This window comes from Stegastes partitus, unplaced genomic scaffold (genome assembly GCF_000690725.1).
Source record: "Stegastes partitus isolate 25-593 unplaced genomic scaffold, Stegastes_partitus-1.0.2 Scaffold308, whole genome shotgun sequence".
Lineage (NCBI taxonomy): Eukaryota > Metazoa > Chordata > Actinopteri > Pomacentridae > Stegastes > Stegastes partitus.
The window spans coordinates 350,995-420,232 of NW_007578039.1; the positions used below are offsets into that span (position 1 = coordinate 350,995).

The 69,238-nt window shown below is 40.8% G+C and overlaps 1 protein-coding gene across 1 annotated transcript; it reads left to right on the top strand.

The window, feature by feature from the left end:
• The first annotated feature begins 5,995 nt into the window (after positions 1-5,995).
• On the top strand, positions 5,996-59,819 carry poln (polymerase (DNA directed) nu). The gene is made up of 22 exons (XM_008283394.1): positions 5,996-6,331; positions 6,713-6,882; positions 6,983-7,095; positions 8,286-8,422; positions 9,437-9,505; positions 9,606-9,666; positions 10,027-10,091; positions 14,727-14,810; positions 14,957-15,052; positions 15,477-15,533; positions 15,714-15,770; positions 18,353-18,418; positions 33,227-33,284; positions 36,439-36,516; positions 44,206-44,317; positions 46,956-47,038; positions 52,385-52,516; positions 57,751-57,861; positions 58,213-58,291; positions 58,823-58,890; positions 59,112-59,173; positions 59,733-59,819. Exons 1-22 carry the CDS (start codon positions 5,996-5,998, stop codon positions 59,817-59,819), a joined length of 2,181 nt encoding a protein of 726 aa, XP_008281616.1.
• Positions 59,820-69,238: the final 9,419 nt, after the last annotated feature.

Below are 69,238 nucleotides of genomic sequence, written 5' to 3' on the forward strand. Positions count from 1 at the left end.
TAAATTTTCATGCTCGTTTTCCTTTCTCTCGTAGCTTCACTGAAGAAATCAGGCCATCTTTCAACCTCAATATATTGCCAGACGAGGAAGGTCCTGATGAGATGTTGCTCCCCATATCAGAGCAGCCTAATTCTCATAAAGAGGAGCATACTGCTTGTCACCCAGTATCATCCTACCTTAAAATATGTGAAGAGACAGGTAATACATCAAGGACACAGAGAGAAATGGTAACTATAGAGAGCTGGAATATCGACATGAATGAACTAGAAGATGTTGTTGCTTCAGGCAGTCGATTAAAGTGGAAGAAGCCTCAATTTGACCCCACTAAAGAGGCCACTAGTGGAGTCGAAGATGGAGCTGTACTATGTATGCTATCAGAGTCTGAAACAATCAACACTGGAAGGTTACGTCTACCTCTCAGTGACTTTGTAACAGGACAGGGAAGAAGCTGTGATGCACATTCACGCAATCTGATGAGGAATATAGTTGGGGAGAAGCCAATGGAGCTGACAGTGGATTCAGAACATGAAGTTGTTAGGACAGGAAGAGGATGTAAAGATGCAGCCCTACTAAATAGGAAAGGATCGACCAATGAAATGGGACAAATTTGCATTTTGGGAACCACGAAGATCAGTACTTCAGAGGGGAATTCAAGCTCATCCGCTGTGGAGAGAATTGTTGACTGTGACACAGAAGTAGAAATGCTTGAAAGTGAGGAAGAAGGTAACTTTGAGCACAGAACTGATACATGTGAAATCAAAGAAGTTCAACCACCACCTGGTACTAAGAGTAAAGTGATAGCAGTGGGACATCATACTGGCAGTCCAAAAGAGATCCCAGTATCTTTAGAAAGTGGACACCACACGTTGAGCTACTGCCAAACTAAAAACCTGCAGGCCATGGGTTGGACTTTGACTGAAACAGCAGAGATAGACCACACAGAACCAGGACTGCTGGTGCAGTCTGACCCCACCAGTTTAGTCCTGGGTGCCAACAGTGCTGCTAACCTGGAAAGGATAGATTTGACAGAAGTCAGGTTGGAAGTTGAAAGTGAGAGCAGCACAAGGGCAGGCACTGATACAAACACTGGACCAGAGATGGAGACAGGACAGCCCCATTGTTCTGACGTCCAACTGAGAAAAAGACAGGGTGAGACAAATTACAGCAAGGCCATCGAGTCACTGAGAACAGATACGAAGCCAGGAGAGAGGGGAGAAGACAGAGAGCAGCTCGTAGTGTCACCTGTGGACAGAGAAGATGAGAGTAAATATGCAGGTAAGTAATGCTGTTTTGCATCGTGTTAGTTTATGTCATATAATTACCTTGAGTTTTGTTTTTTTAATTTAGTAAAAGACACATAATTAGCAAAACAAGCAGTAAACACCATGGAGAAGCAACTTACACCTTGAAACTGCAGTTTAACAATGACAGTCTTAAAGACACGCATTCAGAACAAACTCGTCCTGACTATTTGCAGCGTGGGACTTTCTAAATCATTGTTCTACTGAACTGTTTTCAGCTCAAATATGTATGACTGCATTACTTCATCGTTGCAACTTGTCATTGTGCAGTGTAGAGTAGTTTTGCAATGTTTGAGCAGGTGAGCCTGTGAGCTCAAGTGCATTGAGTGGAGAAATACGTAGATCACTCTGCACATTCTGGAGATGGCAATAGTGTAGTTCCATCAACTTCAGTTGTCCCAGTATCAGTTTATAATCAGCGTCACATTTTGACCTCTCTGATGAACTGTTGACTAATTTGTAGTTTTGCTAACCACCACCAGAGTGTGATAGAATACTTTTCAATGCTTTAGTCAGCTGGAAGAGTAAACAACAACTCTGGCAACACAACTATAGCCATGTTTGCTGTCAACTAGTCACATTAAGAATTAACCAATTTGTACTGCTTTTACATTAATGAGGAGAATTATGTGTAGTTTCAGATTCTAAATAAGGACACAGAAAACACATTTGTGAAGTATAGATGTCTGTACAGCAGACTTGTGTGTACAATTTGCAGTTAAAAAGAAAAGATTAAATCAGTTATAACAGAGATAGACTGCTTAAACAAGTGCTCTTATTCAGCCCAGGTCATGTGTCTTGCAATTAATGTTACCTTTGACTCAAAATAAAGTTGTGGAGACATTTTTAGGTGCAGTTTGCTGATTTAGGAAAAGCAGCTCTAGGTGGTGCTCAAGGGTTTCTGACTGAGTTGAACACCAGTGCCGGTGGCTCTCAGCCATGTTTCTTTCTTCGGAGTTGCAGTGATGACATGGCAGTGTTGAAGAGACTCAGCATTGACAAGGGATGTTATTCCTGCTCACATTACAGCTGCACAACAAAGCTTGAGTCTCAGCTGCTGAGACAATGCTGAGTCAACTGACGCACACAAACACATCTACAGACACACACTCAGCATCGCACACACGCAAACAAGTTGCAAGTTGTGTCTTTACAAAATGTCAGTTTGTTTCTAGCCAGGTTGACCTTGTCCTGTCACACACTGCAGAGGTCTCACACACGTGAGTGGCGCTCAAACATGCTTAGTTAAACATGCTTACACAACAGAATGGGTTCATTGATTTCAGATGTGCTTGAAAAGTGATGATCAAATAAAAAAAATAATCCTTTCATCCTTTCACCTCTACCCCCTTCTAGAGGACTCAAGTTTGTCCCAGGAGTGTGAGGCAGGCAGGTCAGGGTTCAGAGCTTCCTGTCTTTGTGGCAACCAGCGGTCCTGTGACCACTTACAAGTAAGTATGGAGCAAAACTAGGAAACTAAAAATGGTGTGAAAGTAATGCTTCATTTAATAGAGTACATGTCAGCAAGACAAGGGCAAGATCTCGAGTTAAATTCAAAGTTTAGGAGTTTTGTCCTTGAACAAATCCGCTTTGACACTTTAATTGCGCAAAAAGTTGAATTTGCTGAGCTTGCTTGTCACTTGCTGAGAGTTTTTTACTCTCCTTTCTATAGAGATATACTGTGTCTTTATTTTACCCTGTTTTTATGTGTGTCCATCTGCTCCTGTTGTCCCTCTATGTAGAGGCAGTTTGTACAATGGCAACACATCAAAGGTTCTGCAATTTCGATAGCTGCTCAAATTAGTATTTGGCTTCTGTGTCCTTGATTATACACTGAAATTAATCTGGCCTGCGTAAAGTAGGTGCTGTGGGCATTATCGCAGCACGACAGGTGATAGCTCTTCACTGAGCCTTAAAGTAAAACAAATCCACACAAAGTAGTCCATGAAACATAATTCCAGAAAGGGAGAGGAACAGCAATGCGTCTTTCTCTTTATCTGAGCAGTAAAGAGAAAGATGCAGCTGGAGAAATGAAGGTCAAGACATTGGGAATCGCTAGAAAATAGAGGGAGGAGAAGAAGACAAAAAGAGTTGCAGGACTTTGTTGTATTGCTACATTCAGCAGCAAACACACTCATCCATTCTTTTCCTCCCCTCATTCACTCTCTCACACATCCCTACACCCAGCACTGGGCTATGGGCCATGGCCTGCCTTGGTTTTCTATCTATATCCTGTAGCACAGCACCCGGGGGGAGGTTCATGACTTTGTCAGCAGGAAAGCGGGTTGTGTTTACAGGGAAATGAGGAAGACTCTCCTCAGGGAGCTGAATCACAGGAATTCCTACCTACCAAGCCCACTGCGGACAAACCTCAGAATTGTGTACATAAATACACTCACACATTGTCTGCGAAAATCCTCTGAATACCCACATTCACGTCTCTTACCTAAATTTCAAAGACTGTGTTCACATGCACCCACTTGGTGCTTTTGCATAAATAGAGGTGGGAGTTACGTGTATGAATAATGGAGCTGTTTTGAAGATGGTGGGAAGGTTACAGGGAGGTGAGATTGTACTTTTGGGCAGTGGGGGTCACCTGTTCCATCCTCCACTGGCTGCTATGGCATTATCGTGTTTTTAATGTTATCAGCTAAATTCATACAGTGTATTCACTGTGATGTGCTTTGTATTATTTATATTAGCTTATTAACTTACATTATATCCAGATACGATATAAATCAGATACACTAGAGGTTGACCATGCCCAAATCCAATATGGATTATTAGTGATCAGTGACACTGAGAACCGATAATTGGACTTGCTATACAATTGTAGTAAAAATGAAAAACTTGGTATTCAAAATTTAAATAATATGAACTCCAATACAACCGTTGCAATTTATGTTGTGCATATGTTTGTTAAAAACAGAACATTTGTCCCTAAGTGTTGATAGTTTATTAGTCATGACATATTACCAATTACATAATGCTGTGGGTGGGACAGAGTCACTACAGACAGAGAGGCGGCAGCATTATAGCCGCAGTAGCACATCTGAAAGAAATTGATGTTTTCTAGAGTTGGTTAAAAAAGTAACAATGCCCATGTCTGGAAAAATACGAATATCGTATACAGCAACTGGCCAAGCTGATAATCTGTTCACCCCTAAGATGTGCTGTTATTTCATGATTTGTACACCGCATTAGACCAGTTGAACCCTTTTAAATCCGACTGGATAGTGTCAGATAATCATTGTCATTAAAGAAACTTTTCATAAAGGCTGCAAGGTGACGCGGTGGTTAGCATCGTTGCCTCGCAGCAAGAAGGTCGCTGGTTCGTGTCCTGGTGAGGACACCCGGGATCTTTCTGTGTGGAGTTTGCATGTTCTCCCCGTGCAGCGTGGGTTCTCTCTGGCTTCCTCCCACACAGTCAGAAAACATGTTGAGGTTAATTGGTGATTCTAAATTGTCCGTAGGTGTGAATGTGAGTGTGCTTGGTTGTCTGTCTCTAAGTGTGGCCCTGTGATAGACTGGTGATCTGTCCAGGGTGTCCTCTGCCTTCGCCCTGAGTCAGCTGGGATAGACTCCAGCCCCTCCGCGACCCTAGTGAGGATTAAGTGGTGTATAGATAATGGATGGAATGGATGGATGCTTTTCAAAATAATATTTTGTGTGTGAGTGTGAGTTGCTATTGAGTGTGTGTATGTGAGTGTCTGTGTTTGTCTGTGTGTCTGTCTGCTTCTGTGACCCTGTCCCAGCTTCAGGCAGGCTTGTCAGACAAACAGTGTCATGGCTGTCTGTGTTCCTGTCTGGGACTAACGCTGAGGGCTGACTTTGACGTCCTTTTTTTCTTTCTCCTGCTTCCCTTTTTGCGAATATTTTTCTTGCAAAAACCACCTGCTTGCCTGTTTACTTTCACTGCTTTCAGTTTTTTTTTCTCTCTTTCACAAATTCTGCATTATGCTGCTATCTCCATGTGTAAATGGGAATGATTAAATAATTATGTGCAACTGGATATTTTTATTTAATTCACTTCACTCTTCACCTCTGACTGATTTACTGCTATGTATTGATATTCTCTGTAACAAAACCGGCAGGAACAGCGGAAGTCTATTTTCAAGAGCCTTCTGATGTGGCAGAGTGAGTCATTCTAAGTCTATTCTTGCTTCTTGTTTTTTTTCTCTGTGTCCTTTGTCTCTGTCTGCACACTGCTCACCTTTTATGTTGTGCAGACCACTAATGGAAGCACCAAAGGGAGCAGGTCAAGCTTCGTACTGGCCCCAGCAAGCTTTGCTGCTCCTGGAGAGAACTCCTCTTCAGAACAGTATTTGACTTCAACTGCTGTACTACCGAACAAAAAAATGGAAAGCAGAAACCCACCTACTTCCCAAAGTCAATTACATCATCTGCGCCAGACCCCCTCCTTGCCTCTAAAGAGGAACCATGAAGTACTTCAGCACCAAAATGCTCACCCTCCTCCCAAAAGCTTCCAAACCAGGCGTCCTCCAAAATGGAAGCCACCTCCATCCTCACAAGAGAAGGCAGGAGAAGGAGCAGTGAGTGAAGGGAAGAGAGCCAGGCTCAGAGCCTCTGTCTGTGAACCGCCGACTAAAGCCAGCCCTCCACATGAAACTGGAATGGTGTTGGGGATGCATACAGAGCCATATGCCCTGAAGCAAACTCAACAAATTAGGCAGATGAAGGCAGAAGAACACTGCAATGAATCAGCAGAGAAAACTTCCAAACAGACCGCATTTTGCAAACCATGCAAGCGCCAATGGGCCAAATGTGGGACTGATCCAGCCAAGAATGGGCCCAAAAGTTTCCATGGGGGGGCTAATACAAGTGAGGCCCTGACCCAATCCCAAGATGGCTGTCTGACTGCATCCCTGACATCTGAACCTAGAGTAAAGGATTTTGGACAGCTGAACCCAGATGAAAAGATGAAGATGCTTGAGACAACTCGGCAGGCCAAGGTGCTGGTGCTAACTATGGTGTACCGAGATGGAACAACTCAGTTAGACCCAGAACAGGTAAGAACTTGGTACCCCAAAGTTTGTGTGCTCTACATTGAAGCCAAGGACACGGTGACATTATTAAAATAGGATAAAAAAAGCACCAGAAGTAAGCATGAACACACATTGTTCCTTCATCAAACTTCACTGCTCACTATGCCTCAAGACTCATGTCACGTTGTGTTTGCAATTGAAAATTTAGGTTTTACAGATGTTTGTGTTTTAATGCCTGTTGCACATCTATAAGGGAAAAAAAAGGCTCAAGCTTTCCCTTGTATGTTTCCTCTCTTGCACATAATGTAACAGTGTACAGTAAACAGTGTGCACTCGTGGCTTGCTGCCTCATTAAAAGGTGACCCCTGCACTCATTTTCCTTTTCCTCGCTGATGCTTGCCGCAGAAGCTCACTCTACCAGTGTGTGGCCTCCTCGTGCTGATGAAGAGCGATCTTTCCTGCGGCACGCCAGAGGACTCGCTCGGGCCAAACGACAGTCTGGTCTACTTAAAACTAGAGCACACACCTGCATGGGCCCAGCAACAAACACATCCAAGCCCAGAGCTTTTTACTAGGTCTGCAGCAGTGTGATGTTGCATTTGTGAAAAATGGCTGATCTATGTTTGGGTTTCACACTAAGAGGTGTGTGTGTGTGTGTGTGTGTGTGTCCCATAGAGATATGCTGCTACAGGTGCTCACAGGATCTCAACTGGTGGTGTGCTATAAAGCCAAGGATTTGCTTCGCTCAGTTCTGCAGGTTTACAGACGAGAGCTCAACTGGAAGCGAGGCAAGACAGATATAAATGCACCTACTCATGTATAAACACATACATGCAATTATGCACTTATTCCAGTTGCTTGGTTCCTCTTCAAAACACTACTTTGTGAATTCATTAGCATTTTTCATGTTATGCTCTGTGCCTAAATGATTCTGCATCCAACGTGTATGTCTGAGTATGAAACAGTTTGGCTTAAGGAGATGTCTTTTTTTTCAACTAAGTGTTTTCAACAAAATTAGCCAAAGTATCAAAGCCACAAATGACAGTGGTGGAAAAATAACTCAGATTGTTTTTTTCATTTAAGGTTTTAAGACATTGCAAGTAAAATTCCTGCATGAAAAATCCTGCTGAAATAGGACGATGAAAGTATTAGCAGCAAAGTGAAGTTGAAGTGTTAAAGGCAAAGTACTGATTTGCTCTCTCTGACTGATGTCACTTTATGTCACTAATACTGAAGCATTAGTGTGTAAGCAGCATATTGCTGTTATAAGTTCTGGAGCTAATTTAATCTACTTCATATACAGTTTGACATAGTTGATATCTCAGTGGTCATAAAATGATACACAAATCTGTTTTCAAGTATTTAACATTTCTCTTTTTGGTGTGATATTAGATCATTTGAACATTTATTTGAATAAAACAATGTAAGAAGTTTAGAAGGAAAAATCACTGTTTAGTAGAAGTGAACAACTCAGACACCTGAAATGTGACTGTGCCTGCACGTTGCTTTTTGTAAGATGTCAGAAGCCACAAAAGGTGGAAATCTTTAGCAATGTGTTGTATTGTAAAAGCTTGTTATAATATTGACTGTCTATTCTCAATTTTAACTGTGTAATCTTAAGAGAAACTACGAACAAAATCGATGTAGTACTTGAGTAGAAATACTTAAGCAAAGAATTGTGCTTATGTATGCTACTTGAGTAAATGCACATAGATGGTTACCACCACAGAAGATAGAACGCTTTCTTTAACAATACAAAAACACCATATTCCTCACAAACATCAGCATTTGTACACACTTGTCAAACCACTTGCGCAGTGGATGTTTTTAATCAGTCACAGTACAATATCTACACATGTAAACAATGTTTAAAAACGTGATGTAATCTCCAGAATATTTATTGACAAACCCGTATAAGCATGGCATAAATCATTTTGAAAACTGTTGGTTATCATAAAGAGCTTTTCTCTCTATCCAGTGGCCGGCTGTCATATCCAGGACCCACAGGTGTCAGCGTGGCTACTGGATCCCACAGATCCTTCCTCTTGCTTTCAGGACCTTCTTAATAAACACTGCAGAAGACCCCATACCACACCTGCCCTGGGTGCTCAGAAGGTTAGTTAAAATACAAATTTATCAAGTATGGAAATCACCAGTCGCCAGGCTTCATCAGTACACAAGACGTCTGTGATAACAGCAAAATACATCCATGGAGCTGGCCAGGTTTTCTTGTAAACAATGCTGTTTACATTCAGTGTTTCTTGCCAAACTTCATTGTGTGTATCTTTGAGATCTAACAAACATGTTCATTGTATTTCCTTGTCCATAAATCATTTACTAATCTCATTTTTTATTTCTAAATCTTGCCAAACATCTCTGTTTACTAGCTTGCTATCTTTCCCAGCATATCTTGGCACGTTACTGCCACCTGTTGATCAGTGCAAAATGATTGTACCCATGACAATTAATAATTTAATAAAGTCATTTTGGCCACATCTGTACAAAAAAACCAACAAAAAACAAAAAAACAAGACATTAATTCATGAAGTAAATTCACAAAAATCTTCCTGAAGGCAAGTTTAGCATTTGGCTGTCTTTCTTCTGTTTTTTTTAACCTGGACATGGACAGGAAGAGGGGTAGAGAAAAAATAGATCAGATACTTATGTGAGCTGAAACAACCCCAACAAAAACAGCATGAAGGAAAACAGAAGTGAGTTGCCAAAGGGGGAGATAAGTGGAAGTATAATCCAGATTTACTGTAAAGTTCTGAGCAACAAGGACACCTTATCTTACTCATTTCATGAAGGACTATTGGATTTTTCTTGGGGCATTTGTGTCTCAGAGACTTTTGTGTTTTATTATTTGGGTTGACTGCAACAAGATTTAATTGATGAAACTGAATTAATGGAGGTTTTTTTTTGTTTTCTTTTCTGTATTTTTGTAGTGAGTGCGGTGTGCTATCCAGGCTGTCCCTCCATCTGGTTTATTAGAGTATTCTAAAAGTTATATGTTCAGATCTGTGTTTATTTCCATGTCTGGTGCCCAATTCCATTTTGAATATTAGGGATACACCTACACTGAAACTTCACCCTCCTCTCTTTCTATGTATTTGTCTGTCTCTCTCTCAGGTTTCCCAAATCATCTCAGGTCTCTGTTGGCTCTACAGGCTTAATATGAAGCTGTGCTCTCAGCTACAGGTTGGCAGATATGTGCACAGACACACACAGGCACACACACATGTACGTACCTGTATAAACAGCAGACACAAACTGTCAGACTGAGTGTTTGTGTGTCCAGAGCCAGGGCCTGTGGAAGCTCTACTCTGACATGGAGCTGAACATGATCCCTGTTCTGGCAGGTGAGCACCACTTTGCACCACTTTATTTACTTTGTTTACGAGATACTGTGCTATGTTTTGAAGTGCCACAAACATTTTTAAGGGTTTTGAAACTGATCCAGTAACAACAAATTATTCCAGACTAATCAGGGTAAAATCTAAGTTGGAACACATTTGCAGTAAGTGGAACCAGCAGCTTGCAGTTTTAGATGATATTTGATTCATATTTGGACTTTAAGGCTTTTGTTAGGACACAAAGTTACAGAGCTTCTCCTCTTTACACCTGCAACCAGTTTTCTACATCTATAATAACCATATTTTCGTAGTTGCCAGATTTGGTATTCAGGTCTTGTAAATCAGTAATGACTTGTGTTGTTTCAGCCATGGAGAGCCACCGGATCCATGTGGACAAAGAGGCACTTAAGAAAACTTCAGACTTACTTGGGGTAAGGTGACCTCAGGGTGCAAAAACAAACCTTTATGGTAAATTGAAACTCTATGGTTGGTAGATTTTAAACTTTCACAATCAGTGTTATGGCTTCTGGCACAGCGAACAAACCGTTACCAGCATTTACCCCGTGTACAATGTTAATTTAAAACAAAATACAACTGTGGGACAAGAGCAGTATATGCATATTTCTCTGTTAAACTGAATCTGCTCAGTGTGTTTAAAGCTAGATGAGCACATTTTAAGCAATTTAATTTAACCTTTGCTTCAGTGCCTTGTTTATGTAAATGAAATACTAAACATGAATCTGAAGTTTGTTTTACTCCATTTAGGTTTTTTTAATGAATATTTACAGCATGAATTAAGCTAATACATCACTTCGCTTTAAAAAAAAAAAAAAAAACTCCAAAACTTCTGTGGATATTCTTATAATAAGAATTGGAAGCGGGGGCTCTGCGGTTTCAAGGTCTCTGTAGGTGTGCATCAACAACATTGACCGGCAAAAGCTTTCTACATAAAAAAAATCCTACATTTTCATCAAAACAATGCATAGATGTTAATAGAACAGGCCTATGTTTGATGCTATTTGAAATACTGTATATAAACTAAAACAAGGTCTGATGTGTGCTGATAACCTTCTGCTTTGAGTAAATGATTTACATTTGGTTATGAAACAAGGTGAGTTCTGTATCAGTTTCATTCATCCATGTCAACTGCACCATCTGACAACAGAGAGGATTGCTCTATACGGTGGTTTTGGCGGCTACCCATTGACACTATGAAAGGAAACTCAGTAAAACATCAGATATTTGCAAGTTGCTCCTTTTTTATGCACAACAGCTGCAATTAGTCCAGAGTTATCAAACCTGATGGTAGGAATGAAGACATATTTTAGTCATTGTTTGTATTATTAGGACCAAAAATTGAATTGAAGTATGGATTTTGTTCCTGGGCAGCCATTTTAACCCCTGAATATTCTGGTTTCCAATTTTCTATAAAAAGGTCATTTAATCAATGCCTGTGATGAAATTGGATTTTTTTGTGTAAATTATTGACTTCAAGAGGAAAATGTGTTGGAGTCTTATTCAGCAGCTTTTTCAGTGCTTTTTGTCTTAAACAAAGCCCCCCATGGGAAACCTAGTTTTTGCCAGCCTGTGTATAGATATGATGTTCAGGGTCAGCTCAGATTTGTACTGCATCACTCTCGGTTTATTGAATTTTAGGCTGGCTGCTGAAACACTGCGCAGCAGACAGCTGCTGTATTAATACTGATGAGAGCAAAACAGTGGGAGGATATGAGAAACAGGAGAAACCTCTGGAAAAAAAAGAAGAGAAAAACCCCAAGAGCTGAAGAAGAAAGGAAAATAGTATTTCTCTTTTTCTTCTCCTGGGTAGGATTAGCGATGAAGTGGGTGGATGTCCTCCGGGGACCTGTCCTGTTTACATACAGATAAAAACCAATTCTGAAGAAAACATTTGAGAGTAATCATGGATATGCAAAGATATGCAAACAGATATTGTGGACACACACTCATGCTTAAGAATGCACACATGATTTTGCAGGCATAAAAACAAGCTCTCTTAAACTCCCTTACAACTCTTGCAAGCGCCAGTAGGGGTGTTGTTGTGGAGACAGTCTTGATATCTTGCCGTGTTACTATAAATAGGATGGATAGTCTGTCTTTTTCCTTCAAGAGGCTGTGCTGCAGGAAGGAATATCGCTGTCTCCCTCTGCCAACACACACACACCGAGGCACTGAAGTTTTTGCAGACTGCTGCAGAGCTGTGTGTGCATGCATGTGTGCGCTTGTCGTTTTGTAATATGTCTGTGAGCGCAGTCACGCGTGTCCCCACTCTGTCGTGTTGGATTTGGTTTTATCTGTGCTGTCAGGCTCACCTGTCTGAACACCAAACACAGAATCCCTCCCGTCTGTCAGCTTGCATCTTACATACGTGCTCACATGCTCTTTTGTCTTTCCACACAATAGTATTAAAATTCAGTGGGACAAATGCCACTTAATAAACCCCCATCTCAGACATTGCTAATCAGATCAGATTAGATGTCCTTTTGTAAACATCTGTTCCATCAGTGTCGAACTGAAAAGTCCACATTTTGATGTATATGATGTGTAATGCAATGATTAATCTCACAAATCTCACACTGCCCTGCCGTAGCCTTGCCTTGTGTATGTGTTGTCTGTCGAGCATAGTACTTCGGGGCTCGCATCCAATATTGATGAGGCAGTCTGGAGCCTGCTCTGGGCGCTGAGTGAGACAGAAAAAAAGTACACATTTTGGAATTTGGGTACATGTCTGCCAGCTAACCCCAATTTTCTTCTTTCTTTTCTCTTTCTCTGTCGCTTCATATTTGTCTCCTCTCTTGCCACCTTCTTTCCTCCTTCCTGCCATTGCTGTTTCTCTTGCCTCTGCCTATCATTTTGTCAAGTTTCGTATCTCTAATTGTCTTCTTATTTCAAATACTATTTAGTATCAAGGTCCAGCCCTAGCCTTCCCCTGCTCCCGTGGCTCAATCCTCGCCCATTCCTCCTCATGTTCTCATCTTCTCAAAATGTTCCTGTCAGATTTTGCCCATCTACCCACAAAGGCTTTTGCATCACATTTCAACTTCACATTTTCTTTGTCCCATATTCCCTAATCTGTCACACTATTACTCTTTCTGTCTGTTGTCTCTCATTTCATCACCCCATCTCTCCCGCTCCCCTCCCTTTTGTTTCTCTATTCTCGTCTCTGTTTTTTCCCACTTGTTTGCCTGTCAAGTTATTAAGTACTTAAGTCGGAGTTGTAATGAGCGGCTGTGTGCGGATGCCACCCCAGTCACAAAAAACCCCAGAAAAACTAAAAAATGTCCATGTTATAGCTAAATATTGTATCAGCAATTCATTCCTTTAGTCCCTCATTTGCTTTTCTTAGTCTTCCTCATTTATTTTTCATCATTATCTCTGTCTTTTTGGGACTCAGCCTCTTGGCCTTTCCCTCATCCTCATATGTTTTAGTCAAGTGCCTCTACCTTTCACTGCTCTCTTCTGTCAGTCTCATACTTTCTGTGTTTACTTCTCTTTTGCTCTCTCACTATATTTTGATCATGCTGCATCTGTTCTTTTTCCTCTTTTCTACCATTTCTCTGCCCTTGTCTTCTTCTGTCTTGCTGTGTTTATCATGCTGCTCATGTGGGCTGTCGCTGGAACAGAGTTTATTCTCTATTAGCGACTGGATTATTGCAGCAGTCATTAATTCTGCACTGTGCGTTGGGGATTCAGTATGCTGAAGTTAAAAAGGTGTGTCTAGATACATGCAGTATATGTGGGTGTGTTTCATAATTTGTGTGTGTCTATGTGTGTGAATGCTGAAGCCATTTGTCATCAGTTTGTTTGTGACTGAAGTGCGCGCAACACAGTTCTCTCTATATTTGACCTTTGAAAGGAAGCAGAAATTAAACAAATCCTTTAGACAAGTTCTGTCTCACACTTATTAAAAGTTCCATCTTTAAATAACTTTCAAAGCTTTACTGCAGAATTCATTCTCATGGTCTGGAAAATTAGTTCTATAATTTTTTTGGCTTGAGTTTTTGGCATGCTTAATAGTCACTAGGCCGCAGTAATGAATTATCCTACCATATTGTCATATTATTATATTGTACCATAAATACACCGAAGTCTCACAACAGTTTAATTGACTTTATATCCTCTGAGTGATAGATGGACTAATCCGGGGGAAAAAAAGTCTGGCAAAGATATGAATTACTGTAATGGAATGATAAATTATGTGTGACATAAATCATAGTTTTATGGTTTTGGTGGTTGTTTATAAACTTAGACATACAGAAAACATTCATCTTTATTCTATATTCAATTGGAACATTTTTTGTATAATGTAAAACGTCTTTGTATGACACATATTATGTAAATAATATATACTCAGAGCAGCTGATTTGACTGTTATATTCTTATTGTCTTCTTGCTGGGTCGTCAGCCACTGATGACGCACAAAAACCTTTATTAGTTTTATTTATTCCTAGAGGCATCCATGAATGTGTCAACTAGTGCTAATTGTATTGCTTGCACGAAACGGCACAATGGTTATGGAACTAAGGGGTGTTGAAGACCCCATAGTATTAATTTGTAAGTTCATAATCTAATTTTTGATGTTTAGTAGAAGATGCTATTGGCTATAGACTTAAATGTTCAGAAAACACTTGATTTTTCTCATACTGTACACTGTTGCAGCACTTCTCCCCATCACTGTCTGAAAGGCTCAGTTTTACGATCCCGTCTCTTCAAGGACAAGAGACTAGTGAGGAAGGAGGTGCTGATTCTTCTTTTGAGGCCATGAAAAACTAGCCAATAGGTTACACAAATGTATTCCAGAGTGATGTAGATAACTAACGAAAGGAAAATCTGCAAATGAGGCATTTCAGGTGAAGAGCAGCGTTTTTTTTTTTTTTTTTATGTAAGAGAATTCCTCATTCACTTAATGAAAGGGGAAAATCCAAAGAGCGTAACATGTACTCGGTAATTGTTTGACTTTGATCTTCAATCAATAATTGGTAGTACGCTAATGTGGCTTTTTGGTAATTACATGAACAAGCAGGAATCCTCTTGTTTGTCTCTGTTAGACTAAAATGAAACAGTTGGAGAAGGAGGCCCACCAAGCTGCTGGACAGATATTCCTGGTGACCAGCAGCACTCAGCTACGGACCGTACGTACCTTGATGTGTATGTCTGTTTGTCCTGTGCATGCATTTCTATTCCCCTACATGTCAATATTGCAGTTTATTATGAAGCAAAAATGTGAAATGTTTACAATGTATATGTTAAAGATACTGTGGACTTATAATGTTTAAAGGTTCTGTTTGAAAAGCTGCGCCTTCATGAGCGCTGTGAGAACAAGAAGCTTCCCAAGACCATCAACAAACAGCAGCAGTCAACATCAGAAGCTGCAGTATGGCACACAAACACACAAATATGTGACTTTCACCCCTAATCTCCTGTGATCAAAGAAAACCAGGTCAATCATATTTAATATTTCAGTCTTATTCGGTATTTTAAGTATTAGATTGTGCGCAGACACATTCATTCAGATTAATCCGGATAAACAGCCATAAATCACATTAAACATGCATTAACTTCCATGCACACTCAACATTCTGGCATATAAGTCCTGTCCTTGTATACACAACAAATACCAGACAAAAGGACAACAGATCTTAACATACGATGAAAAGAGACAAAAAACCCAGCAGATTTGCTACAATCAAAAACATACAGTTACAGGATTGTGTTAGATGTTTCTTAGAAATTGCCATTGAGCTCTTTAATGATTGTTTTTGTACATTTTGTCTTTCCTTTGTTTTGTTTTGTTGCAGTTGTTGCTGCTTCAGGACTTGCATCCGCTGCCAAAGATCATTCTGGAGTACAGACAGGTCAGTCATGTTTACAACAGGTTTGTGTTACTTAAGGCCTAAAGCAGAAGCATTTCTTGTCACCAAAATCAAATTCTAAGATTAGATAGCCAATTTATGTTCTGTGTTTTCAGGCACTGTGCAGTTGTTGAATATCAACCGTGATATTACAGTAACATATGGGTGTGTTGTTGCCCCCAGGTTCATAAAATCAAATCCACTTTTGTTGATGGGATTCTCTCATGCATGATGTGCAAGGTGAGCCTACAGCTGGTTTCTTTCAGGTGTAGCAGAGCTGTCCACATAATGCATAAAGTGTTCACGCATTCTTACCACACACATTCACCGAAAGGAAATCTGACAAACAAGGTCTGTCAGCTGAGTAGGACCTTTCACTCACTGTGAGATATGGATTTATCTCGACTTTTCTCCTTGAGGCTGGAACAACAAAAACCAGAGAGTGAAACCAAAAGTTGTGAGGTTGCTTCAGGCTAAAAGGACTCAAGTAGATCCCACGGCTTTTGCTTTACTTTACTCACAGGTTGGTTCGGTGTTGGTACACTAGAACAGTGCTTGTGTGACACTAGACAAACCCATCTCTTTCCTCTTCACCTTTAAAGGTGCTGCTGGTGTGAGTGTCGCCGTCGTTACATTGCTGCGTTTAGTGCTTCAGCTGAAAAACCACAGGGCAATGCTGAAGGCTTTTCAGAGTTGTTTTGAGTAGCTATCAGATATATCTATCTATCATATACGTTACAAGATGTGGTTGCACTATCCCTGCTGCAGAGAGCATTCATAGGTCTGGACGGGTTCTGCTGTAGTAATAGTAAAACATTTAGTCTAAGCGGGATTCTTGAAGCTGTTGGTCCTTTTAGCTGCCACTGCTGCATTAATTTGGCAGAAGAGAAACGTAGCTTCACGTCTGACTGTCCCTCCACACGATCCTCATTCGAGCCTTGTGTCTGGGAGCAGCCAGCTTGTGTTTGTCAATCTGTGCTTACTCAATGCTGCAAATGAGTCTGTTTGGCTGTCTCCAGAGCTGTTTGGCTTCTGATGGTGGTGATTCATTTGGTGGTCTTTTGGGCAGTGTGGGCAGCAGTCCCAGCTAGAAAAGGGTGCTGTTGACAAAAAGAGGAATACGAATTTCTGCTGATAACCTGTATTTTTGCGGTTACATGCAAAATTACATCCAAAAAGAGCACACGGTACTTTCTTTGGGAAATAAAAAGCTTAAGTGAATATTATAAAAAAAGTAGGTTGATGCAGACATTTCACTTAGTTAAAAAATATGTGGAAAATGCAATATCTACAAAATTGTTGGTAGCCCTCGGTTAATGAAAGAAAAACCCCCAATGGTCACAGAAATAACTTGAATCTGACAAAAGTGATAATAAATAAAAATTCTATGAAAATTAAGCAATGAAAATCAGACATGGCTTTAGAACCTTTTTCAACAGAATTATTTTTAAAAATTAACTAATGAAACAGGCCTGGACAAAAATGATGGTACACCTAGAAAAGACTGAAAATAATGTGACCATAGGGACATGTTCAATCAAGGTGTGTCCGCTAATTAGCATCACAGGTGTCTACAAACCTGTCATCAGTCAGTCGGCCTATTTATAAGGTTGCAAGTAGTCACTGTGCTGTTTGGTGACATGGTGTGTACCACACTAAACATGGACCCTTAACATTTAGGCATTTTCAGTAAATCTACAGTAACCTATTGCAGGAAATGTTCTTTCTTCCGGTAGCCTTCATACCATTTATAAATGCAAATACATTTAAGTACAGATTTTATACATTTCTGGATCATGTCCTCTTTAATTTGTGCAGAGAAAAGTCCTTTTTGTTTTTTGAAGCAGAGTTTACTTTGATCATAAAGACAAGAGTGCAGCTGTCGCCTGTGATGCTAATTAGAGGACACACCTTGATTGAACATGTCCCTATGGTCACATTATTTTCAGTCTTTTCTAGGGGTACCATCATTTTTGTCCAGGCCTGTTTCATGAGTTTATTTTTTAAAAATAATTCTGTTGAACCACGGTTCAAAAGCAATGTCTGATTTTCATTGAATAATTTTCATAGAATTTTTTATTTATTATTACTTTGTCAGATTCAAGTTATTTCTGTGACCGTTGTGGGTTTTTCTTTCATTAACCGAGGGGTACCAACAATTTTGTCCACGTGCGTATAGTCTAAATTGCAAAATAATAATTTGCTTAACATGATTGTTATTACTACACATCAATCTGCTCTATTTCTAGCAACATGCAGCTCAACGTATACAATACAGCACACAAACTCACTGACGTGTAATCGGGCATTTCCACTGCTCTTATATCAGGAGACCTTTGCTCACAGTTATTTCATCAGTTGCTCTTGACTGCAGTTACCCCTTTTCCCAATTTGTTAGGTTAATAAGTTTGACTGCAACCAGATGTTTGCGTTACGTCATTTAACAGCAGCTCTGAGCACAATAAGGTTGTTGTATGTTCTACTTATTGCAGCAAAATAGCTGGCATCACAGTCTGCAAACAGCTTGTTCAAATTGGACATGGCTGTGTTGATGCCTGTCGGTCCAAACGCAGAATCAGAGTAATGATGACAATGAGGACTGCAGCTGTTGTTTTCAGGCGGAATTGGAGCTGAATAGAAACATTAGTGATCACGTAGCTGACTCAAGCGCGTATATTCTGTTTTTGTATTCTGTTTTTGATTGTTTCATTTTGGTGGGTGAAATTCTCCATTTTTGTCCCCAAAGTGTGGTTAAATGCTCGATTGACATTTTCTCATTATGTCTAAATTTATTGTTATATCTGTCTCTCCTCACACGTCAGAACTACATTTCCTCGACATGGCACCAGACAAGTGCTGTGACTGGGAGAATCTCTGCAAAACACCCAGTAAGTATAACCTACCTATCATCTGTCACTTTCATCATTTCTGCCATCGTTTTTGAAGTCTTTGAACAAGTATATATATAAGTATATATATGGGTGGCTAAAAACAGGCCTGTGCCGCCTTATTTAGTGGAGCTATCCATGGTGCTGAACCAGGCCAAAGAGGGAATACTTGAAATAATGAATATAGCTCCTGTGCATTCCTACAACACCCAAAAGACCCATCAAAATACAGTAACGTAAACAGAAAGGCTCAAGTGCAAGTTAATGGTTTATAACTCAGGTTTATTTTTCCTCAGGTAGAGAGCTAACGATTTTATATCTGTTCTATAATTTGTGGTAATGTCTTCATGCAAAGCAAAAAAGTACTATAATTAGTAAAACCTAACAAAAGCAATAAACAAAGTCAGAATCTGTTTTGTGCAAACTTTCAGTAATTTGCATTTTTTCTATGCTTATTGCCACAAAAGCCCTTCGCTTGGTGCTTCGAGTGCACTGAGCTTTGGACACACACAGATGGACACATAAAGGTCTTCTGCTTGTTGGTGTGTAAGATCGTACCAAACAGATGGAGGCTGCCTGGGTTTTCTGCACTGTCAAAAACAGAAGGCCCCTTTATATAACCTTCAACAATCTCACACACATAATTTTCTGTCTTCTCTCTACTCTTTTCCTTTATATTGCCTGTTTCCTGTGCATCCAGCGTCGCCGTTGCTTTTTTCTGTCCTTCATATCTCTCTTGTCAAAGAAACCCTTTGATGAAACTGACTGCAAAGTAATTCTAAACATGCTTACGCATTAATGCTGCGTTCTCCTAGACGCAGATGTTTGTGGATTGTTATGCAACAGCAAGCTGGGGGTTACTGTGAGCTGTGTTTATGAGGCGAAGTTGTAGTTGAAAGACAGCAGGCAAGTGTTTAAAACATTAATATGAATCAGGGTGTCTCAGACAGGCAATAAGTCTGGTTGATAAAGAGGATGTAGGCTTGAAGGGGCTTTATAGAGCCGGGGAAATAGTTCTACTTAAATATTCATTGTACCTTTAGCAGACACGCAAACACACATACAAGGACAAAGAATAGGTGAAGCACATTAACAGGGTATTAAATCTTAGAAGGAATATTTTCATCACGGATACCACAATTGTTTGTCTGCAGCTTTCTTTGTACTACCACATAAACAGCCTCTACTGTTTATACCACAACATATTCCTTGCGCCATTTATTTAAAAAAATAATAGATTTGAGGTGTAATTTCCTTTTGTACCTTTTCCTTTTGTACCAGACACTGATGGCTAACACATCTGAGTGAGAATCTGCTGAAATCTAAAAATCTAAATCATGGTGGGGATGCAGCTGCTAACACGATGATGATATTTGTACCCCAAGAAAAAGAAAAACACGGGTTTAAGTGATTCAAAGCCCGTAGTACCCCTTTGGAAAATGATCATGAGCAGCTGTATTATGCATGCATAATGGTTAATCGACTAAAACATACAAAACCACTTATCCTGTCCCTGAAAATACAAGAAAACGAAGCCCACAGAATGAGCCTTATTCAGACATCCTTCTAATTACAGCATAGGTGGTCATAAAATCAATTTGCTAAATTCCAGCGCTGAACAAAAGCCCTGAGATAGCAGGTCGGTTGTAAGATGTGGCACTGAGGTCATGGATTTCATTAAGCTGTAATTAAGTCGCTTCATAAGGGATACCTGTCACCTGCAGTGGGCTTTAAATAAGATGTATTTTTATCTCCATGATAGCAGTAGTTTGACCAGTGCTTTTTGTCAAGATTTCAAACTTTCAGAAAGCTTTTTTTAGCGTACTGTTTCGACCGTTAGTAAATGTTAAAAACAACATTTTGACACATATTGCAGGTATTTATTTTGGCAGGGGCATTGTTGTGGGATTGATTTAATTCATCTGTACTGAGAGTTTGTTGCATAAAGAACAAGTTCATAGTAAATGAAGTTCTTTAAATGTCATTAGAAGTAATACAATGTGCATCGTGTAGCTGAGGTACCCGCTTCTTGTTTTTATCTCTGTCTATTATGCCTTCAAACACAACATGCTGAAGAGTACATTTACAACAAACAGACCACTGCTAAGAAATGATTTGTCCCTTTTCTACTTGTCACCTTGGTTATCGCCCTCGCTCTCTCTCTCCTTCTCTCCCTCTCTCTCTCAGTATGTGGTGGTCGATAGCTCATTTCAACATTACCCAGCTGTCAGGGTCCATTGGTTCTGTCACTGAGTACTGCTCTATCTCTTACACACACACACACACACACACATATATATATATATATATCTATGTCGCCTTGAAGACATCGAACTTTTCTAATCTCAGTTACCGATTAGGGAGCGATGTGAGCTACACGTCGAATTGATCGAACCACTACTAAATGATATATGTGACTGGTGGATGGCTGCAATTTAACACAGCTCTGTTCCATCTGCTCGAACACAGATCTGGGATTTGGTTGAGAGCCTATTAAGGGTGTGAATGTTTGTATGTGGTTGTTTGTGTGGTTTGTAACTTCTTTAAGAATACAAAAATGTCACTAGAAAAAGATTCAACTTCATGCTAATTCTTTGATTTGTTACAATATTGAGTTTCTTAGTGGCAAAATGATAAAGACATATACCGTAGACATTTACTGTGGCATCTCCAAATTGATTCCATTTGCTGCGTGTTGTCCCCCTCTCTTCTTCTCTGTCTTTCCATATTTCCTCTCAACCTCGACTGTCACTTTCAATAAAGACTAAAAATGCCCCAAAAATTATCTAAAAGAGGTTTGTTACTGACTAAAACATGAACTGACAGCTCAGATTAAAAGCACAGAAGCCCCCTCAAAGTATACCAGACAGTGGAAATACAGTCTGAACACTATTTACTTGCCTGAGAAGTTTTGTCCTTTTATAGCTTTTTAACATTGAATCATGGTCAATTTATTTTGTGTTTTTTGACAAAAAAAAAAGCAGACAGATTTTAGCATAAGAAATGTCCATTAATTAAAATTTTGAATGAGTGATTGCATCAGTATTTTACCCCCTTTACCCCCTCCGCTCCAGGAGCAGGGCACTGAACATTGTCAGGGACTCCTCACACTCTCTCCATTAACTGTTTGAACTGCTACCATCAGGCAAACGTTTACAAAGCACTAAAGGAAGAACCTCCAGAATGATCAACAGCTTCACACCACAAGCTGTCAGAATGCTGAACTGCTATGCAAACACTTTGTTATTTAAATTGTTTTAAGTTATTGGATCCTGAAGAAACGCTCTCTCATCTTGCCTGTACTACTGTGTATGTACAGCAAGATGACAATAAACTTGATTTGATTTGATTTTGATTTGATTGATTTGAAGTAACCTTCTTAATTCAACACAGGTGCAGCCAACTGCTACCAGAAGTCATACAATTAGTGAAATGGAGATCAACCGAATCCATTAAATGTGCCTTAAGTGATGGTTTTATTGAAACACCTGCGTCTGGAAGATCCAGTCACTGGTGAATCATTGAATAAATTCTTGTCAATAACACTAAATTATAGTGATCATGATTCAGCGTTGAAAGAAATAAAGGGGGAAACCTTAAAAGAGGGTTGAATAATTTTTTATAGGCACTCTACACCAAAGTTGCATGAATGCCAAAACTCATATTAGAGATTACAGTGCAGCATAAACAAACTGAGCTTCTCTCCTTACTTACTCAGCCAATACAGATTCTTTTTAAAGCTATTTTTGATTAGCCACAAAGGATTATGAAAAGAAACTGCACACTTGTTTATTTTACTTGAAGACTAAAAGCATAATTATAATACTTGAAAGCAAAACAAGGTGATACATTCTCCGTCTACAACCATCAATCCAATGCCTCACACCAAAGCTCTGAAAGCACATCAAACGCAGAGCTGGAGAAACATTAGCAATAGTCATTAAACAGCTAAGAACAAAGAATGATACTGTGAGCTTTCTTACCTTAAAGTGGGCCAAACTATCCATACGTCCATAACACACATGGGTCTGACCAGATCATAGATGCTCGGGGTTTTTATCTACTTTTGATGCTTGTTTCTTACTTTCTTTTCAAGTGTTAATAGTCTTGTTAACTAAAGAATATTTGATGAGTTCATTTGCAAAACCAGATAACTCCAGTTTTGTAGATTTTCAGAAAACTTTTTTGTTGTGAAATGAAATGAAATGAAAAATACTTTATTTATCCCAGAAGGGAAATTCGATTGTTGTTGTTGTTTGCTTGAGATAATATCAATCAAACTGAAGTTGAGAGGATCTGACTCAGTAGAAATGACATGAAAACAATAGCGATATCTGAAGTTTGATTGATATTGTCTCAGGTAGACGATGGAAAAGTGGGTTTTCTGAAGGTTTGTGAAGATGGAGTCCTCTGTTTTTGCAAATGAACTCTTCATTTGATGTTGTGGCGATATTAGAGACTAGAGGTCAGCGTCATAACAATTTGAACTCATATTTCTGTTTTTCCCTACTTAGAGCTGCTGTGATTAGTCAAAGTGTTAGAGGTTTAGTAGACATTTATATTTAATTAGAGGTTACATTACTGACTTAAATAATAATCCCGTTTTAAAATGCTATTTTTTAAAAATGAAATTGGAGTTTTCAGTTGGACAGTTTAACGTGTAGACTTGTGTTTAGATTCTCTGCTGTGCTATATTATACAGTGGCACACACACACACACACACACACACGCACACACGGCTTCACAGTTAGAAGCAAGAATATAATTTCACTATTGTAGAGCCAGAAAGAAGAAGAAGAAGAGTCAGTTCCCTCATATCTTTTTTTTTCTTTTTCTAAAGCAAATTAGACGTCTTCTTCCATAATTGAAGTTCACTCATAATTATTCTCATGATGTAGGATAGAGTGTGCTGGTAGTTCATTGACTACTCACTCAGCGAGCATTAACCTAACACATCCCACTCCTTCGAAAAGGAGTAGCCGCAGCCAATGCAGTATTTGGATTTTAAGGTAGTAAAGGAAGGTGTTCTGCCGCTCGCCACTCTCTCCACACATCCAGCTTCTACACGCACACACATATTCAAATGAGGAGTGTTGCGGAGGGGTTTAGCTTTCATCTCTTGTGGGTTCAATCGAGGTGAAGCCAGACTGCAGTAACAAAGTGGTGCCTGAATTAAAGCAGGACAGCCATAAAACTGGTGCTGAGTTTAAAGCGCTGTGAGTCTTGCTGGAGAGGGAAGTGGAGCTTTTCTGTTCTGCCTCATGTGTTTTTATCGACTAAAAGCAAAAAAAAAATATGTGCAGTCTGAGCCTCTGTTTCCGTCCTTGTCTTTCTCTTGGTTGGATTTTCTCCGTCTGTCCTTCCTGTCTAACTCCACCACGTCTTCCTTGTTCTCTCCATCTCTTCTTGCTATCTTTCCACCCAGTCCTTTTTTTTTTTTCCTTTCCATCGCATATCCATCCACTCACATTAACACCCTTTACGTAGTGAAACTAAAGGAGGCAAATAAGATTAAACTTCCCCCCTCCTGTACCTTCATCCTGACTGGTTGGAGCACTAAGAGAAGAAGCAGCGTTCAGGTTGCCAGGTTTTTGATGCAGTGCTCTGCCTTGCATCATCTGTTCTTCCTCTCTCTCTCTCTCTCTCTCTCTCTCTGCACCTTTATAGCTTTGAAAGATTTATACACTCATGCCTCCCACAAGTGCATCAACCCCACTCAGTCACTCATGCAAATGCAGAGAAAACAGATGTAAACATGCTGTTCAGCTTTCATTTTTGGGCTCATGTCAAACCATTGTTGCCTATGTGGGATTAAAGGTTAAAACCCAGTGGAGGCCTTAAATGGTTTCTTGTTAAATCTTGATTTCTCACTTTACTATATTTTACTGGACTTTAATCCACCAGAAGACTCAAAATCTCTATATTTAAGCAGAGGGAATTTTCCTTTTGATTGTGGACATTTACTCTTCGCCCTACAATTACTCTTTAACTGAAGACAGATTGCCGATTCGTCAGATTTTTTTTTTTATTGCATTGCATATTGCACATTGCGTATTTTGTCAGATGATTGTGCGTGGTGTCTATTCCCACACTGGCAACTAAGTCTCTTTTAGGGCTTGTCAAGCAGTTAAATTTTTGTTTAAGACTGCTCTGCATTTAGTCCGTAAGTGTTTTGCACAGAAAGTCCTCCCAAGGCTGATCTAAGCACTTCACTGAAGTGTGTGTCATGCTCTCTGCTGACTCGCTCGAAGTGTTTATCACACTCTGGTGCGTACACAGACAGGAACACACTTTTGCATATACAATTGCACAAATTGCACACCGTTTTTTTTTTTTATTTACCAACATGTTAGACAATAACGGAGGGCACAGAAAGAGAGTAATTTGGATAGTGAAGTGTTCAAATTATACAAAGCAGAGCTGCAGACCTTTCTTACTCCTCTGCAGGTGCAGCTGGACACAACACCGAGGAGAGGCAGAATACATGATTAGTCAGAGGAATACAGGATCAGCAGGTGGAGTCACGACGAGTTTGAGAAATGAGCTCCTCTCATTTGCTTCAGAAGGAGCAACAGGTGAAATGACAGAGATATTGAAGTACTTTTACCTTAAATATGCTGTGATGGCAGCATATGTGTGTTGTTTTCTTTTTTAGCTGCAGGAATATCTGTGCTGCTGGTTGCTTTGCAGAGGTAATAATTGCCAATGAGTACCGACCCATTTATGTCCTGAAAGCATATCAGCACACAAGTGAGAAAATAAATCACTCTATAGGCAAAATATATTTTTTAGATTTTTCCTATCAAGTGCGGATAAAACAAAAATCACCAGCATCAAAATGATAGAAACTAAGAATATTTTGTCAACCAAATTTGTTACTTGTTTTTTCATTAACTCAAGTGTAGACATGTTTATTTATTAAATGGTTTGCAAATAACAGGAAAATGCAAAACACTTCCATTACATTCTGGTGTAATTAATGAAGGCACCCCACAAGAACTTTGGAGAGAGTGATGGTTGTCCTCTGGCAGCCAGCAGCTCTGAGCAGTGTTTCATCATTGTAGGTGTGTAGAACTCATCATTTTGTGCTGGTACTGGTGGTACGGACATGCTTCTGTGTGCACGTGCTAACGTGACTTCTGAATGGATTTGACAGAGCTCGTCACGCATCCCGAGGACAGCAGCATTACTTGGACCAATTTTAAAGTTAGACTCGGAATCTGTGAGAAATTGCTTTTGAAAGTGATGTTCAGAAAAATCCAGAGCTTTTTCACCCTTCAGTCAGTCACCTTAATAACTAATAGATGTGCTGCATTGTTGGCTTGCCAATCTTTCTCGCTTCATGCTGAGCAGATGGAAATGGCTGTGTGTGTTTACGGTCGCAGTAAGAATGGAGACAACTTAGCAGTGTGCGTGTAAGAGCAAACACAACGGCAGACATGCTTTTTAATGTGCAGACAGACATGCATGTGTGCTAGTATGTGTGCGTGCGTTCTGTGATGAGTCATTAAATCGGTGCTGTGTGATTAAATTACCCCACACCAGCACAATGATTCACTCGTCCCCATCTGTTTAACAAGGCAGTGCTCCACCGAGACTCTCGCTCTGTCTCACTGTGGGCTAGATTTACGTTCGTGAAAGCACCGGGCAAATTTGCGGCTCACCTTTCATTTAATTTGCACTTACAGTCTGTTTGTAATTAGTGACAGATGCACTGACGTAGTCATCTGAATCACTGGATAGAATCGGTCAGTATTATTAATAGATATATACAGTATGAACAGTAGACATGGGGGGGAGGTGATGTGCTGTGTGTTCAGGGTGCACGCAGAGCTATAAAGTGAACTGAAGAGGATAAAAAGCAGTAAATCACATCCATGCTCAATAGACCTGGTCAGATAAGCTCTTTATAACGCTCTTTTTTAATGGACCTTTCAAGTGGAAGTTGGGATTGGAAGGTGCAGTTTGGTGATCTATGTGAGTTCAACAAGGGAATGATAATACGGTGACGCTTTATACAAAGAGACTTTTTTAAAGATTTATATAATGGACGTCTCTCAAATGAAATACTGCATGTTTGTTGTTCGTGAAATAAGGGAGTCAATGACGAACGTTTAAAAAAATGTACATGCAATGTGAGTGTGAAAAACGATGCACAAAACTGGCCGGCTTGTACAACGTTGTTGGTTCTAAGACAACATCATGATGGTAGTTGAAGTTAAAGCTCTCATACATTGTACTGATCAACTTTTGCCGCTGAATTGATGGATGTTTTCTTATATTGTTAGTTGTTTGGCTTCTTCAACAAGATGGCCAGAGAGTCGATTAAGCTTTAGTGTCTTGGTCACAGACTCTCTGGCAGTGTTTTCTGGCATAGAGTTTGAAGCAGCTCACTCCTTCTGAATGATGGACTTAGTATTCACTACCCTGCTGCCAAAAGGTAAACAGAGTTGGGACGCTGTTAGGTAGTTGGTATTACACCCAGCAGAAAGCACAGCCATTTACAAATTGGATGCAGCGTGTTAAAATATTCACTGTGGTGTGGAACACACATCTAGATCTGAAGATCCTTATCAACTAACTCTGCGGTCCATCAACATCTGAATGTTCAGAATCAATGAGCGTCTCTGAGTTTACGGTAATTAAACACGGTGTGACTCAGCTGAGCCACTTGTTCTGACTCAGCTGAGCACACTGGTAACTTGTTTGTTTTTTTTTCATGGTATTAGCATCCTATGTGCAAATTGAGAAGCTTTTACCAAGCTATCATGAAGCGATCATGAATATTTCAAACACTGCTGATTTAAAAGCACAGTTCCCTGGGTCAACAGATGCTTTGGTAACAAGTGTCATTATCCGGGCCCTTTAGGGTCCATGCTGACCCACTGAAGGACCGACAGTGGCCAATTGTGACTTCATTATAAGGCCATTTTGAGCCCACATTAGGACATGAAGAGGAATTAAAGAATACAAACACTGGGTTGTTATGGGGAAGAAGGAATGATGCTGCTCATGTGTGTCAGCAGCGAACAGAAAACATAAAAACTGAACACATCTGCCTGATGAAGTGGCCCATTCAGAGTCAATGAGCCCAGGAGAGGAAAACACAATAATTTGTGTTGGTGTGTTTGGCAGTCTATGGCTCACACATATTTCCTCGCAGCGTGTGTGTTTGTGTGACAGGCTAGGAATATTCAATGTTGTGTGTTGTATGTGTGCAACAGAGGGTAACACACAAATATTTGTGTCAGCTCTGTATAATTCACACACGGAGATGTAATTAGGGGAGAAACAACATCAGCCGCCATTTAATGGAGCTCGTCCTCTGCCAGCGTTCATGTGGCTTTGTTTGTGCCCGACTATGTGTGTGTCTTTGCATTTTAATGTGCATACACGCAGAGTGAATGCTTACTTGCGCTTTGTGTTGTATACCTGTTGTGTTTATGCTTCTATATATGTTTGCAGTAATCAAGTTTGAGCTTTAGACATTGAGAGGACAGGATGCACTAGATGGGGGGATGTGAGAGAGTACTCTTACCACAGCCTCTCGGTCAGACTCCTACAGTGTCCACTAATGAACTGCTTCTCTGTCCCTCATGACACAGTATGGGTGATAATGACTTAGATCACACACAGAGCAGGCGCGCGCGTGTGTGTTCACATATTTTGTTGCATTTATTTGCTAGAAAAACACTAAGCATGTGCTGCCTCTGTATATGCATCCTGTTTCGTGCCTTCCTGTGAGTGAATATGCATATGATTTCTTAATGTGGGAGTTTGAGAGTGGATGCAGTGACTGGTTTTGTCCATGAGGTGACGCCATCTCTGGAATTGCTGTGGTATTACATAGATTGCTGAGCAACATTTCATCAGTCCATAGTAACATTTCTGGCCACTAATTGATTTCTTTGACACACACAGAAGCTGTGTAAGTGCTTAGGTAATTGCAGCGTGTGTAATAATAGGTTCGTTATTGATTGTTCTTCATGTTCATCCTGTGTGTATGTGTTTGAAAATGACAAGCATTTAGCATCTGCGTTGCTGCACGTGTAAATGGGGGTTCCTATGTATGCTGACTCGCACTGACGAGCCTGACTGTGTCTTACATCTGAGTGCTCGTGTTTAAAATGTACAGTCAGCAGTGAGCAGAGCAAGCTGACCCAGACAGTTTTATATTTTACAATTTCTCATTCATCCTATCTTAAGCTGTAATGACTCATATACTACAGTCTGCCTATCGCTGATGATGTATCAGTGAATTCCTTGATTCTCTGTCTGCTTCTCTTCTTGCCTTTTTATCTCTTGGTCTCCGTCCATCTCTTTTTTCCTTTTTCCATCTCTTTGATCGTCTTTTTCCTTTAACATTCTACTATCTAACTTTCTTGTTAAGATCAACTGGAGGTTACGATTGCTGATCCTTACAGCAGCAGGTCCTCACATTTGCATTAACTCGCCAGATCTTCTTCTGTGTGTGTTTTCTGTCTAGATCAGCGTGTGCAGTTTTGTGTGTATTGATTGTGTGCGTCAGAAACAGATTGTAACAGAACTGAAGAAAACGGTCTTGAAAAAAAACTGTCTTGTATGCTGACAGTCTGTCTGGTGATTTTCTGCGCTCTTTATCCCGTGTGTGTTGTGCGTTTATATTGATTTATGCTGCCGTCACTGCGCAACACTGTGCATGACGGGAAAGCTGAGCATTCACATGTGACACACTGAATCACCTGTCACATCACAGGGCAGCACTCCCACACGGCAGACATGCACATTTCTAATTACTTGCACCTTTTTCCATTCACTCTGCCTCAAACACACACACTCTCCAGGTCACGTATCTCATGCAGGAGCGCAGTGATTGAACGTGTGTGTGGTGTAGCTCTGCTTATCACTGGTGCCTGGCCCCTAATGGATTCTTTCCACTGTCCACACCCTGCCACTGCAGTCCTGTCTTTACACACACACACACACACACACACACTTGCTCTCTCTCTCTCTCTCTCTCCCTCTTTTTCTCTACCTCTCTCTGCCTCTTCTAAATAATGAATTAGTGTTAGAAGCAGGGAGCTGTTTTTTCTCCTTCGATCACACACAGCCACGCCACACACACTCACTGTAGGGTCAAACCACACATGTATAGATTCGAACCATGATGGGAAAACACAGTTTTGCTTTTATTTATGTCTGTATCCTTTTCTTAACCTGCTTTGTCTCCAATCTTGGGTGTGTTTCTGTGTCCACGCTGATTAATGTGTCCTGCATGTCCTTGATAATAACCTCTAGTATCCTAACATCTTTCTTAGACACACAACCACGCCGTTTTGTGTGTGCATGTGTCTTTCAAAGGGATGGATACAGTGGGATTAATAGGGATTAGAATGAAACTGCTGAGTCTGAACCTGCTTTTTTCTTCTCTCCATCAAACAGTGCGTGTGTTTGTGCGCTGGTGAGCCTTATCACTTTTCCACTTTTTCCTCCTTCAGGCGAAAGAAAAACCTGCATATGTGAAATTATGTGTGCTTCTATATCAGCAATGTCTTACATTACTCAGTGGGTCGATGCAGGGTGGGCCAAGAGCCCAGTGAGCATCAGGCTGTTCCTATTTTAAGATGTGTGTCTGAAAACTTGAAAGATCTGTAATGTTGGCTGGTGTCTCAGGATTCTGCTTTTCTTCATCTTAACCAAGCAAAGCAGCCGGTGGTATATAAATGCTGTACAAGATTTTTGCAAGTCATGACATTTAAGGAATAAGGAACAGGAAATTTCAAGAGATGCAAATGACGACAGGGACAGTCCGAGGCTCTAATGAATTCAGAGTCTGACAGTGGACTCAGGAGGGAACTTTCCAACCTGCCAAATGAGTTTTCCAACAAGAAGTCACACATTTATTGTCAGTTTATTTACAACTTGGTTGATATTTGGTTGCTTGTCTCTGCAGGTTAGCTGTCATGGAAGCAAATCCAAGTCAAAAAACAACATTTCCTACTTTGTATAAGATACAACACACTGTTCAGGCCATGAAATATGATGGTAAAGAATGGAAGAGTCATTAAATGGGGAAGAATTGGAAACCTTAGCTGCAGAGGAGGGGTCGACTGATACGTTTTTTCAGGCCATTACTGGTCTCGGAGTCAAAAATTCGAAGAACATAAACCGTAACAAAAAGACGTATGTTTTACATATGTTAAATTAATAGACCTTCGCGTAATTATCCTTCATTGTTGATTGGCTGTTACCCGTAATGTGTAACAAGTCAATTAGTGCCGTAGGCTGGACATTGTGCGACATCACAGAATGGTGATTATGGATGGAAGCAGCTGCATTGCAGTTGAAAGAGTCCACTTCTCAATTCATTCATTTTTATCAGGAATTGGTTAAAAAATGATACTGATAATCGGAAAAATGCTGAATATAGGATCCAGCAATCAGCCAGATAATCAGTCGATTTCTACTTTAGAGGTTTGTAAGATAAGAGTTTCTTTATTATATCCATGTGGGCATTGCATCACTGTAAAACTTAGGATATAAGCAAAATATAAAAGATGTGACCAGCAGTTGTGGCGTTAAAGACTCTTGCAGTGAGGAATTTCATGTAAAACCTCCTCTAAATGTGTGGATACATTCAGATGTAACAGCCTTGAAAGTCAAGTATGTCTAATGAAGAGGAAAAAGTTAAATGTTTCCTTCATCGATTTTTGCTCGTCGCAGAAAGTACTGTTCAGCCGGTGTGAACGATCTGACTTTTGTGTCTCCGGCAGCTTTCTGAAGTCTTAGACATTAAACCTGCTGATGTGATTAATTATCTAACCGTGGACTTTTCACAACAAACATTGTGACATGTCATAGCAGGAAAAGCACAGGTATATATATATATTAAATGAAATGTTTAAATTAATGTTTTTTCTGCTGTGTCAAGAAAAGTAATACAAAAGATTTACAGACTTTGAACATGCAGCCTGTATTTGGGGAGAATAATTACACATTCACCCAGCAGAGATGGTCTGAATAAAGGTACTGTCAGTTTGCAATGTGGTAAATGTATGATCTAGTGTTATTGGAGCTTGATTTTTACTTGCAACTAATAGTCTAGAAATCTTAGCCTCTGCTACTATAATTTGGACTATTTTTATTTGGCTTCTGCAAGTCCCTAACTTTATAGAAAGATGATTGCTGAGGTACGCCTATTAAAACACACAGCATCAATAACATTTTAGTATGACATACAGGTCTGACACCAACCACCCCACAATGTCGTTTGAAGCAAGGAAAGGATGAAATCATTCTGTTTTGACTAACATAGACAAGTGAAGGTCACCCACACGCCTCTACCTCTTCTCCATCCCTTCATTACAGCTTCAAAGGACCATGCAGGGAGTGTCTGCAAATATATACATGTGGACAGAAGTGTTGGTAGCCCTCGGTTAATGAAAGAAAAACCCACAACGGTCACAGAAACAACTTGAATCTGACAAAAAGTAATAATAAATAAAAATTCTATGAAAATGAAGCAATGAAAATCAGACATTGCTTTTGAACCGTGGTTCAACAGAATTATTTTAAAAATAAACTCATGAAACAGTCCTGGACAAAAAGGATGGTACCCCAAGAAAAGACTGAAAATAATGTGACCATAGGGACATGTTCAATCAAGGTGTGTCCTCTAATTAGCATCACAGGTGTCCACAAACCTGTCATCAGTCACCTGTCATCGGCCTATTTATAGGGTTACAAGTAGTCACTGTGCTGTTTGGTGACATGGTGTGTACCACACTGAACATGGACCAGAGGAAGTGAAGGAGAGAGTTGTCTCAGGAGATTAGAAAGAAAATGATAGACAAGCATGTTAAAGGTAAAGGCTATAAGACCATCTCCAAGCAGCTTGATGTTCCTGTGACTACAGTTGCACATATTATTCAGAAATGTAAGATCCATGTGACTGTAGCCAACCTCCCTGGACGTGACCGCAGGAGGAACATTGATGACAAATGGAAGAGATGGATAAGACGAATGGTAACAAAAGAGCCCAGAACAACCTCTAAAGACATGAAAGGTGAACTCCAAGGTCAAGGTACATCAGTGTCAGATTGCACCATCCAATCTTGTGTACTTTGGAGGTTTTGAGCGTACATCTTGAGATGTTGCTACTAGAAATGTTCAGGTTCGTCTGGGAGGCTTTAATGGTGAGCCTTGGATTCTTCTCACACTGCCATTCCTCCCAGAATCAGGGTCACTTTTGGCTTTTTACAATGACCTTTGAAGTTTTTCATGGTGCTCCTTGTACTTTTTGAGGATACTTTGCACTGTAGCCACTTGCACTTGTAAAACATGACTTTATAGCCTTTCCTTGTCTCGTGAGCAGCCACTAATCTCTCCCAGTGGTGGACCCTAATAGTAAGCCCACTTAGCTTGTAGGTTTTAGCCATGACTTGCAATTACCTAGTAACTGTCTCGTGAACTACTGCATCTGCTCAATTGTCAGTGGATTACAATGCTCTAGAACATGTTAGAAAACAACAGCACCATTTAAAATGGAATACAGCACTGAATTTTGTCACAGGTTTCTTCCAATTTAAGGGACTATAAATAATTTTGTATTTGACATTTGACATAGAAAGTCAAAACTTGGCATGGGTGTCAATCATTTTGGGCTAAATTGTATATAGAGCTAGATTAGTTTATAAGTTTCCACAGGAGAGAGCAGTTTATCTGTACAATACACTGTTAAAAGGGGAAGGCCTCCTTCCATTGAGCTATAAGACAATGGGTGATAATTGTTAGTCTGAACTTACAACATGCGTTTTCTCCCAAACTAGAACTTCCAGGCCCTACCAAGGCAGCCGCTTCAGATCACCAAGAAGCAGTACGTCCAAGGTAAGGTGCACACACGCTTATTAACGCACACACTTGCAGAGAAACTCCCCTCCTACACATTTTAGAGAATGAGACAGTGATAAATGTCGAGGTGTGTGTGTGTGTGTGGGTGAGGGAGACTTCTCCTGGGGCATACAAAAACTGATGAGCAGGGAGCCAGTAAAGAGGGTTTATGAGGATGATAAAAGTCTGCAGCAGCACAAGGCCGCTCACCATAAAGTGTCATGGGTGTTTCGTTGTCGTCTATTTCCCTTCGCTGTGGCTTTTTCATGTTCCATTTATGTCATTTACGCTGGTGTAAATTCAGACAAACTTGAGCCATACGTGGTAATGACCCTGCTGTTCACTGCAGCGCCAACTACAAAATTTGCACACACAGTGTAAAAGTTGATAAAAAAAACCTTTGAGAAAATGAACATCTGCACCTAATTGACTGCCTGTGCAACATGAAGCTCGTCACGCGGTTCATCTCAGCCCCGCAAATGGCACCTCTGCTTACTTTCATGTGAATTATGTTTTCCTTAAGACAGCTCAGGGAGAACGTCATTTATATGGACACAAGCATCAACTTGGCAATTTTAGATCTGATTATTTTCCCAGCAGTCATTCTGTGTTCTCAGGAGTCTCCTTGTCATCTTTTCTTATTCGAAAAAGTTTTAATTACCTTCTTCTTGCCCTTGTTGCACAGTGATAAAAAATGTCGCACTGACACTTGGGAAAAACAGCGTGGCTTTTCATTTTGTGGAACAGTTGCTTTGGCACTCTGCAGCAATTGTATCACAACAGAAATACAATTCATGACAGTATTTCGCAACAGTGGCGTACTTTTGACTTGACAAGTGTGTTGTCTGTATAATTAGTGAGCAGCTATAACTGTTCATCCATCCATCCATTATCTATACACCGCTTAATCCTCACTAGGGTCGTGGGGGGGGGCAGTCTATCCCAGCTGACTCAGGGTGAAGGCAGGTTCACCTGGACAGGTCACCAGTCTATCACAGGGCTACACTTAGAGACAGACAACCAAGCACACTCACATTCACACCTACGGACAATTTAGAATCACCAATTAACCTCAACATGTTTTTGGACTGTGGGAGGAAGACGGAGAACCCGGAGAGAACCCACGCTGCACGGGGAGAACATGGAGACTCCACGCAGAAAGATCCTGGGTGTCCTCACCGGGATGTGAACCAGTGACCTTCTAGCTGCGAGGCAACGGTGCTAACCACCGAGCCACCTTGGACACCTTAGACATTTGTTTTAAACACGATTACTAAGTCTACATTAGATTTTCTGAAGATAAATTCTATTAACTGTATAGAAACACCTACCATCAGGATGCATTGAGCTAAATCAACCTATGTGAACAAAGACAAAGTAAATACCTGATTGTATGGTTGTCTCTGATTCAGTGAACATCCCAGTCGCCCACCTTCCCAAAACTGGCCTCCTCCACCTATGATGTCAAGGTTTTGTGGTCGATGATCAGCTTCAAATTAAGGATGGTTTCTGAGGTTTTATGAGGTCAACTCTCGTTTAATATTTGCCTGCTTCTGGTTACCAGATTAGCTGCTATCAGTGTGTCCCAAACAGAAGCCAAAATATTCCTCCATTTGTCCATGAATAAAACATCAAAACAAGTCCACCCATCTGTTGGCATGAGCAGGCCATACTGAGCCCACTGTCAGTCACAGCCAGCGGTGCCACACTCAGCTATCTGGCTCTATTTCTGTCCGGGACTCTCCATGTTTCTGTTTTTCTTTCTCTCTCTCTCTTGGCCGTTTAAGTGATTCATAGGTGCTGCTAACATCAGCAGCTCTGCTCCTGCCTCACTCACATTCCCAGAGCCCTGGTCATCAAATCCTCTCCAGCCCCGGCTACATCCCTCGTATCATCCCTGCTGTCCCTCCATCAGTATCCCCTCTTCCCTCCCCCCCACATCCTTCTGTCAGTCATCACTCCGTGTCTTAAGGTCCGAGGTGGAGACAGTAATCACAACTGATTGTGTCCCAGTTTGCATGTGAGCGCGTGTGAGAGCGAGGCCACATTTTCACCGTCAGCATATATGCGTATGTGTGTTGCTGCTCTAGTGGCATTTTCATCATGCTGATGTGGGATGTGATGGTTCACACAGTGTGATGGTTGTTATGGGCCCCATCATTTCTCCTGCGCCAAGGTCAGCACTTCAGTCCAGCACCTCACAGCAGAGAGTGCACTGATGGACTGGTCCTGATTGGATTCTGATTTTCCTCTAAATGGAGTGTTGCAGCTCCATAACTTAACCCTTCATTAAGTCAGTAAGAAGTGTTAGCGTGTTTTATTGCTCCTCTAAACGCCCAGCTGCTGACTGTCCATGTTTTCTCTGTCTCCGCCAGCGCCTCGGTCAACTGCATGAACTCACACACAGGATATTAGAACCTAATCACTGTTTTATTCTGTTTGTAGTCAATAAATTTGCTGTTAAACGTGCTGTGAAAGACATCCATATGTCACACACTGAGTTGCTGCATTTATTTATGGTGGGACAGTTTAATAGAAATTCTATCTAGCATGGCCCATAACTAGCATTGCTAACAGAGTTGAGAGTTGGCAGAGTGTGACACAATTACAAAGGCATTTGCAATAAACCAGCCTCTTTGTGTCTACACGTGGCACCTAAATTGTGATATTTACATATTCTGATTTGAAGAACTATCTTTTAATTTAAGAGAATGTTAATGTTAAACCAATTTATGTCTCAGTTGGAAAGCATTTCGTTCCACTTCTGTTCTTTTAAATCTACTAAATACATAATAGTGATTTGCCTTGGTATAATAATCATAAGTTTCTGCCTAAAAATAAATTGAAAGAAGCAAATGTTTTCATTGTACGAACATAAATTGATTAAAGGTATTGGAATAATTAATCATTTCAGCATTTGAAATGTGTGTTTTTAACTAAAGAAACTCAGTCAAATTCTGTAAATGAATGCACACTGCAAACACTCCTGTCCCTGATGAACAGGCCTTGGTTTTCTTTTCCCAGAACTGTTTTGAATCTTACTAGAGACTTTTTTTCAAACCAGAGTTTATACATTTAAAATAGCCTCCACTTTGCAGTGAGTTATGATCTGTTGAAGAGTTCCCCAGAGGTTTGTGTTTGGTCCTTGCAGGAAAGGAAGAGGAGGTGGTGACTGTCCATCCTCGGGCCATGTTCATTCCTCATGAGGGCTGGACCTTCCTCGCTGCAGGTGAGACAATATATGATATGAAAACATGACGTTTTCAACCTTTTTAGCTCTGTTTTCCTCACCACATTTGATATAAAATAATAAGGCAGATACAAAATGATATCCTTATTCCAGTTAGTATTACATTTGTCTGTTGTGTATATGTTTATTTTAAAATGTCTAGTATTTATTTTTTATATTCAGCTATTTTTGTTACGACAGAATTGGAACTTTATATGTTTAAAAAAAGTTATTAAGTATGTGCTTTGGAAACAAACAGCTATCTACCGTTGCTCTAACCACTGCACATGTTTCGCCACAAATTAATTTAATTCTCACTTCAGCAGCAATTAGCTGCTCAGGCATGTCATTGCAGTCGCTGTTGACCCAGCCGCTGACTCAATCTGAGGGAGTTGCACTGCAGTTGCACGAACACGAGTTCTGCTTTTGAGGTTCTGCCTTGTGGGGACTTGTGTGCGAATATCTGTTTTGACAGCAGTGAACATTACAATTGGATATGTGAGTCGAACACAAGACTAATTAAACCAAGAAAGACTTCTCCACTTTTGATCTTTTCGTATTGGACAACTCCTCTCGCGCTGACATGACCTCTGCCGCCGTCAAAAGGCCACTTCAGGGCGTAACAGCGGTCGATTCTCTGCAGTCAAAGAGGGCAGAGCTGGGACGCTGTCAGCCTGGGAGAGCTTTGCGTGGAGCGCAGGGTGCTCGCCGGCCTTGACAGTGTGTCGCACACTTACATAACCAGACAGATAAACCAGGGTTAGCAGGAGGACAGCAGCAGGATAAGAGCGAGGATCCCACATGCACACACAAAACGAGCTGGGAGTCACTCACACACTCGCACCAGCAGGCCAACACATGCCCACACAAACACTCGCACAAACACATAGACTTAGAGGCCAGGTTGCCATGGAAACAACCTCTCCTAGGGAGCCATCGCAGAGTCACCCCCTGTATGTCCTCTAGTGTCCTTCCCAATTTGGAAGTGTGTGTCTGTGTGTGTTTCACCTGCTATTGAATTCCAGCTCAACTCAGAGACATGTGTGTCTGCATGCGTCTGACACAAATTTTTTGTCTTGGTTTTGTTTGTGTGATGAGCCTCAGAAGACTCCAAATCATAATTTAGCAAAAATAAATAAATCCAGCCTGGTCTACCACTGATAAAGCAAACTATTCTTCATAGAGCATTTTGCACATCCTCCCTGTCCTAAACCAACCTGTATGTGCCTTATGTGTGTTTTGTTTATTTTTGCAATTGTCAACTCGGTTATTTTCTGTTGGGAGATGTCTGCTGGTGTGTGGGAGCTGCACAGAGAGGAAGGAGAGGCTAGCCAAAAAGAGAACAAAGACAGGCTTAATTCCCTCATCGGGTCTGTTACAGTAGTCCTCTTAAAACATGCAGGGAATTTGGATGTAGTTCAGTTTTTCCATTTTCGAAGTCCAAAGACGAAAGCTGTAGGAACACATGCACTCATTTTTGTGCAACCTACGTGAAGAGTTTTTTGGTTAATAGCCAGCAAGGTTTAATATAGTTCACTGTAATAAAATCATGTCGCTTTTTAAATGGTTCGAACCTTAAAACAGCATGATGTGAGATAAAGCTGAAGGTAAATTAAATTTGAACAGCACTTGCATAATGTGCTCTGTTATCATGACAGCAATCTTTTTGTACACTGGAAGGTGTCTCTTATTATTATTATTCTTATTATTGCAGCCAACATGTTTCAGACTTCTGCTCTTTAGCAGCATAAGACACTGTTCACCTCTGTTCTGTGTGTATACAGGGCATGTAGCTCACTAACCCAGGGGTGTCCAATCCTGGTCCTCCAGGGCCACAATCCTGCATGTTTAGATGTTTCCTTCTTCCAACACACCTGATTCAAATGATCAGGATCGTTATGAGGCTTCTGCAGAGCTTGCTGACGAGCTGATCATTTGAATCAGGTGTGTTGGAAGAGGGAAACATCTAAAACATGCAGGATTGTGGCCCTCGAGGACCAGGATTGGACACCCCTGCACTAACCTGTCTACCATCAATCACAGTTTTTAGCCGCAAAAACTAGAAAATATCACAATAAAATGAGGGAGTACTTTTAAACACTTCTAAGCTCCAAAATACAACTATTGCTATTAATGCAGAAAGCTAATATTTTGATTAAAAAAAATTAAATATGGAACTTTGATTCACCGTAATGAGTTTTTAGAGGTTTAATCAATAACCAGAGAGGGACGTTACAAATAATATTTTCTTACTTTCAATGTAATGAATAATTCCAGTCACAGTTTATCGACTGCAGTTAAATATTTTGTAACATCGTGAAAAAGAAATCAGAAATAAATTGGCCTGTTAATTTTAATTTAGTCTGTTATTGCATTATTATGTATAACACGTCACTTGATCTACTGTCTCATCTTGTGGAAATGACAAATATCATATGTGTACCAAGGCTCTCTCAGGCACTACATGTGAATGAAGCCATGAGGAACATTCATGGAAAAGTGACCCACGTCTACATGACAGCATGTTGTCACCGATGAAGCCAGCAATGCTCCTCATCCCTTGTCTGAAAAGGGCTTTAGTTTGTATACCGGTCGATTCATTCTTCCTGCAAGCCTCTCTAAATCAACCACAACCCACAAGAGACATTTCATATTCTCAGTGTGCAGGTTGTAGTTGAGCTCTTAAGCTTTTATCCATAACCTTCATTCTTCATGCTGTAGAGGACTGCAAAGCACAACCAGGGGCTGTTCAGGGTACGTTGGGCGGTGGCATTAAAAAGGTATGAGACATGGCTTAGTCCCCTCAATTTCTTTGTGAGCTGTCCGAAGAACTGCTAAAGCTGGTACTCACTTATTTATTGTTTTTAATAACTGCAGTTTGAAGTAATGCACACCTGTGTTTTGCACAGTAATGCTGTCTCAGATAGCCAATAAATGTATTTCCTGTCAGTACGTTTATAAAGTGCCTTCATTTCGGCTGTAGCGAGTCATTGCTTTTAATGTGGATTAAGCTAGTTATTACTATTTTAATTAACTAAATACTCAATGTGGATATGACACATGCAAAAATGAGAGCAAATCACCTGAACCCAAAGTTATTAACTCACGTTTTCTTATTTTATATGTCATGAACTGTGAAAAATAGTCAACGTGCAGTTATTAAAAATTGCAGTTTATTGTCAGATTGTCAGTTTCCTTCAGTCATCAAACATGCTTCAGCGCTCAGTTGGATATTTTTAGTTTAAATGTATAAATGGCATTCATCTGATCCAGTCTATCTATAGAGAAGCTTACTGGAGTTATTCCTGTATGGATCGATACACGGATTCCTGATTGTGACGTTTTTATCACAGACACAGTCTCTGTGAGAAGCAGGCCTTGGAGAGCACACATAGTCCACCACACACACACTCATTCAGGATCATTGAGTTCACATGCGCAGCGTATGTGATTTCTCTCTGTTTCATACTCTACAAGCATATTTTTCTCATAATATCAGCCTCAAAGATCTCCCTCCACCCCTCTGTTTCTCTCACACGCACACACACACACATCTTGGTCAGCAATATGTTTCCGAGGCTGCCGGCCATGCTTGCAGGAAGTGTGATCGAGCTCATAAAACATTAATGGGATGATATCTTTAGAAACTCCCTCGCTCATATCAGCACAACCTAAACCAGTTGTCTCTTTTCCCCCGGCTTTCACCTCACCAACACCCCTCCACCCTGCTCTCTTGTCTTCATCCATCCCACTCTCTACCTTTTTCGGTCCCTTTCAAACCTTCCTTTGCAATCTAGGTGCGACCTGGGTTAACTGGAAAGTGGTGTTTGTTGGAGCCAAACAGCCGACGTAGTTTCTTACCTGCTCTTTCGTTCCCCTGAATGATTTGACTTGAAATCTGCAGCACAGTAAGCTGTCGGATTTCCCTCAAACTATGATAAATGCAACAACTCCTGTTTTTAATGCATCAATGCACGAAATCCCCCCACGCTCACGATCCCCTCCACCCATCCGCCATCATTCCTCCTCTCCCTACATTAGCAGAAACGTATTACAGCTGCTTGGTTCATCCTGAGTGAAAATCTCTCAATTTCCCTACATCCATTTCCAGTTGTTTTTCCCCCACATTTGGCGGAGTTTAATTCGATTTGGAATCAGCCGAGCAGAGGAAGAGATGCGTCTGGGTGGAATGGCAGAAATGGGATGTACTGCGGTTGCTTTGTCAGCGTGGATATCGACGTGTGTGTGTGTGTGTGTGTGTGTGTGTGTGTGTGGCTACATCTTGAGAAGTGTTTCAGTTCAGATCTGCCAAACTGACAAGAGAGCTGTAGACCTGTCAGTCCACTAACTCCCTGTCATCTATTACCAGAAGGTGTGTGTGTGTGTGTGTTTGCCCTTTGTGTCTGTCCATGTCTTTGAGTTGTCTGTCGGTGTGCATCTGTAAAGGCATGTGAGCTGTGTTGTGCATTTACATCTGACAGTTGAGTTTCGGTCTACCTCATTTGCATGTGTTTGTCATCGCGTCTCATTTATAGCCTCTGGTTATCTTTGTGCTTATGTAATGGCCTTGGGCAAATTTCTCAAGCAATTTGGCCTCAGAGGGCTTTTTAGTTGAGTTTACTTCTGCAACTTTACTGTCCTGAAACAGTCCTCACCCTGAAATTTACCATTTCCTTCTTATCTATGGATGTACCCCTACTTTGTCTAAATATCCTAAACCAGCTAATTAAAGTTTTAACAAAATATGCATCCATTGTGGCTCCGAAATATGAATAGGATTGAGGACATTAACAATAAAAGAACTCAAGTTCTGACCTTGGGTGAAACAGAGGAGGTGCAGACTGAATATGTGCTGGCCTTTTTGTAATTCTAGTGGTCTTCTGTTGTGTAATGTGATGTTTTAATCATATTAAAGCTGCAAATGCACATATGAATAATTTAGTTAAACGCGTAACGCAAGTGCGGTTTATATATGCAACTGCTATGTATGCATTAATATTATAGTACGTTAATATGATCACTTATCCTTTATTAGTTACTTGATTGAACTAAATGGCGGACGGCATAAGGATCAATGTTGTAATTTTGGTGGAACATGCACCAAACAACCGTCATGGAATAGCAGATGGGAATGCAGTTCTCATTGCCCTTTAGTCAGCGATGACATTTATCTTCACACTTTGTATCGTCACATCAGGCATTAATAACAGCGTTTACGTGTCTTCAAGTCACGTTTTCTTAATAGCTAGTCAGCTTTACATGGCAGAGACAGAGTGAGACGGATGCAGAAAATTAGACCCAAATCCCAGCAATTGTAGCATCAGAAGAAAAACAAATCAGAGCATATTGTCAGATCACATGGATGCATTCACAGATGACCTTGTTGCGAGCTGAATTATAGATAGTTAGGTGCACAAGGCACAATAATGTAATTGCAGCGTGCGTCACTACATTGTGCAGTCAAAAGAACACAGGCTCATATTTGGCTGTGGGCTTTTTTCAACATGCATAGAGCAAAATTTAAAACCTTTTTTCAGTTTAGTCATGTCTGTACAAAACGCTTATGTGATTATGACGTTTCTCAGTACCAAGGTTTAACATCAATGGATTATCATGCGGTGCAAAATATTTTCTTTTCCGTGTGGGTTAATCGGAAAGGGGATGAAAAGAAAAGCGAGTGATTTCAGTCAGAAAATGATACAACATTTGACCAAAGCAGAAAAACATGATAAAAATAAAGGCGACAATTGCTGCGCCAGGAATATTGTAAAAAATTGACAGGGAATGAGAAGCTTTTTGTGGTTCTGTGATTTTGTAAGATGCTTCCCTCCCAGATTACAAAACAAAGAAGCCCCTCTTGGTGCAACATTTTGTCGTGTTTTACTCTAAGGAGCTACTTGACACTCATGATAGTTTAAGAGTGCACCTAAATCCAGTTAACATTTGATTTTAAGGGCTAGTAAATGTGCTGAGTGTCTCTGGATCAAGTGTCCGTATTTAAATTTAATTGCTTGTGACATTAAGTTCAGTTACAGTCTTGCACCAGGCAGACATTGTATAGGAAAGTTAAATGCTCTAATTGTAAATCTGAAGTATTGTAGCATCTCAAAATGATAATATTTAATCCTGACAATCATAATTGCAGGACAAACCGACTGATGCTGTAGCTGGTCGTGCATGAAGCGCCATGAAAACAAAATGAGTGTTTTTTTGTATTGCTATACCTGTGTGTCACATTTTTCCTTTCAGCTCAGGTACAATCACGTTTGATAGCTAAAAAAATTGTTCAGCTATTGAAAACATCAATACTGGACACCATCAGGAGGCAAGGTTTCTTTCCAGACCCACAATTTAACACCGTTACCACCAGGAGAGAGAGACACGGAGGAAGCAGAGACGCTGATGTCTCTGCTGACAGTGACCTTTCTCTCTTTACTGGAAGCTCCGGCTCTTTTGACTTTGCTGTCACTATTTGTTGTTCCACTCTTCACCTGCATGTATGACTTCTAGCTGAGGTGAAGATGGCAGGTTCGGGGGGGACAGCGAGCGCAACAATATTGTAGTTTCGGCACAAATAATACCTTCCGTGGAGAGAATGTTAATTATAGTGTTTGGCTAAAAATACATCTGCAAATGTACACATATTAAATAGTACAGAATCTGCTCTTCCTGTGGGGGATCTGGAGGGAGGATTTAGTTACATTTAAACAAATCTACGCCATTTACCCCTTTGTGCTGTGAAAGTGGTATTGATCTTCACAACTAACAGAGAGTGAACAAATCTTTCTCCCAAGATGTCATACTCTCTCTTTAACTCTCAAGAGTGCCGTCAAACCAAAACACTAGTTTGGTTGTTTTTAGGAGCTCATACTTGTTAAATTACTGTGTGCTGTACACGAGTTCCCGTGAGGACTAAAGCTTTTAGGCAATTTTTTTCTGTAAAAATTGAAGAAATATGTCATTTAGAAGGTGTGCTTACTGGGATTACTCACGTTGTGGGGAATAAATCAGTTTGTGTAGTCACAGTGTGGATACCGGCCTCCTATTGGTTTTTGGTTTTTTTTACAGTTTATTTTTATGTCTTTTAACCGATTTTATCTAGTTTATAATACCTTTGTTATTTAATTATTTTACAGTCTGGACTTGTTCTCTCTTACTACTTGCTTGTCACTTACCTAAAGCACTTTGTACTGCACTAATCTACAGCATGTCACAAAAATGAGTCACATTTCTGCAAATATTTTATTATATCTTTTCATGGGACAACACTGAAGAAATGACAATGTACTCACTTTTATGACATACTGTATATAAAAGGAACACGATGCATTGAGATTGATTAATTAAAAGATTAAATTAAAGTCTCAGTGACATCAATTATTTCATATAAAAGTTTAATTTAAAGATGTAATTTGTGATTCTAGACAAAGATTGTTGATATTTAGGCTTTAATAGCACTGTTTGGATCGGTCCAAGCCGACTGGTATCCCATTTGAAGAGCCAGGGCTGTTTGTTTTTTGTTTTTTGGTGCACTCACGGAATGAAGAATCAGCAAATCTGACAAAACCTGTATTAGATTAGAATCACAGCGTGGTTATAGTTATGCTCGGGAAAATAAATGGAAGTTAATGTGATGTCCTCTGAGGTGAAAAATAACTCTGTGTGTGTGTGTTTGTGTTTGTGTGTCAGACTTCTGCCAGGTGGAGCTGCGTCTGCTGGCTCACCTCTCCTCTGACCCTGAGCTGCTCCGCATCTTTACCAGCCCCCAGGCGGACGTCTTTACCATGCTGGCCTCTCAGTGGTGGGCCTCCCTCTCTCTCACACACACACCAACACACACGCTGCTTCTCCCCTGATCTCCTCGCCAAGGTGAGTGTTGACGCTCCACAGGGTTTCTCTTCCCCTCTCTCTCTCAGTCTCTCCCTCCCTCCCTCCCTCTCTCCTGACTGCCAGCTCCTTCACTTCAAACGCTAATAATCTTGTTGCCATGACTACCATGCCAACTGCCTCATTCTGCCTCTTTTCCATGGGCGGGACACCCCTGGGCCGGTCGTCCTGGTGATTACGTTGTTGTGCTTTTGAAGTATTTTTTGCGAGTGCGCGTGTGTCTTTCGCCGCTGCTGCCGGTGTGTGTCGGTGTTTACACGCCGGTCTGTTTGATGCTGTGTGTGCAGTGCGTGTCATGCCTCCACTCGTGTCATCCATCTCAGTCAGGTGTGTGGCAGAGGGCAACCCGTTAAACAGATTACCATATTAACAGCCCTACGGAGGCTTTACAGTGTGTCTCTTTTATTATCTCTCTTGCACAGTTAAACAAATTAACTGGTGTCATTGCGGCTCTGCAGGGATTAGTCTCCTCTTCTGGACCTTCTGTTTCTCTCTCCTCTTTAGCCTTCTGCCTAAGCTCCTCCAGTTCTCCCTCCACCTTTATTTTCACGGGGCTATGTTCTGTTTCTTGTACTGCTGGTTTGTTCAATCATTCTCCACCCTCCTATTCTTGTTACCTCCTCGTTTCCTATCACTCTTTTGCTTATATTTTGTTCAGTATCAGCCTTTCCTGTCTTCTATTTCTCTCTACACATATGTCCTTAAATCCCCCCACATTCTTCCATCATTCCACCCACCAGCAGTATCTTTGGTCACTCCTGTACTCTGGTCAGAAACAGCTCTTGCCAGACTATTTCAGGAAGAGACATAAGTAAAGGTTTTTAAAAAAAAAAAAAAAAAAAGCTGAATGCTTTTATTTATTCAGAGGCTTCCTTCCTACTACAAAACTGATTCTTTGTTGCTTTCAATATTTAGATTTTCTTTCAGCGCTGCAGAGAACAGCTTCTTATATTTCTTGCTCTTTTGCCCTACAGTTTGTTGCAAACTGGTTTCATCACAATACATTTGACAGCAATCTAAAGCTAATTTTTGAGAACTGCAAAAAAAATTTGATCTTCTTTGAGTGACAAAAAAAGACATTTACCTCCAAAACAGCAGGCTTTTTTTTTTCAAGTCTCCAATAGATGAATACCTATCCAGCAGGGGGCAATGAAAATCAAGAATAGATTTTTCCTCAGCCAGATGCACAGTGGAGACAAATGCTCACCTTTGGAGGTTATAGGTTACCCATCCTTTACCTTAACCTGTCCTTTAACAGTGAAATATGTGTGACAGAGAGAGAGAGAGCAGCAGAGAGGCTTTCTACTATAGCGGCATCACATTTAAAAAGACGTGGGGCATCGGGTAACATTGGAGTGTTAAGCTTCACCAGACACATTTGTAATTTTTCTGAGTATGTGTGTATGTGTGGAACTGGCTTCAGCACTGATCAGCAGTGGCAGCTCCCTGTCTGCCCCTCCAGAAATGCCACTTTGCAGACGTGTCATCCCACCCTGTCTGATCCCCAGTACTATGGCTGTCTGCAAGTCACATTACATAACCGTCTGTGTCTGTCCATCCCTCCTTCTCTCTCTCTCTCTCTCCCCCCTCATGCCTCTTTTCTGTTTTCTTGTCCTTGTGTCTCTTCGTATTTCACGTCCCTTTGCCCTCTGCAGACGGGTGACAAATTGAAGGAAAAACCTGAACCTTTGACCGACTGAAGGGAGGGGATCTGGTGGCTCTGTTCAGCTGTGGGGGGCATATTGGTGGCATGATTTGGGTTTGCTTGTCCCCTTAGAGGAAAGAGTCACTGCAAATCAATTCAAAGTTTGTCTGAGAGATTATTACGTGATGAAACACTTCTATCCTGATGGAGCTGATCTCTTCCAGCGTGACACTGTCTGCGTCCACAGGGCACAGGGGATCGCCGAATGGTTTGATGAGTATGAAAACGATCTAAAACATATGTTGTGGGCTTCATAACCACCAGATCACAAACAGCACGTTAGACGGCACTCTCCTTCACCATCATCAAAACATTAATCGACGGAATATCTTTGGCTGAATCGTGTTCATCCCTCCATGGTGGCCCAGCACCTTACTGAGAAACTTTATGTGTTTTTTTTTTTCCTTTAATTTGTCACTTGTCAGAATATTTCACACTGTTTCTGTCTTTATTTTTCTTGTTGTTCTCATAGGAATTTTTCTAATGTCTTCTCTTTTTTTTTTAGTTTTATCTAAGCCTGCTTCATGCTTTCAGCTCATAGCTATCCAATTTTACTGATAATACATCTACTACTTATCTTTATGTGCCCAGCATTTCTTTACAAATCTCTTCAAAATTCCTACCAGACATTCAGTCATTCACACTCAATTCAGTCTTACTTGTGTTTAACTGTGCTTTTTTTCAATTGCTCTCTAGTTTTTCATTTATTACCAACAATCCTAGTTTGCCAAAGAACAATGTTTAAACTTTGTCAGCAAAGGACGTCTTCTGCACAGAGTTATAATACTGTTTGTATTTTTTTAATAATAGAAACTGACTTGTCTCTTAATTGCTTTCATTCATTCAGGAAGGGGGTAAGAGAGGATGAGGTGACATCTGAGGACAGGGAACATGCCAAACGCATCGTCTACTCGGTTGTTTATGGGGCAGGTGAGTACAAACACATATTGTCTCAGAGTTAAGTGGGTAATAAACACTGATTGACAATCATGAGGAGACATATGTTAATGAGTTAACTGGACAGTTGCCCGATATTGCTTCAAAATGGCAAGACAATGAGACTGACTGCTACTTAGTGATTAGTTCAGAACAACAAGGTGTTCATTGTGCTAAGAGGGTAAAAGAATTAGCACCACAAATAATTCACAGAGAAAACACTGCCCTGAAGGTGATGAAAAGGAGAAGAACAAAAAAACAAATGTATTATGGGGATGTGATTTTTCATATGCAAGATTTAGGTTATCCTTACACAGAAATGCCCAACAGTTTTTTACTGGGACATAGCTGTTTTCTGGTGCTTCTTTAATGTTATGGATCACATTCCTGATTTTACTTGGCGAGCAGGAATGGGGATGACGGGGTAGGGGAAGATAAAAATAGAGAGTGGGAGTGAGAGGAAGATGGATGTGAAATACACTCATGTGGCCCATAAAGAGACTCGTCTGTGTGACTTGTGACCCATTTATGGTTCACACACATGTGCATGCTCCTGTGAATACACACACACACACTCACACTCACGTGTGGACATGAATGACCAGAGTGACACGTCAGTGTCATGGGGGATTACTAGTGCATGCTTCTGTGTCAGTGGACAGAGAAGACGGTGGTGGATATACGGCCCAGCTTTGGGCGTTTTCTTTGGCAGATGATTTAAAACATACACTAAACAATTGTGTGTGAGTAAATATTGTTGTGTGTATATGTTTTTCCTCCACCTGCACATAAAACATGAACATGTGTTTACTTGTGCATTTGTGCTTTCACCTGTATGATGGCGGGATGTTTTACAGGCAGTCTACACCCTTCATCAGGTTTTATTGCCAGCAGTCAATTTAAACGCTCATGTAGACTTACAGTTTTTTTCCATAGGCTCACTATACTATACCAAGCTCTGTGGTGGTCGGGTGTGAGCCAGTGGCTGCCTGATGTCCAAAGTATTGTACTCTGGTATAATAAGAGTCTTAACAACTTAGAGCCTCTTGTCAAAACCACTATTATCAAGGCTACAGCACCTGTTCAAAACACAGTTAATCATACATAATTCATTACACTGAACTGTTCGCATGGCTTCTGCTGTTGTAGATGCAGGGCTCATTATTTTTTCTTGTTGTTTGGACAATAAATAAAAAATGAACACCATAAACCAATGGAAGAAATCCAACTATTGGAGACATGAGGACATAAATTCAATTTTTAAGTGAATCTGCTGCATAAAAAGAAAGCCAATTTTGTTTTTTCGAGGAAAGTCTGCAAAAGCCATGAGACTCCATACTTTTACAAACTGTAGCAAGTTTGTCACATTTCATTCACAGAAATGTTTTGCCTGCTTTTACAGGTTTTCTAACAGACATCTGTGTTCTCAGTTAGATTCGACCACTATGTCTTTGAGCCACATTGAAAAACAGAAAGGCACCATATGGCCAAAGCAAGGACACATGTAATGATGAACATATTATAGTTCTGGGCAAAGAGATGAATTCTCATAGGCATGACTTTTCCTTAACTGAAACCCTTGAGACCATATTTGCACATAGCATAGTTCATTTTCTCTTTCAAAATTTGACTTCAGTCAAAAGAAGTAATTTCCCTCCGTTTCACTACCCGCACAGTTGCAAATCCTTTGACTTTGTAGGTCAGTGTAGTGAGAGAGGATCTTGCTCATTTTACTCCAAGAGTGGTCAATTACTGTAGAAGTGAATGATCAGTAGCCTGTGCACTACAAACAGATGTGTTTCACTTGTGGTATTCAGCCAAGTGCTAGTTAACCGTTTTGAAATCTTTATAGCTTGTGGGCACCAGAGAGTCTATATTTAAGATGATCAAATATTCAAATTTGTGCATGAATCTTGTAGCCTCATAAAATACATGGCTTGCAGTATTTTGTAATAGAACACTTCCCCTGCCAAAACAACATCATGACAAAACTAGAAAATATGTGTGATTTAATTAGCTGAACGGCAGTGACCCTAAAGCGCATGGTTTGCATTAGAATCTGAATTTAGGAAACTGGGCCAGTGGCTATCACTCACTTTGGATAGAGTGCACTTTGAGTGCATTCAGCAGATTAACAAGATTTGATGCTCTCAGACCGATGATGGAGGGTTCTGTGGTATTTCTACTTTAACTAGAGTCACAGCCCAGCAGGAGAAAACAAACATAAGCGCTCAGACGCCGCCGCCGCTCTCATATGAATGAGTCGATTCTTGGACACTCAATAAAACCCAAACAATGATCAGTAAAGAGGCACAAAACCTATTCATGGGAGACATGTAGGGGGCATGAGATACATGCAGGGACAAGTCACATAACAAAAGGTCAGCGCTAAAATAAATCAGAAAAAGCATGGAGCGCGTGAGGAGATGTAAAAGTGACGGCGTGAGATACTTCGTATAGCAAGGCCGATGTAGAAAATGTAGGCTAGGGGTAGAAATGAAAGGGGGGAGGCGGTGGAGGGGGGAGTAATGTAGGGGAAAGGGGAAGAGTGAGGAGTGGGTGGGGCTGAGAGAGAAAGAGGCAAACGAGAGGAGGAATGTAAGGAGCTCCTGATCAGCATAGACAGACAGCTCTTCATGGAAGGATGCGTTGCTATGGTTACCGAATACTGAGAGAAGCTTTCTCCACAAGACAATAATCAGGCCAGGGAGGAGGGGCAGAATGGTGCTGTGGACTTCTGCACGTACACATCCATAGGTATACAAATAGGTCAACAAATAAGAAGGCCAAGCTGTGGCACCGGATAGAAAAAGCGGGAGAAGGGAGGTTAGACAGAGGTGTCGTGTGCAGTGTGAACATAAAGACGAGATGAGAGTTTAAAATGGATAAATGTTCAGAGCAGTTCGTCATTACATTTGAACAGATTTTGCATTTTGTCAGCTCAGGACTTTTCCACATATCAACAGGCTTTTGGCCATAATAGGCTGTTTTTGCATTTGAAATATACTGTAACGTTTCTTTAAGGAGGATAAAAAGGACACAAGCAACAGAAAGAGGGCAGAAAAAATAGAAAGTAAACCGACAGGACAGTAAAGATTGATGGCCGTACGAAAGTAGCAGTGCACGGAGCGTCAGTAATGAAGGTTAAAGTTCACTCCCTAAACTGACCTCATTCAACAGGAATGTGGGGCTTCATACACACACACACACAGAAACACACAAAAACACACAAAAACACACAACGCATCCAGAGTGTTACAGTCTGTAGCACAACACCCACCTGGTAACTTGTGTTTTATTCTTCATTCTTCATACATATGCGTATCAGATTCAGTGGATTGTGGCTCAGCACAAGTCAGACACATTTCTGAAAGAGCCTATTTTAGCAGCTGCGTACCTGCCATACAGCCAAATCAAATACATTCAGATCTTGTCTCCTACTCTGACTTTGAAGAAACAAAGCCTATGTGGAAGATATATAGATTTTTTGTTATTAGCCTTAATACTAACAGTATATGAATTTGTTTTAAATATTTTGTTTCTAAAATAAAAGAAATTTGCCACTTTTGCCAGCAAAAAAAAATACCCAATAATCTATAAAGTCCACATTGGAATTGTGTGATTTACTTTGCAGCCCAGGCTGAGCAGAGCACAAACACGCTGATTTTTTTTTTCATCAGAGTATAAGACTGCAGTGGAGTTTTTTTTTTTTCTTCTTGAAAATCTCATTTTTCACAAGAACACCTAGAAATACTGGTTCCTCTGATGACATGTTCAAAAAATGTGATGCTCTCAGAGACCAGACAGAATCAATTAAGAATTAATCATAGAAAAGATTTTCTATTGCACTTTTAGGGAGAAATTGACGAAGGATTTCTATGGATTTCTCTGGGCTGTATTCTAATTAAACATTTAACTTCAGACATACTTTCAGACATAAAAATACTCTGCCTGGAAGAACACTTTGTTTTTATTCAGGCGGATTACCTGAATAAAAATCTTAAAATCACAGCTTCTCCTTCTGCCTGATTGAAAAATCCAAATGTATATAATGAAATATATGACACTAAGTTTTGAACGCAAGACACCTTCTGCTTCACTGTCTTTACACACTATGTCCTCTCTGTCCGTCTGAGTCTGTGTTTTCTACAGACGTTTCCACGTCACACATGCGTAAGCTGCATATGGGGCCACGATTGGTTACGAGACTGAATGGGATGTCACAAAATGATGTGTTTTCTCCTTTAGCAGCTGAATGTGAAAACTGCCTCCCAGTTTAAAACTTGTGCATCATTCTGCACAGTGAAAGTCAAACAAGAAATAACCGTAAGAGAAACACATGCAGAGGAGAACTGTGTGAGTCCCTGCGGAAGCAATTGTCCTCCACTCTCCACCGCCTCACAGCTCGAAACCGCACACACACACACACACAATCACACTTGGTAACTGTGGATCCTTATAGACCACTGCTACACTCCTGCTATAGGTTGCATCCCTTTAACACTTACTGAGAAAGAACACACACACATTAGGTGTTTGTGTTCTTGGCTTTATCTTCACTTTACACACAAATGCATCCCTCACAGTCTTGCCCTGATCTGTGTCCACACTCCTTTTATCTTGTCCTCTTCAATCCCTCACTCCACTTTTTTTTCTTTTTTAATTTCTCTTACCCTCTGGTCCAGTGTGTCCTCTGTTCATTTGCTCCCTTTCAACTTCTTCCTCTGGTCTCTCCAATCTCTCCTCGCGCTCTTCAGTTCATAATGATAAAAGTAATTTTTCTCCATTTATATTCTCTGGGGATCATTTGTAAGCTCAACATCTTTAATATTTTGGTCATTCGGGGAGCAGTTTGTCATTGAGCATTTGATATTGGAGGAACAGTTCAAGATTTGACGATTTTAAGAATTTGAAGATACAGGATGCCAGTTAAAGGATTTATACCTCCCTAACGTAGTGAGACAGCTACAACTAGCCTGTCCAATGATAACAACATTTGCTGACCAGTGCCTCTAAAGGTCAGGAAAAAAAACAGTTGTTTGTTTTATCTGTTTCTGTTGGAGTATAAAAACGACACATTGGGGTATTATGGGGGGTTTGCTGTGGACTATTTCTTGGCTAGGTGCAAAAACTTTATAACTGTTACTAAAAGAGCAAGAAAAAAATCATATTTCTCAAGATGCTGAACTAGTCTTTCAACGTAAAGTAAACAGGCTAACTTCTTTAGTGCCTGTTTGAATATGAACTCAAACTCCTACTTATGTTGTATGTGCATGGCTTCCCCCCTGAGTTGAGCTGAGTTTTTCTTATTCCTAATTTAATCTTTGCTGTCTCTTGTAGGTCGTGAGCGTCTGTCAGGGATCTTGGGGGTGAGCACTGAGCAGGCCCGTCTATTCCAGGACAGCTTCCTCCAGACCTACAGAGATGTCCAGGCCTTCATCCAGAGAACCATCCAGCAGAGCCACAAGCAAGGTCTGCGTACAGTCATGCTCTCATATGAAGCATTGACTTAGGCTATTGAATAATGTTTCCTAATAGAGCACGTTCTGTTCTTCAAAGAACTGAAGAAAATGTGCCACATAGTGGATATAAGCTAATTCCCAGAACTTGGAAGCAAAATATTCAAAGGATTAGAGGTGATTAGCGGTAAGGGTCAAAGTCAAAGTTGAGCTTGGGGAAATTAGAGGTTGATGTTAGGAATTACAAATCAACAAATTGTCCCCACGTATTAAGTACTTATATGTACACATGTCTGGGTTAAGGGCTGCACTTTTGACACACACTGTGCACTTTGAATTTCTCCGGCATGAACACGTACGCCCACACTCTCAGTGGATTTGTGTGTGTTTGGCTGAAGATGAAGAAGATGTGCTTGCATTGGCAGGAATGAGACAAACTGCCGTGGGTCAATACTTGAAGGGGACGGAGTGGATGGGAGGGGGCAGGATGGGAAGGGTCTGATGGTTCAGACGGGACACTCTATTTATATTCCGACTGAACTGCCAACGCAGCACACCTGGGACTTGAACACGCTCACACAAAATACTGTAAAGTCTGCACTTTAACCCTCATTGCACACAGTGCATGTGCCGAGTGTCGACAGGCGGCGGGATGAGGTCAGAATGCACCAAAACAGATCCTCCAACAGTCACTGAGGGCTATGTTTAAGTGTAAGCCTCAGCCTCTAGCAACAGATCTAATCCCCTCTTTACTTTATCTCATGTGTTCTGAATTGATTTTCTCCTTGCTAATAAAAACACCAGTGAGTTGTTTTGTAAACCTGTTAGATCCTAATTAAATGATCAGAAATCAGTTAGAAAGATACGATTGTGTCACAGTGTCAACTTCAGACGTCTTTCCAGACTGCTGCTGCTGCTGCTGCATGTAAAACCAGCATTTGCCATTTTATCATGTACAACGTGTTGAAAAATAACCTTCAATATCAAGATTTAGGTCAGGGCTGGAGACATTTTTCACGCCAACTACAATGCCAGACACCTTTGTCATGAACACTGGTCCACCGTTACGCACAGACAGGCGCTCCATCACCCACGGCAACCTTTCACCGGTGACACACCCCACTCTCCGCTCATCGCCTCCCCTTTCTCCAGAGTCAGCTTCCTAATCGAAATGTCGTAATGGACTCATTCTTGCCACTCGCAGACCAGAGTGGGAACCTCCTCGGTCTCAGGGGCAGAGTGATGATGTGCCAAACGGTCGGCTTTAATTCAGCTCATCACCATGGTGATGCTCCCATCAGAGACAGTGCTGGGATTTATCTGCCCCATTCGTCCCAAACTGTCTGTCTGTCCCTTTCTCATCCTGTCCATCTCAGTCTTTCTCTTTGTTTCCGTTTTGACGATCTTATCTTTTTCCCCATATTCTTGCCCACCTTATTCAGTCCCTTCCTCATTACCTGGCAGAAATTCAGCTGATCAATACAATAGTCTTCTCTAATCTATACTGCCTTCACTGGCTGTTTTAGCTGCTGTGCTTTGACTCGGGAGCTGGGATTAATACGTGCTGTGACTTCTGGTCCACTCTGCACCAGGGTTATAGCTGATTGGTGTCTGATACAGCGATATTTTGTTCAGAAGGATGGATGCTGGCAGGCTGAGCAGAGCTGAGGTGAACAGTGCAGGCTCAGCTTCTGTCATATTTGTTGAAAATGTATTGTTAAGGCCAATGTGAAGGTAAGGTCAGTGTCAGAGTGTGGGTGGGAAAGCAGAGAGCCAAAAAATAATAGAGAAAAAAGTAAAGGAATTCATAAATTAGTGAGAAACAGAGCAAAACTGAGGACATTCTGATGTGTTTTCTTTACTATACAAACTACAAAAAATGACTCCACAGCCACAGCTGCATTTCTTTGAATGGTTCACACTCTGTTTGACACTCGCTGTCTTTGATATTAAAATGAGACAAAGCCGCCACTCTGGGTAAGCCTGACTGTTGTTTTCCATATCAAGTACATTTCATTAACACTCCTGGGATGAATGCCATATCTTCACTTGTGAAGACTGCCTGAGAAAAAACGATGAAGACAGAAGGAGTTTTCTTCTTTTTTTTTTTTCAAAACAATGGGGAATCACAGAGATGAAAACTGGTCAAGTCTTCTGAAGGCTTCAGCTGACACAGGGAAGCCCAGATCTGTGTCAACACTCTGCTGCAGTAACACACACAAACACATCCGATGCACTGCCAGACTGTTCATGCAAATATGCATGGAAGTATTTCAATTGCAGACTTTTGCAGACAGTAGGACTGTCAAATACTTGGCATTTATTTAAAAAAACTAAAACAATGTATTTTGTTGTTTAGCTGCTGGTTTAGCCTCTTATGCTCAGCAGCTGTTAGCACAAATGGCTGCACTAGTGGGCTACTTGGACGGCTTTAATTCAAGCACGTCAAACACAGAGATGACAAAAATGTAAACTCCAATTTGTAGTTTTTATATCTTATGTATGTTGCCAACATATATTACGATATGACAATAATGCTGGTAATAAATAAAAACTATCTAAGCTATTGATTTTCAGATTTACATTGACCTGATATGTAGCAGCACGACTCCAAATGAACTGTCATGTCGCTCCATCACTGAGGAATGTGTACAGAAGCAGCTATAAATTCACCATATTAATTTAAAAGGTTGTGATGTGCCAAAGTTGTGTTCGTAGCTTGTTTTGCTGATCTTTATTGGTTTAAAATAAATAAATAAACCAGTTCTTGCAAGTTTAACTTTCAATGACTAAAAAGGCCACAATCAAAGTTCAATTTCTGAAGAGTCACATTTGCAAACTAACCTGCATCATCAGGACTGGAGCGTGGTTTCATCATGTTTGATTGGCAGAGATACACCCACCCACAAATTGTCATGAAATGTTGATTTAAATACGTCTAAACGCTGGTTACTTCATGGAAGTACATGGCAACCTTGTGTGATTGTGTAGTCCTGAGAAAATAGGCCTTAATAACTCGTTTTCTTGTTTATTTGAATTTGCTTTAAATCACTGTTTCAATCAACAGAATTTTGATGAATGATAAAACAGCGTCATCCCAACACACTACCACCAAATGTTAAGGAGTGATGCTTTTGTAGCCAGCCCTCATTTTTAGTGCTGCTGCCCATCACATGTACCACAACTTTCTCCGAACGACTGCTCGTGGAAAAAAAAAAAAGCCTGAACCTGCACTGTGTCACTGACTGTGGAAAAAACAGCACACTGGGTATGAAAAACACAGACATTCCAGTATGATTCACCGCCATACCTGTCCATAGAAAACAGCATTTTTGTGATGTGTTATCACTGACACAAAGTACACCGCACATCACCGTCACTGGGCCTCGGAACAAAGGTCACATTCCTGGTGTAAAGGTCACATGCATGTGTCACGGGTCAATTCACAAAGAGTGGAAGGTTTGTGTTTGTTACTATCTGTAGTGCACTCATTTCCTATGCATTTATGCTGCATGTGTGTGTGTGTTCTAGGAAGAGGGTCATTCAGGTTTCATGCCCTGGCAGGCTTAGCTCATAGTAAGGGATACGAGAGGGATCTAGCTGTAAAGCCGGCTCTATTGTCCAGTTGGCGGAATGTACTGGTCCAGTGTGTGTGAGTGTGAGCGTGTGTGGTGTGTGTGTGTTGCATACCTGTACATGATAATGTGTGTTTTTGTGTATTATGTTTATATCACGTCACTGCACATTTTTGTGTTGCCTTCCTTTGTGTGTTTGTGGGACTGCACTGGGAGTGTGAATGTGTTTCTCTTTGCTTTTGTATGTGAATCGTTCAGATATCAGGGCTTGTGTGTGTGTGTGTGTGTGTGTGTGTGTAATGATCCACACTTGTGTGGGTGGGTGTATGCTTCTGTCACTGTAAGCCTTGTGTTACCATAATCACCTATAATGCTGTATCAACAATTTACTTTTCATGACACCGGTCGTTTCAGATCACACTCTCGAGCTTCATTTCTGCTTAGCATGTGCATATAGTTGAGTCAAAGTAGAAACTGACACTGCAGATATTTAAAGGCCAGCCCTTCTTTTGTCTCGGACTCGTCTTGGCATTCTGCACATGTCAGTCTAACCATCAAGTGTGTGCTTTAAAGTGGAACTCAGTGACTTTTACACGTCTGCAGGTGTTTATGTGTATATTCCTGAATGCATCTTTTGCAAGTCTTGGAGGGTACCGCTGCCTATGTGAAAAAAAAAGTTGTGTATCTCCAGTGGGAACTGCTCAAAGTTTGATAAATTGTTTCAAGTACTTGAGTCAGCGCTGGTTGGAGCTGAAGGCTGCAAGTTTGAAAATAAAGAAATATTGTGGATATGAAGATAGAAAGTGAGTTTACCAGACCAGCCCACTCCTCATCTCTGCTCGAGGCAAGATGCTTGAGGTTGCTTTAGTCGCTACCGGCATAACACGCCCAAATCTCCAACCTAGCTGTCTAGTCTTTTAGTTGCATCGTATTTCTTGTAACCTCCATGGAACAAAAATGAACCATTATGTCTGGTGTTGATTTTGATGCTTTGTCTTATAAACTTTGTTCTTTGTTAATCCAACTCTTCTTCAAAAGTGAACAATGCTAAATGAATTTAGTAATATTGTGGGTACAAACCTTCTTTACATGTGATTTCTTAAAGCAAAGTAATTCTCCACCATTTACCAGGTCAGCCCACGTAGTTTATTTCAACCTGTTTCAGGTGAATAATTTCAGTGAGTAAAATTTTCCAGTTATTCACATAAAACAAAGATCAGAAGAATACCAGAAAAAAAATACCAATTGCTTTGTGACATATCAGATTTTGTCATGTTGGTTTGTGCTGTATTTTGTCTCTGAATCAATACAAAGAAGAAACTGTTAAGTTATAATGTTCTGATTTTAGTTAAATGCAAACAGGATTAATCAATGCTGATGACTTTCTATAGTCCAGTTGATAGCAGGTGTGCATTGTGATACTTGGATTTGTACAATTTGTCAGCAAACAACTATATTATTTCACATTTTGAAACTACACCACTTGTGATTTGTGGTTGTATATTGAATCTTGTGGGATTTGCATGGCTGCTTTATCAAAAGGGTCCAAATAACATCCCTGTTCAGCTTTAAAGAGGACTGACACAGTGCATGTATTGTGATACTATGCTAAGATTGATAACTGTTAATTATTACATTTTAAACATCTTTTTTTTTTAATCTTTTGGTTTAGGTTACGTGCTGTCTATCATGGGTCGTCGGCGAAACCTCCCCAACATCAACTCCCCAGACTGGAGCATCCGCATGCAGGCAGAGAGGCAGGCTGTCAACTTTGTGGTCCAGGGTAGGATGACTGACAGTTATGTGTAATACCTTTTTATACAGTATACAAGAAAAGCAAGTAAACCGCTTTGCAATATTACCTAAATGTCAAATGATTCAAAATAATATCATCTCGATATATTTGCATTATTTCTAAGTTGACAAGCAGAGAAAATACAGAGTCAGTAGATGCTCAGTTAAAGACTTTTGATAATGTCAGTCATTGTAGCTCATGTCTATGTTTTTCTCAGCTAAAACATTACATTTGTGCTCATTACATTTCACTTTATCATCAAGTCAGTATCCCAGTGTTGCTCACTTACTGCTGGACTTTGAAGTCAAACAGATGGACATGTTCTATTTGTGTGTACAGGTTCAGCTGCTGATCTCTGTAAGATGGCCATGATCAGAATCTTTAACCTGGTGTCCTCCTCCAGCTCGCTCTCTGCCAGGTACCACCTCTAAACATGGCACTACTTACTAAAGTTGCACATATTGCAAAAACTCCTGAAACACTTCTCACATCGTGGCTCCCATGTTACGCCTACCACCGTGTAAATTACTGCCTCCTTCCATGGAGCCACAGTTACTAAATGTACCCTGACTCCTCACACTGTATGTCTTTCTAAACCTACACAAGCAAAACACGGTCATGCGCTGTATTTATGGAGGAGAACTGAGTGAGTGTTTCATGCCAGAACACATGAGCAACATTCAGCGGTTTACCAGCTAACTAAATTTGTTTAGAAGAGGAGTGCTCGCTGTCTGACACCAAACATTCTGCGAGGATAAACAAACTTGAAGCAAGAGCCAAAATATACCAGAATTACATGGGTGTTGGGAAAGCAGGGCACAGAGTAAATGGAAGCATTCACTGTGGTTCGCTGATGAAGATACAACAACTGCTGCATTATTAGTAGTAGCTGGAGTCGTAGCATTAGTAGAGGAAAGTGTTTGTGTCTGAATGTGTGTGTGACCTGCAGGCTTATCGCCCAGCTTCATGATGAGCTCCTGTATGAAGTGGAGGACTCCCATTTGGAACAGTTTGCAGGTAGATGAATCACATCTGGTCTCAGTTATCAATATTTTACTTGTATCAAAGACACACCAATGTATTGTGCACATGATGCCAGCTTACAGTTTAATAAAAATAAAAGATGTAACACTGGAAATCACCATAAACCAGGGCTCCACACAATATAAGAGGACCTTTCATTCTGGCCTATGGTTTATGGTTTGATTGTTCACATTTCTATCTACATGTTTGTGCAGCTCTGGTGAAAAGCACCATGGAGTCCCTTCAGCGAATAGACCATCTAGGAGTCCATCTCAAAGTGAGTAAAGCCAATGTAATCTGCAGTTTAAATCATTCAGTGTAGCAGCGTCAGTTATCGTGTTCGGAGGTTGCACGGCGCTGAGAGTTTCACATCAATCATAAATGCAAAGTTGACGATTTTTCTGTTGCCATGGAAGCGAAGGTAGTGGAAATGTACACAATAAGAACCAGTCAGTATCGCAGTGAGTGGAAAATGCAGAAACGTGGCCTATTCATAGGCGCTTTTTTATCTTTTAAATTCAAGTGTTGCGGTTAAAACACCAAAATTTTCAAGGACATTGCTGTAATTTGGGTCTCTCTTTCCATGAATCTGGATTTTTTTTTTACATTTTCTGCAGATGTACCTGCTGTTGATAATTCTTGCAGCACCAAAAATAAGAACATTTGTGATATGCAATCATCCTCAGTTTTCTGGCTGTTCTTGTGCTTAACAGCAGTGTAGACAAGGAAGAAAATCAATAGAGGTCACTGTTAACAACATGTACACGTGTGCCGACACACTGACACCTTATCCTTTTCTCTCTCTCTCTGTATGTGTGTGTGTGTGTGTTTCCCAGGTCCCCCTAAAGGTGGCGGTCTCCAGTGGCAAGTCTTGGGGATCCATGTCTGAGCTTAACATCCCTCTAACGTTTCCTTCTCCTTGAGTCCATCCTCCTCCCTCCCTCCCTTCTACCACTTCTATCACCATTCCTGTGTTCGACGTTTCCTCCCTCTCCCTTCATCCTGGTGTGTTCTCATCTCCCTGCCCTCTCTGGGTTTCTTGTTCCATTTCTCCTTCTCATAGTCTCTCTGTTTCACTAAGTCTATCTCTCTCCTCACTTGTCCTGCATCCACATCGCTATGGAAACCAGGCAGCTGCAGCTCCCAGTCCTTGCTTTCACTCCATCCGTATCCGGGGGCAACGGCAGGAGCCACAGACTGGATTGCACCAGTTCTTTATTTTTTTCTCCTTCTCTCTCTCCATCCTGCAAAAAAAAAAGATTCCTTGTCCTCCTCCTCTCCTCCTCCGTTTTCACACTATCTTGTTGTAGCCAACTATGTTTTCTCTGGCTTTTTGCCAAGGTGAAGCTACATGTTTGAGAGAGCGTTGGATATTTATTGGTTCATAAAACAGGTTGTTAGAATGGTAGCTGTGTAGCTGAGATACACTGTTTAAGAGAAAACTTCCTTGTATTTATTGCTTTCATGCTTTGTTCATGCTTAATAAAGCTTGCATGCGTGTGTTAACTTAATTTCTTGAGCTAATTTGCATTGTTAGAGCTCTTTCTTACTGAGATGTACAATAATTCAAGTGGAATAATAATCTGGAATTTCCTGTGTCTATGAATAATTTATTTAAAAAAAGCAATTCTAGTGGGAAAAGAGCAATGGAGAGTATAAAAAGTCTATTTTAATGCCATGAAGCCTTGGTATTTTCAGAGCGGCTTCTCTCTAATAAACTTCACCTTGTGTTGGTTACGTTCACATGACTCAAAGCGAATGATCTAATTTTGCTCAGCCGTGAACATCGAGCTACTCACACTCTCTCCATCTCATCTTTTTTTTTCTGCTCACTTGGCTCTAGCCCACTCACCCCTTTGTCTTGTTTGTGCCTCTGTCTCACACACACACACACACACACATTCCACAAATGCACACACTTCAGGAACACACACGCCCACACGTTCTGTCCATGCAGCCCCCGTAAATGCACTCGCACAAATTCACCGGCTTCCAGGCACACTGACCGAGTTTGCTTGTCTCTGGCAGTCAGAGCAAGACTCTTTTTGCCCCTTTTATTTTGTTCCACAATTAAGACTCTTTAAGCCGACAAAACGGGTCTGGCAGAACCGTACGCCCTGTGACATTTTAAACAAAGCCTCAGCCCCGTTACGCATTTGAAATGTCACCTCATGTTGGCTGCTAATTATAGGAGTCGCCACTTTTTTAAGCCGAAACAGCAGCAGAATGTGGAATATCCGGCAGATCCACCGGCGGTTGTGTCTAATCATGTATTTACATTCCTGTAGTTTCCTTTCTTTTCCAGTGGAGTGGGTCTTCACTTTCCCACTGGCAGAAACGTGCTCTCCATTTGCTGATGTGAGAGAAGCGTTTCCCACCAGGTCAGTATGAGCAGTTCAGAGCCAGAGCAATGGACAGTGTTATGGAAATCTGCCCCCCTATTCTTTCATTGTTCTGTGGTTTAAGAGTGCAAGGCCTTCCCCCCATTGCGAGGGGAAGCGTGGGACTTCTGTGTGCAAATTCTAGAGGGCACTCTGCACTGCTGGAGTAGGGGTGTTCAAAGCGCAGTATGTAGGTAAAATAAGTAGTGAATAAACTGTATATCAGTACGTTTTAGGCAGCAAATCACATGATCCACAGAGTAATTTGTTCTTAAATGCTTATCTCCTTTTTACCCGATTAAACATATAGTGGCAAATGCAGTAAGGAAGACTTCCTCTATATATTTCTTGGAAGCTAATATCTTTTTAAGAAGGTGAATGAGGTTATGAGTATGTTCAACTGACTGAGTGATGCCTTTCCTTTATGACCTGCTCCATTAACAGGAGCTGAGGACTGAGAGCCCCTCTGAAGACTCCAGTTGTCAAGGGCAACAGCATGAGCTTCCCCTTTGCTGCCCTGAGATGTGTAAGTGGACCCTGCAGCCGTATCCTCATGGCTGCGATTACTGACACTATATCTCTTCATATGTAATGTTTATCTCCAATTATTCTCAGTGTGCCTCGTTCCTGTTCTCTCCTCTGCTCTCTTGAGCCGTATGGAAAAAAAAATAGTGTCCTGTTGCAACATATAAAAGCTTAATGCATCATCATTTTAATTGATACAATATATGTACATCCATGTTTCAATCATCGTCATAATGCAAGAAATCCCATCTTTACATCTATACAGTGTTCCATTTGTTGTCAGTATAAAAGAAAGGGTTAATAATCACAATTATAATCGTAACTCCGGTGTGGTAATGCAGCGGTCTTCCAAAGGAATGGTAGAAAGGGAACGGAAAGCTTATAGACCCCAATAAAAACCAGGTTGCCACTGCAGTCTCACTGAGTTTGAGGCAGACCGATTGAACCAGCAGTGCCTGTGTGTGTTACAGTGTCTCGTACTCAGACATGCTTCTTCTTCTCAAGCTCCGTGGGAATCACTAAATCTGCTAAATCACCACACTGTACTTGACCTACATGAGTCATGTCCCACAGCATCACATGTCTATGATTTTGACCCTGCTCTCCTCAATTTTATTTGCATCCCTTTCTGTAACCTCTCTAACCTCGTGGGCCCCAGGCGCTATTTACTCACTGCTCACTTTGCCGAAGGGCCTCTTTTTCTCAAATTCCTCCCCATAGCCGAAGTACCCCTCCTCACCCTGCAAGTTCCCTTACCCTCGAATACAAAGTTCCCTCAGTTGCATTTGAACTCCCTTCCCCCTAAATCCATCTCATCCATCTATCCATCATTTCCTCCTACCATTCCTCTACCATGGCCGGCTGGTTGACCAGCCTGCCTCCCCACAGTGTAGCTGCATATCAATCCCCTGCTGTGCTTTGTGCGGGTTGGTTTCCTGGCAACAGACAACAGCCATGACAGGGCTCCAGGGCAGAGAGAGCCCATTGCATTGCAGCAGCTTGCTATAGCTAGATAGCTCAGTCAAGATCCACCGATATTCACGGTCATGGCTTGAGTGTGCTATAAGCTAACAGAGCTGCTGCTGTTGCAGTGTCTGGGCTCTCTCTGACAACTTGAGAGTTCAAGCAGACAGGCAGGACAAGAAAGGCTGTGTCTGAGCCCATTAGTGTTGGACACCAGGACTAAGATGGCACGCACTGCTGCTTCTGAAAGTGTCTGCCATTACTCAATATGGGATTGTTGTGAGGTAGTACAGATGAAGACACCTGCACTACTGTAGAATCTCTTTAATAATGCTGTAAATATTTTTAAAATATATTTCTTATATATTTTAAATGCACAGTTGCAGTTACAAAAGGAGTAAAAATGACCCCCAGATGCTATTTACAGTAAAATATATTTTACAACTTTACAGTTACTAGTAGATTCAAAAAAAATACTTTGAATCTCACTTGTAAGAAACGTCAACATGGTTGAGAGTTGTGATTTAGGCAGCTGCAGCATGTTTTCAATTGATTTCAATCATACTGACTTGTTGGTGGAGGGAACTTGCAGTGCATGTCTCTGTGATGGAGTTAACCAGAAGTCTCTGTGGTTAGACAAAAGCTCCGTTGAGAGATTTACAGCAGAGAGCACTTTCAGAGTGTGGCTACACCATCTTTCTCCTGTCTGCTTGAACTGCTCGTTCTTCAGCATCCATTATCCCCCTCTTGTCGTTTCCTTTTGACGTCTGTACAAATATGCAGAAGTACACCTGTGTACTTCAACTTCGAGTTTTTAAAAAACACACCTTTGACACCTCTTTGTAAAGAAAAATACAAAAAACAAACATTTTACAATCAAACACCCCTTCAGGCTTCGATATAATGAGTGGTAATGTTACAATGCCAATCCTGTGGTGGCATCACTGCCACTAATTGGTACAGTATAAGGGATATCATATCAATGCAGCATTTCATGTTTTTAATAAAATCATTGTAGATAGCATGTCGTTATTTTGTTGTTTTGTCTGTTTGTATTTATTGCTTGATTAGATGGCACGTGGGCAGGATTTTTCCAAATAATAACAGGTGAATATAGGATTATGTTGAACAAAATATAGCCATGTGAGGAATAAAAATGCAGCAGTTACTGTCACCTTTGGCAAATTTCCACCTCCAAAAATAGCCATGGGTTGTCATATGAATCATACATTATGGTATGCTTATGGTACATACAGTCAATAATGCAGGAAAAAGAGAAACTTTATCCATATTCTTCATAGGAAATGTAAAAAAAAAAAAAAAAAAATCAAAACTACCGGAACTGTAATAGCAAAACAAGACACAATTGTGCTACAAGTGCTTCTGTGTTCTTGGCACCTGTGGCCTCAGTCCAGAGTGAGTTCTTCTGTATTTGCCACAGTGGAGCAAAATCCTCACCAGAGGTAGAGAGAGAGAGGGAGTCCGTTCTGTGGAGCTCTGTTGCTGCAGACCTCCTCCACCCCACACCCCCCTTTTTTAACTGCCAATGTGGCACATTCCTCCCTCGCCCCTCGCCCTCCTCGTTAGGTGGAACATTCCAGGCGACAACCATTTTCTGAGACAAAAAAAAAAATGAACTCCATCAGGAATGGTTAAAACCAGCAAAGATGACAGGTTGCAGTAAATGATACATTAGCAATAGGTAGAGATACAGCTATTTACAATCGCACAAAATGTCTAACATCTAATGTAGTGGTTTAGTCACTTAATGAAAGAACCAATAGCTGCTTTAACCCTCATTCCACAGTCCTTCTCATTCGTAAAGTAAAGAGCAACCAGGAAATATTTCAAACATAAGTTGTTGGCAGTTTACATTCATGCCTGTGAGTGTTTGCCCTCAAGGCTGTGGAGCAAGGACACACACCGTCAGCGTAACCTAACATACCCACAGAATCTGTACATTTGTGCATTTTTGACTTCTACGCTCAGTTGCCGTTTGATAAACTGAATGAAACTTGACCATGACAAATACTGATATTTTACCGTTTGGTTATTAAAACGGCCAGAACGTAATGTGGCCACTTCATTTTAAAAACTGCTGAAGTTGAAGCTTTGGCTTCAATAGCCTCAGCTTGTGCCTCTGTTTCAGCCATCAGATGATCATTTTTGGGTTCTAAAGCACTCTAAACTAAAGGGCCTTCTCCAGCAAGAGAGGCATTTATGCAGCATACCTTCTCAAACCTCAACCAATAGGAAAGCACACTCGCACTCAAACAAATCACAGAAAACCAAATAGAAAAAGTGTGAGATTGTTTTTCGGATTGTACATCAGCAGAACATTTCAGAGGAATGATGTGTAACTAAATGTACACTCTGGTAGATGTTGCATACAATTTAATCACTACATTCTAACATTAAGTATGCGATACCAGTTTTTAACGGAGGTGAGACTTCACAGGGCATAGCATTCACATGGAGTAGAAAACAGACATTGCTCAGACTAGAAATAAATGCATTATAGTCAGTGCACTTCATCTTTACAATTCAAAATCACCCTTTAACTACCTTAAGCCATGCAGTCCACAAGATAATTGCGCTCCAGCGTTTGATTCCAGTGCATAAGGCCTTGGCAAAGGCATTTTGAATGATATTACCTTTGTTCAGAATATGTACCAGTATGGATAATAATTTCTCCCAAAATACACGAAGGAGCATTTTAAATTTCATCAGGCAAAAACTGAGATTGGCAGCAGCAGAAATGGCTCAGAATTGACAGACTTCACATTCTTCCACAAGATCTAGACCACAGTTTTTTTTTCTTGTTTTTTTTTGTCTTTTTTTGTTTTGTTTTGTTTTTTTGTTGTTGTTTTTTTACAATCCACCTCAGGAAAGCCCACCTCTCACTCTCAACCTTCACCAAGTTTTATAAAGAAGGGGTTGAGTCATGCAACAAGGGCCTGAACACACTGACAGGGATAACCAATGTGAGATGTTTGACACTTAATATTAGTCTCCGCCGTGTTGATTCTGTGAAGAAATCTGAGTTCTCAGCACCACTGACGTTTCACAACTGTGGTATTACATTTTAGTTGAGAAATAGATGGTACAGTCGGATTCCTATGCTGGTAACTGTCTTATGTTACCTATTGTCCTACATCGCTTTGCAGGGAGTTTCTATCGAACTGTATGAAAGTCAGTGGTAGCTGTTGCTCCAGAAATATCACAAAATATAGTCTGGTCCTCGTTTGACTCTCCAGCAACAACCAAGTTCAAAGCAGATGCATCAAGGTGGTGTGAGGCATCCTCCACATGTTGGCCCAATGAAAGCACCTGAAAACAGCTCTGTTTGATGCTTTCAGTGCTTTTGTGCCTTGCGTTTACTTTGTTGAATTTCAAAGGGAAATCTTGGATTGGCTCTGTTTAAAAAACTAAAAATATGCCAGTAGCTAAGCCTCCTCTAGAAGTGTTTCAGTTCACATGGCTTAAACACAGGGAGTTAAGAGAAAGAAGCCTTAGTAGATTGGGCGGTGACATAAACAGGCCTCTCGGTGGCTAACTAAGGTCACCTTTTGTCCATTGTGGGGATCATCTCAGTACATTCTGAAATATATAATAGTGTGGCAGGTATAATCCAAAAGCAAAGGAAAGCAGGTATGTACGATATCTTTTTAGGCGTTTGGAGGTTCAGGACACTTAGCAGAAGCAGTTACCTGTGTCACCAAAGCCCAAACGTTTGACTTTTGTTTCCTTTATCTGAATCAGCTTCTCAAAGGAAATGTTTCACTTGGTATTTGTATAGAGCCACGTGATTTTGCAATGTGAACTGCATGGGAATAGATGCATTGTTCATTGAAATGCCCATTGGAAATCTTAGTCCTGCAGCGTATTTGGGAACCTTATCACAAACTGTTCAACAGGAAGAAGAGCTATGATGCTTCCAGTCATATGCCTTCACTCCCACCGCATTTAGGGAAGGAAACTAACGTCTTTGTCCTCCAGCCAGTCACAGACAAATCTCAAATTCAGCAAGGCTTTTAGAATTGGATTACAATTCAAAACAACGGCTGGCTACCTCGTAAAGATTTTTGAGCACTGGCTTGCGGCTGGTATAAATTTCACACCCTTGTCTTGATTATAGAGAATTAAGATAATTTAAAATAATGTAAACCATTATAAAAAGTTCCAAGTCTACGGTTCCACTGTATGCCATGTGCTAGGAGTTTCTCCCCTAAAAGTTATATTTGCATTCAAAGACACATTTCATGCAAATGGTACAGTTGTTCTTTTTTTTTTTTTCCAAACAAAGAAACACACATTTCTTTTATATGTTTGTCTTAAAAAGAAGCTTATTTTCTTTATATATATTTATATTTATATATATTTATATATATATAGTATATATATCAGGTTTTTTTTCTACACTTTTCCAGGGCAGGCACCGTACACACACTGGGTACAGAGGCATGCCACACTTGCATTGCTTTTTGCATTCTACAGTTGGTTGGCTGGCAGGCATAATGTCATCCAGGCAGTGCTCCAGTTGGTGAGTGTATCCTATGTTTGCACCAACTCTAACAAGCGCGCACACATTTTCTCTTTAACTATCTGAGTCCTCTGCATCACACACACATACAACCATACGTCATGTGCAAGCTGGCACCGGTCTGTAGTTGCAGAGGCAGCGTCACACTGCCTAGATGACATCAGAGGTGGGGGGGCGGGGGTCAAGGGTTGGTCCAACAAGCTTCAAATGGAATAATAAAAGCAGTGCAGCAAGGCTCTGTGGCACATGCAGAGATGGGCAGGGAATGGATGGGATCTTGGAGAGGAAAGGTCAAAGGTCAGCGGAGGGTATGCAGGGTTCAGATGGAAGGTGTATGGTCTAGCCCAGGGTTGCAGACAGATTCATGAATGGGAGGTAGGGGGAGTTTGAGGAGGGGGGGAAAGAAAAGCAAGGCAAAGAGGGTCAGTGCTAACTTTGTGACAATTACGTTTGTATACTTTTTTTTTCCTTTTTCATCTTATGTGCTTTTTTTGGTTGTGTTTTGCTTTATATTGAACTTTTTACAAATGGAAAATCGATGACACAACTTAGGCTCAGAGTAGTGGATGGCTGAATCTACTGCTGGTTGTATGGTTGGAGGATGGAGATGGAGAGAGGTGTTATGGGAGAAACTCTGACCTTAGCTACATGAGTTTTCAGCTGTATACACAATATAAATACATAGGGGAGGGGGGAATACTAATGCCAATATATTGGTTAAAATAATTATTTGCTTTTTGTGCTCAGTCATGTACTGTAGGTTTGCAAGTATTGCTAGTAGTCATGTCTTACCCAAGTTGTTCCCTAATAACCTGGATTAAGTCTGTGGAGTGTAGACTGCAGCTACTTTGTAATCGTCGTAGTTTTGACAGTAAAATTTGCATATTTAAATGTGGTAATTTCTTTAAAGTTATAAAATTACTAATTATCAGTTAAACACTGAAGGTATTCAAAATGTTAGAATTGATCTTGATTCAATCAGTAAACAATTTATAAGCACACATACAAAGTAGTAACGTTTAGTTAGATAATACTTGACTCAGCAAGAAAGGTTTGTGACACACTGTTGAGGCTCGGTCTAATGCAAGACCACAACCTCATCAAACACACACACACACACGGTCATACACACACACACACACACACGTTCATACACAGTCAGACTCTCAACAATCACACAAACGTACACACACAAGCTCTGACATGCAGCTATATCATATCCTGGGATCTGTCAGTGTGACACTGCAGCGAGAAAGCTCCACCCTCCTGTCACCTCAACCAATCAGAGACCCTCTCCACAGCTCCAGTGAGAAAAGGAGGGATAAATTTGATGTCGAAAAAAATAGAAAGGAAGGAGAGACCCAATCAAACAACCAGTGAGCAGAGTAGAGAGGAAGGTGTGTGAGGAAGATGCACTGTGTTGATTCGCGTCCATTTAGGACGCAGGATACACGGCGCATATTCCGGTAACCATCCTGTCTTCCTTCTCTCTCACTGTGGGGGTCAGTAACACTCTCTCGCTGTGCTTCAATATGGTGTCTTGAGAGACTGGCTAAGAGCCACATTACTTGGTTTGTGTGTGTGTGTAAACACGCTCAATCCACAATGCACACACACACACACAATTTACCACTGCAAGACTTTTGATCATAGAGAGTGTATAGCAAAATCTCACTTTTTTTGTGTGTGTTTTCCTCTCGAGGAAGCCATATCTGCCCCTCCCAACCCATCCATTGCTCTGTCCACCCCCGGCTGAAACAGCATGCAATTGTCTCTCCTGCGTCTAAACCCTCAGTTTGGGAAAATTAGGGGACGGCGGGAGGGAGGGGAGGACTTGAGGTGTTGGGGGAGGGTAAAGAGGGGAGTTGTGGAATTGTAATGATCTGAGTCACATGATCTTGAAACCAAAGGGGCTGGGGAGGGTGCCTAG

Bases quoted from the DNA above. Each gene is read 5' to 3' on its own strand.
- poln (XM_008283394.1), top strand. From the start codon at position 5,996: ATGAAGGCAGAAGAACACTGCAATGAATCAGCAGAGAAAACTTCCAAA. The intron at 6,883-6,982 runs GTCTGCAGCAGT...TGTGTCCCATAG, and splicing joins AGCCCAGAGCTTTTTACTAG to AGATATGCTGCTACAGGTGC. The intron at 14,811-14,956 runs GTACGTACCTTG...TAATGTTTAAAG, and splicing joins GCAGCACTCAGCTACGGACC to GTTCTGTTTGAAAAGCTGCG.